Here is a 72,089-nt window from a genome sequence, read left to right as displayed (position 1 = left end):
CAGACAACCTCCGCTGCTATAGGCACTTCTGCCTGGGCTTCTATGGTGGGAGTGTTGGGTAGCAGCAGAGGTTGTCGTCTATGTGGCATATAGGGGGTTAAAATGAATATCAGGGAGGCAGAGTGGCATTCAGTGGGTTAAAAGGAATATCAGGGAGGCAGAGTTGCATATAGGGGGTTAAAAGGAATATCAGGGAGGCAGAGTGGCATATAGGGAGTTAAAATGAGTATCAGGGAGGCAGAGTGGCATATAGGGGGTTAAAAAGAATATCAGGGAGGCAGAGTGGCATATAGTGGGTATAAGGCATATCAGGGAGGCAGAGTTGCATATAGGGGGTATAAGGCATTTCTGGAGGCAAAGTGGCATATAAGTGGTATAAGGCATTTCTGGGAGTTCAGAGTGGCATATAAAGGGGTATAAGGCAGGGCTTGACAAATTTGTTGTGAATCTAGGCGCCAGGTAAAAAAGTTAGGAGCCAGGATTTTTTTAAACTAACAGTTGGTCAGGAGTGATCTGATCATCATCAGCCCACTTACTAAACTCACAGCATTTGACCTGGAAGCACCCTGGACTTTCAGGTCAGTGCTGTTTTTTTTTTTTTTAATTATTTTTTTTAACCCTTTCAATGCTGATGTTCCATTGGAGCACAGCATTGACTGATATTTAGTCCCCACAAGCTTGTGGGGACAAATGTTAACCCCTGCAATGCCACGAATGTGTCATACACAATTGTGGCATTGAAGGGGTTAACGCTGCACTGTCGCTCTCAGGGAGCGATCAGGCAGCAGGGGGGTGTTGGGGCTGGTCTCCACACTCATGTGGAGACCAAAGAACCCTCTCCCCTGTCCCTGAAGCTGCCTCTGGCAGCTGGGACTCAAATTGCTGGTCTATAGACCAGCCATTGCAGGGGGGGGGGGTCTCTGATGACTGCTGTAGGCTTCCATGCCTACAGGAGTCATCACAGGGCTTGTGGGGGCTCGTTTTTGATGTTGCTGGTCTGCCTGGAACCAGGCAGACCACCAGCAGCAGAGCCCCGTACAAAACGGGAATTAACCCCTAAATGCCGCGATCGCGGCATTGAAGGGGTTAACGCTGCACTGTCGCTCTCATGGAGCGATCAGGCAGCTGGGGGGTGTTGTGTCAGGTCCCCACACTTGTGTGGGGACCCAATCAACACACAACCCCCTTCCCTGAAGCTGCCTGTGGCAGCTGAAAACGCGATTGCTGGTTTTGCAGCAACCGCGTTTTCAGCCTACAGGCTCACTCCGTGGGAGTCATCTCAGGCTCAAGGGGCGGGCTCGCAGTGGCTGCAGCGCCACCGTGTGGTGACTCAGCCTCTTACATCTACAATTTTTTCTGGATGTAAGAGGCTGACAAAACCTAGGCGCCAGGACAAAATTCTCTGTCGCCATGGCGACCTGGCGCCTGGGATTTGTCGAGCCCTGGTATAAGGCATAACTGGGGGCAGGTTGGCAAATAAAAGGAAATAAAAACAAAAAATGAATTTTTCATAGTGTTTATTAAATATGAAAAATAGTTTACATGTGAATTAATATTTAGTAGTAAAACTTTTTTCTTATAGGGTAGTCTTACATTTAGGCGTTTTCTTTTTTTCCTAAATTAATATTCAAATTTTGGGGGGTCTTATAATCTGAACCCCTCTGTGGAACCTCTGTGTAAGATCAGTTATTTTATTGTTTTATTGCTTACGTTAAAGCTATACATTGTATCCATTATCTCGCTTCTGTTCTTCTCTATCTACATAGAAAGGAATAGCTGCCTATATCACTGAAGTATCCGAAGATCTCACATTCAGCCACCAGAGGGTGTGTTTGAGCCTATTTTACAGAGCAGGGTCTGCTCTGCAAAGTGTAAGAACCTCTCCTATAGTGACTTGCATTCTTTAGCTTATACTTACGAAACATGCGCATGGCGAGCAAAATCACTTTGGACAAAATGTTTGTTTAGTTTTTGCCACGTTCATTTTCGTCTAAATGAATTTAGTTTCCCAGCCATTCATGCGTCCGCCGTGAGCGTGCCGTGTCGACGCGCACGTCCCTCTGTGTAAGTCTCGCGTGCACGGTACACTGAGAGGACGTGCGTGCGTCACTGCGCGAGCGCCGCCCACCAGTGGCTGACCGGCGAGGAACCGCGGCAGACATGGTAGGTATCACAGTAGCATAAATGGGCAACTGTCTTCATCAACTAAACTCTACTCAATAACAGGGAACAAAATGTCTGCTGCAGTCCCTGAAATACACTACAGTAATCACTATAGCTTGTTCAATTCACCCAACAGTAAATTTTCTGCACTAAAATAAACTAGATTAATTAACTTGCATTATGATAGGTGAGTAATAAGCATCAATCTCGTCTTCTGCTAAGCTGTCACTGTCTCACACTCCAACTCCCATCATACTGACAAATTTAGATGGCACCAGGACACTTACCATATATATCTAATGCTTGTCCCCTTCTCTTGTAAATGCTGATTGGCCAGAGTGAAAAAAGTAAGGAAAAAACTCCCACAGCGTATTGGATTTATCAGTCACAGCCATAAAAATCAGTGAGACCACTTCCATTTTTTTGGCTACTTCTACCTATTAGTTATTGATATGTACCCTCCAACACACAGTCCCTCCCACTTTACCTCTTCAAGAAGTACCAAAAGGCTTATAATGGTGCCCAAATTGTAGAGCCCTGCGCGGACCTGCTTTTTCAATCCCGCTCCCGCTGATTTTTTGCCCAATCCCGCCTGCTCCCGCAATGTGGGTGTTCCGCTCACGCCCGCTTCCGCCACATTTGTGTACAATCCCGCTCGCTCCCGACACATTTGTGGCCAATCAAGCCCACCTCCTTACCTGAACTGCAGATTTCCCGCGCAGTCCCGCAAGGCTGCCCTTGAGTTGCTCCCTCGCAGGGTCTTTTCTCTTGCTCCGCCCAGGAACAAGGCGGAGTCACGGGAAGTGACGTCGCATCACGTGACTCTGTTTTGTTCCTGGGCAGAGCAAGAGAAGAGACCCTGTGAGGGAGCAACTCGAGGGCAGCCTTGCGGGACCCGCAGGTACTGTGTCTGACCGCCCGCTCCCGCCCACAACCCCAGCAAGACCGCGCGCGTCTGCAAATTTTTTGCAGACCTCCCGATGCAGTCCTCTAATGCCTTGTAATGGCGGCTACACGTGGCACTTTTGCTATTTGTTTTCATTAGTTTTGTCGCACCACACAGGAAATTTCCGTTAAAAATCAGATTTTACGAAAACGAATGCACAAGTCTAATACTACCCTATGTGTTGTTTCTATTTGTATTTTCTTTCTTTGAGGAATATGTATTTGAACATCTGAATATTTTAAAGGGAGGTATTTATATCTTTTCCCTTTTTTATATAAACAATGTATTCTCTAAAAGCACATTGCCCAACATCAAAAACACCTCACTTTCTAGGTGGACCACCGCAACCACTAATGCAAAAGGAACACAAGATATTGAGTTTTTTTCTTCCGCCCTTTCACAATTTTATTTTCATGGAAATTAATGCGAATCATTGCAGTCTTTCCTTTTTTGCTTCATACATAGCATGATTTTTGCCAAAGTTCCTTCCCTGGGTTTGGGGTCAATTTTGTTTTTGTTTCAAGTTAGTGAATATATCTAGAGGTCAGGTTAGGGGATAGCTTAAGGGGGTAGGGTTGGGGTGGCTAGTGTGAGGTACAATTAGATGTTAGGGTTCAATTACAGTTTATGTAGAGTGTTAGTAATAGGGATGGACAGATTAGGTCACTGGCAATTGATCGTGAAATCAACGAAAAGGGTCCCTAATCTGTGATAGCATAGTATTTTATTAGTTTAAGCTTTAATGAAATTCAATATTGTAAAATTTGTTAAAAATTAGATCACTTCTGCATGAAAAGTTGAGGCCTTTGACAGACTCTGAGTCTGAACAATAATCAGTGACCAATTAGTAATAGCTAAAGAAAATGCATTAAAAATAAAATATTTATTAATAATTTGTGTTTTTATGTGCTTTTTATTTTTCCCATATGACCTTGGATGACCCCCTTTCTATGTCTCTCTCTCTCTGGCAACTGTTACCATTGGTCAGGAGTCATCTGATCATCTCAGAACAGCTCACTCCTGATTGACTCTGCAAGAGTACCTGGAGGCATGTTTGACTTTCTCGTACATGCTGTCGAAGAATTTCTTTGTATATTATTATATGTATTAACTCTTCTATGGAGCACCAACATTGATTGTGACTTGGTGGGGACTAAAGATGCAATACCTGATCCATGAGAACCTGATCGTTCTCATGGAGCGATCATGCAGCAGGGAAGGTTGGTCCACCTGTTGTGTGGGGACTGAAGATTTATTGTCAAGGTCCTTAAAGCTGTCAATGGCAGCAGGGATGTGATTGCTGGTATACCAGTGATAGTTAATAGTAGCAGTAAGGATTCATGTCATGATTATTGTAACTTTGTAGACAAAACAAACTGTGAAGAAATAGAGAAGGGAATGATCCAGGAACGTTGCAATTGGGTGATCTATGTACCATAAGTAAATATAAGGTTACAGGACCCAAGGTTCCCTTGTCCTTGTGGTGGATCTGTATATTATTGAGAGTGGGATGTATCAATGATGTTCTGGGAACACAGCTAACTTAACTTTGTATTGCCGTGCGACATGTATAATGTATATCTATCTTAGTTGAGGACATTAACATTATGTAGAGTTTGAAAAGTGACTCTCTTTCAGTTTTTTGCCAGTGTCTGGATAAGCCTATCAGTAACCAGGGGTGTGGCTATGCCTTCCAATCATGCTACAGCGTGACCTGTTTAAATCTGCACTTCAAGTATATTCCCCAGAGGAGACTGTAGGGATGGCTATGGGGAAACACATGTCTGGTATATTTTGATTCTTTATTTAGGAGGATTCTGCAGGATTCTTTAGTTCAGCTTTTTTTTTCAGCCGCAAGGGAGTATTTATTGATGCAGCGGAGAGAGGGGGCGCCAAGTGGTCGCTCAAGAATAAGTTTTAAGCAACCGATCGGCGCCCCTCACTCTCTTTTGTGAGGTCTCTGTCTTGGTCACGGTGCCGGCATTTCACGCAGAGGCCTTGCACTCCCACCACAGGACTTCTGCAAGGTAAGTGAACTACAAAGGCAGGGTGGTAGATAGAGAGAAGAGGGGTAGATAATGAGAAGGGGAGAGGGGGTAGATAGTGAGAAAAGGGGGGAGAGGGTAGATTGAAATTAAGATATTGAACTAAAGAGTGAGAATGAGCGAGAGAATGAATGAATTCATGTGTGGATGAATTGTTTTAATGATTTGTGATTAATTATGATTAATTAATATGTGTAATTGATTTGTGTGACAAAGTTGACTAATGCTGGGCTATTTGGGGACAAATGGGGCACTATGTGTGTAATTTGGGTGCTGGTCAGGTTCTATGTTGACAATGTGGACGCCACGGCTGGCTTTGGGGTGTGCAACCTGTGATATATGTCTAATTTAGGGGTTTTTATCTATACCTTTAATGCTGAGTTCACATGTGTTTTTTAATTGATCTACACATGCAAAGCTGGGTTTGTGTGTTATGCTGTTGATCTGCTATGCTATGTTTCCATACATTATTTCTGTATACCTGCAAATACAGGGTTTTTATGTCTTATTCAGTTGATCTATACATGCACGTGCTGTTTACATGTATTGTTTAGTTGAGCTATACCTGGACTACAGGGAGTAAATAAAAGAGAGGTGTGGCTTAGTGAATGAAGGGACAAAAGGGCCCCTGGGGTGGATTTTGGGGGAGAGGACCCCTGAAGGTCATGGTAGGGAAATATTTTTTTGGTGCAGGAACGGAGGGAATGATTCCATGCTAGGGAGCTTGGAGGGGGCCCAAGAAAGTGCTTGCATAGGGTCCAATCTTTTCAGTATAAAATATATTGGCAACAGGGTCTAATATTTATATATATTGTTAGCATGGTCTAATATATATATATATATATATTGTCACCAGGGTCTAATATTAATATATATTGGCAGCAGGGTCTAATATTAATATAATTTGTCAGCAGGGTCTTATATTAGTATATATTGGTGGCAGGGTCTAATATTAATATACATTGGTAGCAGGGGCTAATATTAAGATTTATTTGGCAGCAGGGCTAATATTAATATATATTGGCAGTATGGTCTAATATTAATATATATTGGCAGCAGGGTGTAATAATAAAGAATGAAAAATAACTGCCAGTTCAGCTGTTATTTTGAAATCATATTTCAATCACGGTCTTTACTTCAAAGAGATAAGTACATATTATGTAGTTAAAAATGCATGTCTAATGTATATATACAGTGGACATAAAAGTCGACACACCCCTGGTAAAATACTGGGGTTTTGTGATGTTAAAGAATGAGAAAGATAAATCATGTCAGAACTTTTAACACCTTTAATGTGACCTATAACGTGAACAATTCAATTGCAAAACACAATGAAATCTTTGAGGGGGAACCCCCCCAAAAAACTCACATAAGTGTGCACACCCTTAAACTGATACATTGTTGAAGCACCTTTTGATTTTATTACAGCAATCAGTCTATTTGTCTAGGAGTCTGTCACGGAGCTGGCTAGTCCGACCGACTACCTCCGCTTACTTGTGCTCCCTTAGCCTGGGACAACACACTTTCCCTGGTCCCCCAGTCACTAGCTGAGACTCAGTGTATGGTAAAACCAAACGATATATCCAATATATCCAGCAAAATGCACATTTACATAAAACAAGATATTGGGATACAAACCGCCCCCTTAATCTGCCTCCCAGAGACAACAGGGACAGTAACGGGATTAACATCACAAAGGGGGGGGGACTGATTTATACAACATAATAATGCACCATGGGGTGGAGGGGTCTGATATTAAATTAAAACAATGGCGGAGATAATCCCCTCAACCAGTGATGACATGATATACTGCTGGGGGTAGCCACAGAAGTCTTTACAAACCCAGGGCCCATAGTCAGTAGGGAGGAGGCTGGCAGTCAGGCCTCTCCAGTGGTCCCAGCGATGGAGGGTTCTGTCACAGAGTACTTCTTGACGTGGCAATATTTGCCCACTCTTCTTTGCAAAAGCGCTACTAATCTGTCAGATTGTGAGGATATCTCCTGTGCACAGCCCTCTTCAAATCACCCCACAGATGTTCATTTGGATTCAGGTCTGGGCTCTGGCTGGGTCATTCCAAAATCTTCTTCTGTTAAAGCCGTGCTTTTGTGGATTTGGATGTGTGCTTTGGGTCGTTGAAAGGTAAACTTCCTCTTCATCTTCCTAAACGGACCCCTGAAGGTCTTGTGCCAAAATTGCCTGATATTTGGAACTGTTCATAATTCCCTCCAACCTAAGGCCCCAGTTTCAGCTGGAAAAAAAAAACAGCCCCGAAGCATGATGCTGCCACCACCATGCTTCACTGTGGTTATGGTGTTCTTTGGGTGCTGTGCAGTGTTGTTTTTGCACCAAACATACCTTTTGGAATTATGGCCAAAAAGTTCAACATTGGTTTCATCAGACCATAACACATGTTCCCAAGTGCATTTGGGGGACTTGATGTTTGTTTTTGCAAACTTCAGCCGGGCTTGTATGTTTTTCTTTGTAAGAAAAGGCTTCCATCTTGCCACCCTACCCCATAGCCCATTCATATGAAGAATACGGGAGATTGTTGTCACATGTAGCACACAGCCAGTACATGCAAGAAATTCCTGCAGTTCCTTTAATGTTGTAATCCTACAGTCTAGTAAAACCAGTTTTTTTCTCGTCTTTTCATAAATTTTGGAGGGATGTACAGCTCTTGGTAATGTCTCTGTTGTGCCATATTTTCTCGACTTGATGACTGTCTTCACTGTGTTCCATGCTATATCTAATGCTTTGGAAATTCTTTTGTACCCTTCTCCTGACTGATATCTTTCAACAATAAGATCCCTCTGATGCTTTGGAAGCTCTCTGCGGACCATGGCCTTCGCTCTGAGGTGCAATTAAGCAAATGTCAGGTAAATCCTACTAGAACAGCTGAACTTTATTTGTGATTAATCAGAGTCACTTTAAATGCTGGCAGGTGTGTAATGACTTCTATTTAACATGAGTGTAAGGACTTACCTGCCGCTCCGGTCCCGCTCCATGGCTGATCCTGCGACGCTTCCTCCTCAGACGGCTTCCCGGGCAGCGAGTACCACCGCTACCCGGTCGACATCTTCACCGCATGGCCGACCATGTGGCAAACAGGTACCAAAACGTAATATTGCACGTTACATTTGTAACATGCTTTTATAACCTCGGGTGATCTCTTCATGCAGGACACGCCTCCTCCTCTCCCCATTTAAACCTGGACTTCCTCTTCTGGGTCACCCTTGGTTGGTGTATTTTTGCTACTTGCTCGTGCATTTGATTGTGACTCCGGTTTGACTTGGCTTGTTGACCTTGTTCCTGTCTCTCTGATTCGGCTCCTGATTCCTGCTCGTCTGGTATTGATTCGGCTTGTTGACCTCGTCTCCGGATTCTGATTCGGCTTATCCTGATTACCTGTCTGACCCGGTTGGTTCTCAGACTTTCTGGTTCCTGTTTGGCCTGGCTCACTCCGCCATCCGGGGTCCTACCTCACCATACCATTACAATGAGTTTGAATGTGATTGGTTAATTCTGAACACATCCTGTTACAGTTATAAGAGGGTGTGCACACTTATGCAACCAGGTTATTGTAAATCCCCCCCAATGATTTGAGTTTGTTTTGCAATTGAATTGTTCACGTTATAGGTCACATTAAAGGTGGATAAAAGTTCTGGCATTAATTACAAAGAACCTGGCAGGGGTGTGTAGACTTTTTATATCCACTGTATTTATATATATATACACACACAAACACACACATACATATGTGTATATGTAGAGTTTTATAATTGCCCCTCTGCTTTGGTCCCTGTCCCCCAATGTGCCCCCCCCCCAAATATGAAAGCTGGAGATGCCACTGGGTGTTATATGAATCAATAAATCATATTAATATTTGGTGGATAAGGCATGACTTCAGCACCATGTCTGTGCATTTCATACAGACTAAGATCTCAATGTACCGTGTTTCCCCGATAGTAAGACACCCCCGATTGTAAGACGTATCGGGAGTTTCAGAGGGGTCAGCTAATATAAGCCGTACCCCGAAAGTAAGACATATGTCTTACTTTCGGGGAAACACGGGGGATGTTAAATAAAGTTTTTTTAACTTTATTTAACATGGAGGATGTTAAATAAAGTTGAAAAAAACCCCCGATGTTTTTATTTAAACCCTGTGCGGCCGCAGACCCCTAAGGCCGGCCCCTTAGAGCAGGGCCGACCTTTGGGGTGTGCGACCGCACAGGGCGCCACACTCCAGGGGGTGCCAACCTGCGGCACCCGGCACCCCTCCAGAGACGGACAGTAATGTCCGCCGCTGGAGGAGCAGGCTCGCAAGGGAGCGGTATCGGAGGTCTTTAACAGACCTCCGGCTCCCTTGAGTGATTTTAAGCCGGGTTCAGCAAATGGGAGAGGTAGCAGTTCAGCATGAAATAAAAATTTCAATTATTAAAAAATAGTGATGACTCATAGTTAACTTGATCCCAGGAAGTCATAAAATATGATGAAGTAAAGCTCATGAATAATTAAAAAATATAATAGTTTATAGCATTTTGATTGACAAAAACATTCATGTTACTATGAAATCAAACTTTCTTAACACAGGGAGGTTACATTTGGCTGGCTGTATAATACCTACATCCTAAATTACACAGCTGAAATTTACCAGGAAAACACTTTATGCAATACTAACTGACTCAGCGCCAATTTACTGTACTATGGTCAAACCGTTTGCACTCGGAATGTTTGATTATGGGAAAAAGGTATTACATCACCCAGGAATTTAAAGGGCTGAGTAACTCAGTCACTGTAAACCTCCCAGGCATTTTTAAACAGACAACATAGCCTAAAAAGTAATTTCTTTAATTTAACCTTCTCACTGCTGCATTCATTTTATAACACTTTTTTTTATTGGTAAAGCGCCTGGCTTAATAGAGGATGTTAGAGGAAATACTACACCTACGAGGATCTCAGTTGAACAGAATCTCTTTTTACTCATATATTATTATTATCTTATATATAAATACAGTACTCACAAATTGGGACCTTCCTACAAAAACCCACACACACTTGAAAAGGTATAATATTGGAAAAAGATCTATAGCAAAACAACATCATAAACTCCAAACTTTCCTAGAGATATTATTAATTAATTTGGACTGTCTATTCTAATATAAATAGGCCTAAACGAGAGAACAGAAAAAGTAACGTAATTGCAATTACAATAAAATTTATAATGACGGTAATTTATCTCTAAAGCAATAAACTTTAGCAGATATACCATTACACGGTATTTCCTCTTGTGGTTTAATCATATGTGAACAACACAGAAAGTATTCGAAAGCCTTTTTACAGTTTTTAAGGCAATGACCTGATCAGTACTTGCTTTTGTGCCACGTCAGTTAAAGGTTCCTTAAATGACAAACAAACAATTTTTTCACAATGAGACGTTTATTGCTGGGAGGGTTGGGATTTAACAGTACAAGGAAATATGTTTCCAATGCTGTATTTGGTTATAAAAGTGTAAAATTCACCAGAGTAGGTAGAGCTCCTTTAGTATATTTTCAAAGACTAAAGGCAAAAGATTGTTCAGGAACTGAGATGGGCAGTACAGGAAAGAGAAGAACAAAAAAATAATATTTGGATCTTGTAAATTCAAAGTAACAGATACTAGCATTAATAAAGACATTCTTTGTGTGTACCCCAATACTACTGAGAAAGTTGTTCTTGCTGAATAGATAGCATACCTGGATAAAGTCCTGGTCCTCTTAACAACATTGTAGGCCCTGGGCAAGGCAATGCACTGGGGCCCTTACTTCCCACCTAAACAACAAAACCTGATGTAAGGCGAGAATTAATAAACAGAAGTATGTATATGTGTCTACATGTAAGGGAGAACAGGGGAGGGCTAGCTGCTTTCAGTCTGGCGGGCAAGACTATGATGTTGTGCAGTGGATGCCATTACACACACATACACTGCCCTTACAGTTGCCTGCCTATACGCACACATAAACACATATGCATTGCCCATATACACGCATATACACATACACTGCCCTTACAAACATCTGTCCATACACACATATACATATACACTGTGCTTGCAAAACCCTGACACGAATACACTGCCCTTACACATGCTTACCCACACACACACACAAGTAGACTGCCCTTACACACACCAGCTTACAAACATACCTGTACGCATACCTGGTTATAAACACATACAAACACTGCCTTACATACATCTGCCCACACATATACTGCCCATACGCATACATATGCACTACCCATATACACACAAATACATAGCCCTTACAAACATACTGGGGCACGCTTGCCTTTACAGCACCCTTTTCTCCCCAACTTCTACTCCCTTTCTCTCCATCTCTTACTCTTCTTTCTCCCAAACTCTTACCTTTCTCCTCTCCTTTTCCATCCTGTGATGGGAACACAAGGTCTGTCACTCTGCTTTGGTGCTCCCTAATCACTTTGTGCAGTCAATTGATGCAGAGCGCTGATATACATCATATCTGCACCACGAGCACTGGTCTAGGTAGTAGGCCATGGGGGCGCCCAATGAGCAGGGATGGATGGGGAGATCAGAATCTTGCACCCGCCTCGGCGTGGCCGTGAAGACTGACCTAGAGACGGCGGCCTCACCACTTATCCGCCTATAGATACGCTACTGTTCTAGGGGCTCCATGGTGAATCACATTGCTGTCAACTGTGGACAAAAGTTTGTCCAAACACTATATATAAATAGAAAACATGGTCAGATATGTATTTATGTTGGGTGCTGCCCTAGGCCCAACCCAGCGCAGTGTCTCTATCAGCTCACTTTGTTTGCATCCTTACTTTTAAGCACGGGCCGCTCAAGGTCACATGGGGTCAGGTGTAGAGTGTTATTGACCAACATGATGACCTGCCTCCGTTTTTGTGGCAAGGGGTTGCTGACCCCCATTCCACAGACTTGCCACTGTACATAGCTTATGACTTTAGTGATGATAATATAAGAAAAAATAACTGATATTAGAAAACAGCAGAATATGGGGATGATGAAAAATGTGCTAAAATTTGGCACAGGCCCTGGAAATGGTTCACAGTTGCCAGAAATTAAATATATTCTATGGAAGGAATGTTGTCCAGACTTTCTACACAATTAACAAAACAAGACTAACTGGGAGCCTTTTTTATATCATACATATTGCTATCCTTTTAGAATGCCTTCTGCTCTCACTTAACATCTCTCTTAGTAAACCTATTCCTACTCTTGAACAGTTTCACATAGACTATCTATCTCCTTCATAACTGGGTTATACAGGAACTGTCTGGAAATAGGGGTGGGTGAATCACTTTCTGTGAGGTACAAGGGATTCCGGGATAACTAGGTCCTACAATAATTAGTCTAAGAAAGGAGAGCGCAGTGAACAGAAGTGTTCTGGGTCAGGAGCCTCAGAACGAAGCTGGGCAAGATAACGTCCGTGAGAATGCTGTGAGTTGAGAGAGGTTTCCCAAGAACGAAAGAGAAATTGAAAGAACTACTTCACCATTCTAATGCTTAAGTATCCCTCTTGCTTTGTATTATTATCAAGTGTTTTGTGTATGTTATATATATTTTATAACATGTAGTAGTGACCTAATTCAATTTCAATATACATTTTTCTGCTTTAATTAATCACACATTCCCTAAAGAATAACCCTGCAAGAGGGTCATAATTTCTTACAGGTTGGGGGGGGCAGATACAAGACAAGGAGAGGCTTTTCTCGCTGATGATAAAGGTGATGGGAGTTGGGGCCCACAAAAAGAAGATGCACAAGAAAAGCAAAAGGCTAACATACTTGAGAAAATGTATCTTTTGTTAGTTAAACTGTTTTTATAGTGACCATTTAACCCTTTAATGGGCGTGTCATGTAGTATGTCCTGTAGCTTTAAAAAAATATACAAAAACCAAAAAGCTCAGCTGCCCTTCATTGGTTGATGTTAGAGGAGGCCCCTGCTGGTGAGCATTAGGGTCGCTCGTACGGACCTTTCACTCTTAGAGTGGGGAGACCAGCGGTCTTCCCAGGCTGAGTTTCAGTGTCAGGATTTTAAAAGTCCGTACGAGCAACTCGGCAGGGGGCTCGTCTGACATCAACCAATGAAGGACAGCTGAGGAGCTCCCTGCTGGCGACCAATACTCCTTCGCCGTCAGGAGTCCATACGAGAGGCTCTATTGGCCGCGGGCAGGGGCCTCCTCTGATATAAACCAGTGAAGGGCAGCTGTCCTTTATTGGTTAATGCCAGAGGAGGCCCCTGCTGGCGACCAATATAGTCACTCGCACAAACCTTTAACTCCTGGCTCCTTTGCCATCATAAAGACTCTATTGGTTGCTCGTATGGACCTCTAACTTCAGTAGTGGGGCCCCAGGCCAAGTTTTAGCGCCAGGATTTTAAAGGCAGTGGGCTCATCTGACATCAACCAGCGATGAGTAGCTGCCCTTCATTGGTTGATGGCAGAGGAGGCCACTGCCGGCGACCAAGAGAGTTGCCTGCACGGACCTTTAAAATCCTGGTGCCAAAGCTGCTGCGTACCGTTACCGCGTTAACAGAGCCGGCCTTAAGTGTTCTGGCGCCCTGTGCGGACTACTCCTCTGGCGCCCCCCATCCCAAAAAAAAGAAAGGAAAAAAATCTGCCCCTTCTCACTATCTACCACGTCTGCCCCTTCTCACTGCCTTCCCCCCTCTGCCCCTTCTCACTGCCCCCCCCCCTTATCACTATCTACCCCCTCTCCCTATCCTTACTTACCTTGCCGGAGTCCTGCGGTGGGAGCGGGAGTCGTCCCTCCGTGGAATTTTTTTCCACAAAAACATTTTGTTTCCATTGTGACAACCCCCGTAGCACGAGGGCCATAAACGTCACAATTGCTCCACCCCAGGGACCCATATTTATGATCTGGATAGCACCTGTACCCAAATGCCACACTAAGCATCCCCCTGGGGTTTACACTGCAACATATCCTCCCCACCAGCTCAGAACCATGGGGCCGAGCGACCATGGGACTAAGCAGCTCTGCTGATGACGTCCCTCTTAGGTGGGCATCAGGAGGCTTTCCTTTCCACACACCATAAACGTGTCCCGGGATTGGAGACGTTCTCCTTGTATCCGTCTGCCCTTCCGGGTTTCTGCAGCCATCAGTGAATGGGAAACACACTGCACAGCCACGTCTCTTCTCTGTACAAATGGACACCATTGCAGCTTGCTCATCCAAAGGTTTTACCCTACGTGGTCTACGCGATACAGCCAAGTGCACACCATCTTCCAGCTGTTTCCCAGTAGCTTGTTCACCATCACTCCTTTTAATACCAAGCCCATTTTTATGTCCTTTTACCCTAGATGCATGTAAAGGATGGACCTTACTGTCACATGTAGAAGGTTCCTCCTTTGAAGTATGGCTTCTGCTGGACCTGGGACCAGCTGCTCCCTGGAGTAGCTTACTGCCACGTTGATATTCTAGTTGGCCAGTACTCCTAGCACCATGCATGGACCCTCCTTCACTTAACCCATAAAGCTTACATTTAATGGCATTCTTAATCACAGTCTTTTTCTCCAGACATCTTGTATTGTACTGTGGCTGCTCTCCTGCTGCTTGTACAATATGTAACGTTTCAGATATGGTGTCCTCTTCCTCCTGGACCTTAATCTGTTGCTGCAGAGCTAGCTTGGCCTCCCTCTCTTCAGCTAGCTGTAGACCCAGTTCATCTAACTGGAGTTGTAGTAGTCTGTGTTTTTCTACTGTAGTAACCCATTGTTCCTCAAGGGTTGCTTTCACCTCTCTCAGCTCTAAGGTTGATAGTTCCAGTTGATGCCTGAGGGATTTATTGTCTTTATCCAGTTCAAGCCCAACTTATTGAAGCTTTACATTCAAAGTCTGGGCATTCTCCAGACTCTCTGCCATTTTGTCTCTCTCAGCCTGGATATCAGCAACCTGCCTCAATAACGTTTGCTTGTCCCGCTCTGTGTTAGTCAGTATTGCTTACAGGTTACATTGGACTATATCGCTTTCCCTTAAAGCCTGATCTCTGGAGCGGATAGCCAATGCTAACCCCTCCTCTTTTAGAAGCATAACTGCCTCCATTTGCTTTAGCTGGGCTTCTGTGGCTTGTAGCTGATCCTTGCAAGATTCCAGTTCAGCCTTTTCTTGGGAATACATGTCTTTTAGGGTTGAATTGGCCTTAAGAAGTTCAGCATTCTCTTTACTGGTTTTAAACAAGACTTGGATTTCATCTTGTAGTTGTTTTATAGTCTCCTGTAGCTTTACCTTTTCTAGACGCTCAACTGCAAGTGTTAAATTCACACTGCTATTCTCAGAAAGGAGCCCGAATACACGCTCTGCGTCCTCTTTACCTTTCTGGGACACCTCCGCGAGACGTTTTTGAACCACCAGCTTTTGTTCCTGCAACTGTTGCATCTCTTGAAGTTTTGCTGACAGCTCAACACAATGTTTTTCTCTAGAAGCAGCCACTTCATTTTGCAAAGGGAGATTTTCTCCCTCAAGCTGGCCAATAGTTCGGTGCAATTCCTCCTGTAATTGTGCTGCTTGGTTTTTAACCAATGCTCTGAAAAATACCCCTCGTCTTATAATCGAGGTCGTCTTCTAATCAAACCTCAAAAAAATGTCTGCGGGGGCCACGCTGCTTACCGGGCTTTGGTTGCGAGCAGTGTCTCTGCTACTAGCAGCAGGAGAACAGGAAGCTAGCAAAGTCCTCACATAACTCTACCTCCCCCTCCTTCCTCTGGGGGCAGGGCCAGAGAAGTTGCTCGTGCAGCCGGGCCCCTGCAGAAGTCTGCGAGTGGGAGATCTGCAGTTCAGGTAAGGGGTGGGGGAGGGTTTTTGAGCAAGTATGTAGGATTAATGGAATGAATGAGTATTTAAATGTTTGTGAATGAGTGTGTGTGTGTGTGTGATAGCATGGATGTGTAAGGGGGGTGGGGTGGTAGCATGGCATAGGGAGGCTGTAATCACATTACTATCATCCCCAGGTTCCAGCATGTACTGGCTGCCTTGGCTTGATAGGAGTGTGATTGCTGTTAGCAGTTATATATATATATATATATACCTCCAGAAATGCATTTTAATCCCAGAGTGGCATATAGGGGGTTAAAAGGCATATCATGGGGCACAGTGGCATATAGGAGGGTATAAGACATTTCTGGAGGCAGAGTGGCATATAGAGGGTTAAAAGGCACATCATGGGGCAGAGTGGCAAATAGGGGGGTATAAGGCATTTCTGGGGGCAGGATGTGCATAACTGGGGGGGCAGGTTGGCAAATAAAAGGAAATTAAAAAAATATATATTTTTCTCAATCATAGCTTTTATTAAATATGAAAAAATAGTTTACATGAATTAATATTTACTAGTAAAACATTTTTCCTATAGGGTAGTCTTATATTCAGGCTTTTTGTTTTTTTCCTAAATTAATATTTTGATTTTGGGGGGTCGTCTTATAATCGAGCAAATATGGTAATTGTAGGATTTTACTAAAACATGACGTAAAGTCATGATTTTATGAAAGACACGGAGGCGAATATTGTGCATTAACCCTTTCTTTACTCCCAACAGCAGCAAAGAAAAAATACATTTGATAGAAAAAATAATGAACAATAAAGTACATCATAGCTCCTCCCACAACATCTCCATAGCCATATAAAAGGGATCGCACTGCCCACAATCTTCCTCTTTCTTGGCTGCGACGAAGACCAATCTCACAAAGCTGGAAAAACGTGCCGGATCCAACGAAGAAACAAGCAACTCAACTGGAGAACGTCAAACTGCTGGACGAAGAGAACACCTCCACGCCATAACCGTAGAACCCCAAACAAAGGCAAAGGAATCAACCTGAAAAGAGAAAAACAGAATGTGGAGCGAATTAGTCCAGTAAAACCGGAATGACAATAAAACACCATAATCAGACCCGGAAGGAAAACATAAGCCGCCACAAGGTAAAACCACAAAAAACACGCAAGAAAAATATCATATAAACATAGAAACCAGGCGCAACCAAACCTGAGACTCAGGAGAACCAGCACGAAAACAACACCACCTAAACGGGAGGGAAAAAAGGTTAAAAGGGCGGGACAATATTCGCCTCCGTGTCTTTCATAAAATCATGACTTTACGTCATGTTTTAGTAAAATCCTACAATTTTATTTCAAGACACGGAGGCTCATATTGTGCAAGTTTTAAAGCTAAGATACCACCTGAGAAAACACATGCTCAATAGGTTTAAAATAAAATTCCCTAAAAGTGGACTCACGCGACCAGTCCGCAGCACGGAGAACATCCTCCAAACGGCCACCCAGCGCTAGAGTGCTAGACGCCGCAGCGCCCCTGGCAGAGTGAGCCCCGAACCTGGAAACGTCGAGCCCCGCCAGGGACATAACCCAACGGATCCAGCGCCAAAGGGTCATAGAGGACACGGGAGGATGAGGAGAACGAAAAGAGAGAAACAAATGGGGAAAAACCTCGGAACGAAAACCCAAAGTACGAGCCTCATATTCCCGGAGGCAGGCAACCGGACACAAAGCCACATTAGCCGGGAAAGCAGGGTAAGTAACGAACCGAATCGCCGTCTTAGTACGCCGGGAGATATCAAAGCGAACCCCTTCCGGGACGAAGGACCTGGCGTTCCAATCAAGAGCCCGCACGTCCGAGACACGTTTGCAAGAGATAAGGCAGAGCAACATAGCCAATTTAGCCGACAATTGCTTCAACGAGAGCTCAGAATTAGGAGGCCAAGACAGGAACAAGTTCAGGACCACCGACACATCCCAAGTGGAGGAATACCTAGGCCGAGGCGGTCTGGAAAGACGGATCCCTTTAAGGAGACGACAGATGACCGGATGCTTACCGACAGGAATCCCATCAAAACCTAGATGGGCTGCCGAAATGGCAGACCGGTAGAGGTTGATGGTACGGTAAGCGCGACCCAGCTCGAAAAGGTGAGTGAGGAAAAGGATAACCGAGGTCAGAGGGGCTGAAAAGGAATCCAAGTTCCGTTCCACGCACCAAGAAACCCAAGCTTGCCAGGCTGCACGGTAAGACTTGTGGGTGCCTGGAGCCCATGCTCCCGCCAGGAGTCGTTGAGCTGAGACCGAAAGGCCTGAGGCTGCCCCGGACTCCCGGAAACCAAACACGCCAGGAGCGAAAGGCTGCCATCCTGAACAAGAGGGTGCAGTTCTCCGGAGGGACCCAGAAGGAGAGGGACCGGAGAGTGGAGCAGGCGAGGGATCGCAACCAACAGATCGAGGAGGCTGGGAAACCACGGTTGGGAGGTCCAAAAGGGAACCACAAGGACCACCGAGACCTGTTGCCGGCGGACCTGAAGAAGCGTCCTGGGAATCATCGCAAACGGAGGGAAAGCATAATGCCGGTCTCCCGACCAATCCTGAAGAAAAGCGTCCACCGCCAGGGCGTCTGGGTCCGGACGCCAGCTGTAAAATAAAGGGAGACGAGAATTCAAACGCGAAGCGAATAGATCTATGTGGAGTGGACCCCACAGATCCATAATAGATGAGAAGACACAGCTCGCTAGGGTCCAATCGCTGGCATCCGAAAGGTAGCGCGAATTCCAGTCTGCCACCGTGTTGGAGAGACCGGGAATGAATTCCGCCTGCACCATGATGTTGTTCTCCAGACAGAAAGACCAAAGGTCCTTGGCCAGATTCGCCAGCACGGCCGACTGAGTGCCTCCCAAGCAGTTGACATAACGCACCGCAGAGACATTGTCCATATGGAGTCTGATGCAAGAATTGATGCAATCCTTGGAAAAACTCCTGATGGCAAAAGAACCCGCCAGAAGCTCCAAGCAATTGATGTGAAGTCCCGACTCTGCTAAGGACCAAGGACCCCCCGTGGACACGTCGCCACACCTCGCACCCCAACCGTGAAGACTGGCATCGGAATCTATGGAGAGGTCCGGCGTCACACCGAAGATCGCCCTGCCATTCCACGCTGACATGTTGTCCAGCCACCAACGGAGTTCCGCCAGGGTATGATCGTCCAGAGTGACAAGATCCGCATAGGAGGCTCCTTGGCGAAGATGATGAGTTTTGAGGCGTTGGAGGGCCCTGTAATGAAGTGGGGCCGGGAAGATCGCCTGGATGGAGGCAGCCAAAAGGCCGATAATCCGAGCCAGGTGACGCAACGAGATCACTCGCAGACGAAGAACCCGCCGTAGTTCCTTCTTGATAGAATGAATCTTGGAAGACGGAAGGCGAAGGACACTTGCTGCGGAGTCGACTACGAACCCCAGGAACTCCAGACGTCTGGATGGAATCAGGTGGGACTTCTCCGTGTTGACAAGGAAACCGAGGTGATGAACCAGGTCCAGCGTCCACTGGGCATGGAGGAGCAATACGTCTTTGTCTTGAGCCATGAGAAGCATATCGTCTAAATAAATGATCATGCGGACGCCACGGGCTCGCAGGAGAGCAACTACCGGCTTGAGCAGCTTGGTGAAACACCAGGGCGCTGAAGAGAGCCCGAAAGGCAGGCAAGTGAAGCGCCAGGATATGTTGCGCCACCGGAAGTGTAGAAGGTACCTGGACTCCAGCGCCACTGGAACCGTGAGGCAAGCATCTTTGAAATCGATCTTGACCATCCAATCGTTTGTCAAGAGGAGGTCCCGCAAGAGATGGATCCCCTCCATCTTGAAGTGGCGGTAACGGATGTAGCAGTTGAGATGTCGAAGGTTGATGACTGGACGAAGGCCACCTCCCTTCTTGTGAACCAGGAAGATATTGCTGAAGAAACCCGGAGTGTCCGGGGGAACCCGCTCTATCGCCTGTTTCTCCGCCAGCGAGGAAAGTTCGGCATCCACCAGAGCTGCGTCGTGCTGTGAAAAATGGAAGGGTGGGGGAAGGAAGGATGGAGGAGGGGAACAAACCAGCTCTATAACATAACCGCTTACCGTTTGAAGAACCCATGCGTCGGAAGTTATCGACTGCCAGGCCTGGAAAAAATGGGTGAGTCTGCCCCCTACAGGATACTGGGAAGAAAGGTAAGGTGGAAGCAGACTTACCGGTAAGTCGGCGAGAAAGCTGGGATCCCCGCTGTCCTCTTGCCCGCCATGGGCGGCCTCGTTGAGGGAAGAAAGGCTGTCTGGATGAATAGGCATCCTGGAGTGGAGGACGCTGGAAATGGAACTGAGAATAGGAGCCTCGGGTTGAGCGTGAGGAACCCTGGAAAGCACGGCCGGACAGACGGCCCCTGCCTCTGCCGACCCTGGGAGAGACCCGAGGGTTAAAAACCTTCCTCATAGAGGATTGCGCCTTGTCCAAGGCGGTAAAGGCCCCCACGAAGCGACCGAGATCCTTAATAAAGGAGTCCCCAAATAATAAGCCTTGGGCGTCACTACCCATTTCGGTGAGCGCCAGATTGGCCAATTTAGGCTCGATTTTTGAATAAAATGGCCTTGCGTCTCTCTATGGACAGAGATGTATTGGTATTGCCAGCGATGCAGATGGCACGCTGCATCCATCCCCTAAGGACATTGGGATCAGGCGGGGAACCAGACTCTACCCAGTCCTCGATAATCTGGAACATTTTGGTCAGGGGACCGAAAATGTCGAGCAGTTTGTCTTGGGTGGCTTTGAGGGCGGACTCCAGGCCCTTGCGGGGGTTCCAGCCTGTTTTGGCCAGGAACTGAACCATCTTAGGATCAACAACTGGGGTCTCGCAAACTTTACCCGGAACGATAGGTCGGGGGCATTCTGCGCGAAGCTTGCTGCGCGAGCTTTTACTCAGGGGTTTACGAACCCTGGCTTGCAAATAACGGGCAACATGATCGGAAGGTAACCACTCAGCCAACCTAGGGTGGTGGAGCTCCTCAGGGTCGAAAAAAGGTTCCCCAAATTGGTCGAGGACCGCGGAATCTGAGGTTTTAGGTGGCTGGTTAGCCTGAGAAGTCCCAGCCTGCGTGGCGACCTCAGAGGGGTGACCTGAATCAGTAAACATCTGCTCCTCTATATCAGAGTTAGAGACAGAAGAACCCCAAGCCTCCTCAAGGGAATCAGCGTCCGAATTGGACGAACTAGACGACTGTGCTCTGGCACATTTCCATTTCCTCGCCTGTTCTGCCCGGCGGGTAAGGGCTCGCTTGCGTTTAGGAGGAACGCACTCAGTGATGGAATTAACATCATCCTTCGTAGATGTTCTGGAGGCTGAAACACCTGTATGGTGTGTTTTAAAAGAGACCTTCCTACCACCAGGTGGCTTAGAGACAGCATCTGAAGGGGGATCTGGGACCTGTGAAGGTCCTGGTAGTGATTTCTGAATGGCCTGGGTCAGGGAGGCAGATAAAGCTGATGTCATGGAGGACATGGCAGAGGCTATAGCCAGGGAGACCGAATTATTTAATTCTTGTAAAGGATCAAAAACTGCAACCTCAGGATTACGATCCTCATTGACAGAGGAATCCTGAGCAGATAAATCCCTAGAGGGAGATTGACGGCCAGCCATAATGCCAAAAACCACCTAAAACTCCACACAGCTATATAGGGATATGCCCCTTTAAGGAGAGAGATAAACGAAAATAATTTGAAAAACGAAAGACAGAGAAAAACCTGCAAACGAAGGAATCAAAACGCTTGCACCGGCACAGAACAAATATGCTCGCTCCGAGGCTCCTATCTCACACGAGGGACAAGAATAGAATGCCCGCGAACGTGAATGGGAGGAGTCTCGGCAGACAAGCAGCCGCGCGAGCAGGCAGTGACGCGCGAGAGAAACCAATACGATGGATGCCGGTGAAGAACAACGGCGGAATAAAACTGCGAAAGGGGACACCAGGGAAGCCAGATGCCCGAAACACAGGTAGGAGAGACACTGGGGCAAGGGGAAAAACACCACGAGCTGCCGCGAGTGCAGACAATGAGGAAAACTGAACGAAAAAGGGGGAAAGACCAGGGGAATAAAACACAAAATACGCCAAATAATTACAAATAATCACACATAAGTAAACGGGAGTTACAGACCGCGGGGGGGAGAACCCCGCGGTCCGGACGAATAAGGCAAAAGAACAATCAATAAATCAATACGTTTCAATATATAGAAAAGGTACTTATCTGCTGTATGGGAGCAGCAAAGAAAGAGGAAGATTGTGGGCAGTGCTATCCCTTTTATATGGCTATGGAGATGTTGTGGGAGGAGCTATGATGTACTTTATTGTTCATTATTTTTTCTATCAAATGTATTTTTTCTTTGCTGCTGTTGGGAGTAAAGAAAGGGTTAATGCACAATATTCGCCTCCGTGTCTTGAAATAAAATTCATGTTCTTTTAGCATACACTCATCAGTCTGCTTTTTGTTCTTGCAGATCTGTCTCCCAACATACTCTGACTGCTCAATCACATACTGATTCAGTTCATCTCTGGGCATAGCTTCCACTTTCCTGAGCTTGGTAGTCCATGCCACATTGTTACATTCACCACAACTCAGTGTGTCATAGCAAACATTTAACTCTGTCAGTCTCTAAATTTCATAGGCCCTCTGTTTGATAGCATCATCGTACTTTTGTTTGTTGTAGACAAGCTCTTTCTGTATTTTGTGTTTCTCATCCTGAAGTTGAAGAACCACCGGTGAAAGACTTCCTCTAGCTCTTGTAAAAAGTCTCTTTTGTCCCCATGTGCAGCACAATTGCAAGACATAGGTAGCATTCCCACTTTCGTTTCTGCATTTAGTTTATGCGTAACTGCTTTCAAATCAGAGACTTCACCCTGGATTCAATTTCCTCTTTTAACTCTTGTGCCTCAATACAGGACCCTGCACGCGTTATATATGCCTCTTGTGCCAGTTTCAGTGGTTCCACATATCCACTGCAGGTTGGCTGGCTAGTGAAACATGGAAAGGACATTTTATTTCTGCTTTGCTGTCCTTTTCCCATCTTGCATTAGACTAGCAGTCACTGCAATACACAAATCCAAGAGATTGTACTCCAGGTCTTTAATCGCTCCCTCTGCAGTATGCGATCAAGTAATTACCAGCAGGCCAGCGACAAAATGCTTTTCTTTTGCAGGTTTCACAGATATGCAATACTTTTATCCAGCAAAAAAAAAAAAAAAACTTCAAGTCCGGGTCATCAATAAGTCGTCACAAACACATCAAGGCCATCCTCCATAAGCATATGTATTTCAGCCAGCAATACACAAGGGTACATAACATGCAACAGTCTTTGCAGAGCGTCCACTCAATCCTCTGCGTTCAGCTGCAGTAACGTATGGCACATCCACTGCAGCTTGGAGCTTCAGGCTACACAACACTGTCTCACATTTTGGGGTTCCTGGATCCGGTGTAGCACTCATCACTAGCATCCACTCGGTTGTTCACTTGGTTCCTGCTTTCTGCCCACAGACCATAGCAGTGCTTTGCCCGCATTCTCCACCATATGCAACAACCTCTGTAGCAAGAGGGCCATAAACGTCACAGTTAGGGGTCTTAAGCACAGTCCTCTAGGGCAATCAGAGTCACGAACACCAGTTTGTAGCAAAACAGTGCTTTATTTTTAATCGCTCAAACCCCAAAACCAAATCATAAAAAGAAAACCTAGCTCCCAATTGGAGCCCTCTCTAACTAAACTATGCTGGTCCAGACTGACCAGCCTAATCACCCACTAACTTGACCTCCCAACCAGACCCAGCTACACCAGGCTCTGGAAAACCTCCCCCTGACAGCGCACAAAATATCCAGGCAAGTATTGCCTCACTTGGCTCAGGGATGATGGTCCTCTTGTTCAGGGCCTCTCCTTGCCCTGGGAGCTCAGGGAAAGTTCCTCTTCCCCCAACAGTCTCTTTGAATATCAGGCTCCAGGGGTTTTTAATGCCCAGCACCTGTGCCTGACGCCGGCCCCATAGGAATCCCAGACCGGATCCTGCGGACTTCTTGCCTCCTGGGAAACCCAGCATGGAATTTCCACAAAATGGGGAAGCGGAGCATTGGCCCACCCTGCTCTCCAATTGCTCCACCCCAGGGACCCATATTTATGATCTGGATAGCACCTGTACCCAAATGCCACACTAAGCATCTCCCTGGTTTACACTGTCACACCATGTATTATTAATACTAAATGTTGGACTATACATCTAAAATGGTATTAAAAAAAAGCTCTGACAAAACAACATACAAATTGTATGGGTGCACAAAAAATGAAAAAAGGAGAATCATGGTTAAGGAAACATAGTTGAATAATTCTGAAAAGCTCTCAGGTTTTTAGGCACAAAATATTCTCTTTGAAGGAGTTAAGTATCCTGTTCTACATTTTGGAATCTGTGATCCTTTTTATTAAACCTTTAAATTATTAAGTACATTAATTTAGGTTGTACATCCACTAATAAATAGCAGAGTGAGTGTTTAACTAGAGGCAGGATGAACGACCAATAGGAATAGATACATTTTTGCATTCCACTTATTTAGCCATTGTTTACGAGGGGAGTGTGAGACCTGGAACTTAGATATCTTATGCATTGTATACGTTGCTATTATCTGTGTTGCTATTATTGGAAGTACTTGTAGGCTTGTGATTTTTCTTTTTGGTAACCCTATTCAACAGACTAGGGCAGTGCCCAACTTGAACAGCACAAACTGTTCTGGCAGCAGGGAACATAAGTCTGGTGTCAGGAACTTTGGGACTGTTGGCAGCTATTTCATGGAAACCAAAATTTTCTTGATGCCCGCTGCCAACTTACAAGGTTGTGTATGGAACACCCATTTCAATTCTGGATACAAGCGGCTTTAATAAGAAAACATAACCCCCAACATTTCAGGTGTCTAAAGTGGGACACCTGTGTTGGGGGGTATGGGAGAGCTGGTACCAGAAGACATGGCACCCTGAAAAAAGAGTAACCTTGTGGAGCGCACCTTCAAAACGTTGCAAGACATGAATTTGGGAGCTGCAGTTGCAGCATTGACCACCATTGATTTTACAGGTCCCTTAGAATCCGGTACTCTTGGCTGGTATTTGCAAAAAGCAGGTAATTAAATAACCCACATTCAGTGGCGCTGATATAATTTATGGGTATACTTAATTGAATAAGTTGGTCGGGAACAATTTTTGTAATGCGGATTATAGTACGTCATTGGTTGCAATAGCTCCCTTATCACCACAATCACTTCAAACAGGGGTACACCATTGTTCTTGGCTGTTTCATGACCCAGACAGTTGGCGTAAAGCCTGTCCTCCACATTTTTGAGCACTTGATCACTTGTACAGCCAATCACATGCGTGGATATTTCAGTGCGCATTTGTCACTCTCATTGTGAGTTGGAGAGCAATAAAGAACTGTGGGTAAACCAGTGGCGTCGCAACCCGGGTGCAACACCTTACAGGGAGTGACACCATACAGGCAGGGAACTCTACAATAGTGTAATCGGCCTGGGATCACCTTACCATAGGGCATCCGTGATGGTACAACCACAGCGGAGGAGGCAGACCTGGCACTGGCAGATCATCACTGGACGGCGGAGGAGGAATTACGGCACCATGCACGTCGAGGGGGTGACAACATGTGTCATCGCACCGGGTGACACCAACCCTAGTGATGCCACTGGGGTAAACCGCTTTCCCTGAATACCATGTCCCAGATTTTTTTTTTTTTTAAATCGATCACTCTAGTACTTGACTCCAATGGGTTATTTTTCTAAAGCTTTTTAATTAGTTTAAACTCGTGGGAAATCTGGTATACGGTGCTAAGGAGAGGTTTAGAAAACTAAGAAAAATTACTATTGAAGAAATACATAAGCAAAAACACGGAAATAGTCCTGGTCCTGCAGAGGTTAAACAAACCCTTGAGGGAAGAAAAAAAACAAAAACATTTTTGGCCTAGGGTTCTCCCGTTTAACCCCTTCAATCCCCTATAGACGTACCGGGACACATCCCTGCCGCTGCACGGGAGATCAGGCTGTCGTTTGACAGCCTGGACTTCCCACTGACAGCAGAAGCCGGCATCGCCGGCTTTCTGCTGTCCGATCTGCTGTAACAGCTTCCGGCATGAAAGCCGGAAAGCTGTTACATTTCAAACTGCCTGATCACGCAGTTTCAAATGCCCGATCGCGCGATCGGGCATTCCCTTCCAGGTTGCGTCACTGCTGACCTAACCCGGAAGGTCATCGGAGGAAAGGATATCCCCTGCAGAGGATATCCTGTCTTTCGATGAGGCACAGACGCTGCAATCTCTATGCACGTCTGTGAGGACCTGCATAGAGATCACAGTGTGATCGGTGCAGGGGGATCGCGGGGAGGGGAGTGAGAAACCATGTCTCTCACTCCCCCCCCCCCCGTCCTGAAACAGTGAAGGAAAAAAAAGCTGTTAATTCATTTAAAAAATAATAATAAAAAAAAATTAAAATAATAATATAAATAATAATAAAAAAATAATAATGTGAGCTGTGATGTCATTGTGACATCACTGGCATGTTCAGAAGGTCCCTAAGAGGACCTCTAACCATTTTTGTGTAAAAATTTTTATAAAAAATGCAAAAAAAAAAATAAAAATAAAATAATAGAAAAAAATTAAAAAATATATAAAAAAAGATAATTATAAAACCTTACATCCCATTGCCCTAGCATAACATCTAGCCAGTATAACCCTCCTGCCCCCGTTCACACCTTATAGTATGCTCCCTGGTGCTGGGAAAGTATGGAAAATCTATATAATATGAAATCAGGGCACCTGAATTGATAAACTTGGAGGGGATTTTCCATCACTTTACCTAATTTTCTGAGGATTCAGAGGGAAAATCTGTTTTTTTTTTCAAATTTTCTCTAGTTTTTACTAAATTTCTCATTCAAATTTTTCAGCAAATCATCCAACTATGGTATCAAAAGAAAGCTCTATCTCTCCTTGAAAAAACAATATATAGTTTACATGGGTACACTATTCACAGGAAAAGAGAATAATCTCTGAACCGACATAGCGCAAAAATGGCAAAATTGCTCTGGGGCTTTGAGGTACCCAAAAACCCCTGGGATTGAAGGGGTTAAATGTTGCTCCCATACTCTTAGGCCCAAATAAATCTAGCTACAGTAACTACTGAGTCCCCCTCAGACGGTATTGAATGTCCTACGTGCGTGTGGCCACTTTAAGAATGTGAGTTGCCCTTTTAAGATCGGCAGTTGGTGCCGAATTCGAGGCTGTGATGTCATCGTGGAAGTGATTCGGCGGCGGAACGTTTTGTTAAAGATCTTGCTTCATCGTCCTGAGACGAGACCGGATTGGGGTGGATTGGCGATTTATTACCGCCTATAGAAAACTAAGTTAGACGGTCCTTTAAAGCAGCGGGAACTCGCCCTTCTTCTCGGTGGGACCTTGGATGTCAGAAGCTTAAGGGGCCCTCCCCTCTCGCTCCTTTAAAGGGCCCCCACGTCTCTTCCTTCTAGAAACCTAAACCGGGAGGTACCATCCCACGTCCCCGGAACCGAACATTCTGGGGCCCCTACAAGTTCTACATGTAAAGAGTCGCTGATAGGTTGTTTCCACCACTGCACTTTTCTGTCGGTAACCCCAATTGAAAGTCTGAGTCCATTGGAAGATTTTTTAAGGATATTGTAGCCGAGATGATGAACCCCGGGATTTCCTTCCTTAACCCCCCACCGCAACAGCAACAACAACAACAACCTCAACAACAACATAAATTTAATTTGCCCATTAAAAAGAATGCCATCACCGACGACTACAAGGTGACCAATCAAGTGCTGGGACTGGGCATCAATGGAAAAGTCCTCGAGATCTTCAGCAAAAAGACTGGGGACAAGTTTGCTCTGAAGGTAGGTAGGAGAACGAACCTGTGATTGGGGGTGGGGAGAAGTCTTCTTACACTAGAGGAGGACAGATGGCTTATGGTGTCAGCTAAGGGTTAATACACAGCTTGCTTTCTTTGTTTTGAGACTTTGCCCTCCCTTTCCCTTTTTGTTTAGAGACTTGATCATCTTCGATCCACCATATGGATGTATATGTGTATATTTATAGGTTTGAACATCACAGCTGCTGGGTTTAAGTAGTTAAAAAAGGTGATAGGATATACATTCTCCACCACCCCCAATAACCTTGTGCAAGCCTGTTCAGTGTCTAACCGGATAAGGTCACTGAAACAAACCCCAAAACCTAACAACATCCGTGCCAAAAGGGGAAGCCAGGAATTTCCTGCCATCAGCAGTAGACTAAGCTTTATGTTTGAGTATTGGCATTCATTTTGGTAAATATAAATATACCTAAATCTACTAGAACGCGTCGGTTAAAGACGCTTGGGTTTATACTCGGTTGTGATTGACACGTTCACGTTTTATGGCATTAGCTGTATTTAAACACCATTTTGGTGTGTGTCTTCTCCTTTCATAATTAATCCAGTAAAATGGAACTTTTCATCTTGGCGCAACTCACTGTTTAGTGAATCATTCCCCCGCAATTCTTACTTGGACTGTGTAGGTGATCGATTCGGTGTGGATTCAAAGCTAGAGTCCAGTAAGATAATACTGGAAACAATTCTAATATTATATGTTCTTGATCCATTGATGGACTTTTGACTTGGACAACTATTTAAAAAAAAAAAAAAAAAAGTCCTCAATTCATGGTAGGCCTACGGTCCATGATAGACATAGTGTGTCTGTAAACACCTTGTGATTCCCTAAATCCTGGGTTCTCTGGACGCTACATATGTGTATTGCCAATGAAAGTTTACCCGGAGATCTTTAAATGCCCTTGGCCATTGCCAGCATTCGTTGACAGATACAGGATATGGTTGACAGCTGTCTGAGCCAATCGTCATATGTGCTCTTGGAGGAAGTGCCTGTGACACCTGTCATAGATAATATGAGCAGGTGATGCTGGCATTCAGCACTACGGATTAAAATGGAACAGTGTCTCTGGGTTTTTGAAGACAACATGCCTTGCTTGTTACATGTACAGTGTTAAAAGTACACCTGTCACATACCCAAATATGGCATTCTACAGTGTAGCATGTGTTTGACAATCTTGTGAAATACATTAAAATAACATATATCGGGTTTATACCTTCACTCCCTGACTCAATTCTAATTGAGTCAGGCAGCAAAGGTATTTCTAATGTGGCTGAGTCAAACCCAGCAGTTCCAACTTGCTGTTGGCACCCTAGGCTGATCAAAGAAAACAAACAGGGTGCTGGGTTGTATAGCTAGAGGCATTAGTAGCAGAAAGAAAGAGATACTTTACATATCTCGTCACGCCTCACCTAGAGTATTATCTACAGGTCTGAAGACCCCAATCTTGGACAGGGTATCAGTGTATTGTAAAGAGTTCAGTGGACGGCTACTAAAATGGTAAATTCTTTATAGGATAACGGTTATTAGAGCCAAAATGTTAGAACATGAGACCATAGTCTGAAACTGGAGAGTCGGAGGTTCAGATATAATGTAAGGAAGTTTTAGTTTACCAGGAGGGTGGTAGATAAACGGAACAGCCGTGAATCGGGTTGAAGAGACTAATGCAGTGAGGATGTGCAGACTTGCATGAGATAGGGATAAAGCTATCCTGATTCTAAGATTGTGGTCTGAGTCTTTACATCAGGAAAAATGGGCAGACTGGACGGTCCAAATAGTTCTCATCTGCCGTCATGTTTCATGTACCAGTCAATTAAAAAAAAAAAAAAAAAAAAAAAACCCTATAAAGGATGGAATAGACTCTGATTTGGATATTCAAGGTTGCATGTCACTTGAGTGTGTGCAACTAAAGATGTAAAACATTTTGTACATGATGGGTGCTTAAATATAAGACAAGGTTTTTTTTCCAGAGCATTTGCTCTTATAATCCGACCTCAAATAGAGATCTGACTATAAGACTAAGATTCAGATCCCCTGCGGCGCTGCAGAGAACCTAGCTCCTCCTCTCCGGCAGCAGGTGAACGTCTGCGTGATCCGCGCAGACAACATCTGCTGCTGCCCAGCACTTCCACTAGGGCTTCTATGACTGACAGCCGGCGTAACATGACTTTCTGGTGCTCGGTCATAGAAGCCCTAGCGGAAGTGCTGGGCAGCAGCAGAGGTTGTCTGCGTACATCGTGCAGATGTTATCTGGCTGCCCCCACTAGATATCAGGGAGTGCGAAGCATGTGGGACAAGTCTAGGGATGCATTGGTAAGTCTGGGGGGGGCAGAATGGCAAATTGGGGGGTATAAGGCATATCTGGGTCAGAGTGGTGTGTATATATAGGGAGGTATAAGGATAAGGCATATCAGGGGGCAGAGTGGCATATAGGGGGTTTAAATCCAAAATAAAAAAGCAGAGGCTCAGCACTCAAATGGTAAGGTGAGTTTATTTCGCACTGGCGAAGTTTCGACACAGGTCTTTCTCAAGCCTTTCTCACCTTACCATTTGAGTGCTGAGCCTCTGCTTCTTTATTTTGGATTTATTGAAGGACTTGGTGGTACCCTGGCTCGTGGTACCCTGGCTGTCACTACTGAGTGCTGTATTCCTTTTTTTCTGTGTATAGGGGGTATAAGGCATATCTGGGGGAGCACATGTGCATAACCGGGGCAGGTTGGCAAGTAAAAACAAGAAATGCATTTTTCTCAATCATAGTTTTTATGAAATATGAAAAGATAGTTTACATGTACATTACCTTATGTGCTCGATAAGACGACCCCCCAAAATTTTGAATATTAATTTAGGAAAAAAGCCTGAATATGACTACCCTATAAGAAAAAAAGTTTTACTAGTAAATATGAATTCACATGTTTTTTCATATTTAATGAAAACTATGATTGAGAAAAATGCATTTTTGGTTTTTATTTCCTTTTTTATTTTCCGACTTGCCCCCAGTTATGCACATCTGCCCCCACCCAGATATACCTTTAAACCCCTTTATATGCCACACTGCCCTCCAGAAATGACTTATACCCCCTATATGCCACTCTGCCCCCCCGATATGACTTATACAACCCCTATATGCCACTCTGCCTCACTGATATTCCTTTTAACCCCCCCATATGCCACTCTTACCCTCCCCCAACTTACCAGTGCATCCCTAGACTTGTCCCCCGTGCTTCAGACTCCTTGGTGTCTAGTGGGGCAGCCAGTGGAGGTCTGCCCGATGCACGCAGACAACCGCCGCTGCCAGCACTTCTGCCAGGGCTGATATGAATGAGCACCGGAAGGTCATGTGATGCCAGTGCGCTGTCATAGAAGCCCCGGCAGCAGCGGAGGTTGTCTGCGCGCATTGCACAGACCTCCACCGGCTGCCGGAGAGGAGGATCCAGGTTCCCTGCAGTGCTGCAGGGGATGTGGGTCTTAGGAGGTCTGACTACAAGACTATTTGAGGTCTGATTAGAAAATGACCTGGAATATAAGACAATGGTTATATTTACTAGTAAAACTTTTTTTCCTATAGGGTAGTCATATATTCAGGCTTTTCTTTTTTTCCTAAATTAATATTAACATTTTTGGTGGTCGTCTTATATTCAAGCAAATGCGCTAATACAAATAATCTACATTTATATATGTCCAATCTGCTTGGCAAAGAACATGTAAACAATACACGATGGTCAGTTATAATTTAGCCGATTGGCACAATGTGGAGCCCTTCATCAAGTAAAAAACTTTTTGCCAGTAGGATCAATGGATTCATGGGCGTCCAATTCCCATGGCTATGGTGGTATAATTCTTCATTATACATGTCATCACTCCCACGGTCTAGTTTGATTCTTTCAACTTCCTTAATGTAGGAAAGCGTGGGGAGGCTTTCTTATCATGCAGATTCTTCATGCTGTAAGAAATATCCAGTCAAATGCCCACCCCCCCACCAAAAAAAAAAACCCTGATCATGCTAAGATTCTACAGGCGCAAACAAAAATTACCATATTTAAGAGTCCCTGACTCTGCATTCTACTTTACATTCGACACCGAGCATGCAAATTAGACATAATGGCATGGGGATTTTGTTTTTAAAAATAGATTTAAAGGAAAGTACACTTATTGTTGTTATAGGCAATTTGATACTTTCACTTCTCCATATGTAAAAGTGTAACATACACTCAGCCCCACCAGACTAAGGATATATTTTTCTTTGCCACTCTGACAAACATACTACTCCTCGGCCAAGTATAAACTTGGTATTCTCAAACGAGTCAAATGCACTAAAACATACACATTCCACATCAAAGCCACACAGATTACTCGTGAACCCCGCACACGACACACACACACACACACACACACACACACACACACACACACACAACTCTTTAACCACCTCAGACACACGAGCAGGGTTCCTCAATCGGCTTACCTAAGCACCTATTCTCCCATGCAGAGCCAGCATCTATGTGTCTAGCATGTGGATGTGTGATATGTCACGTGGCCCTGCTGAACACTGGTTGACCTGGGTACTAATAGGAGTGTGATCCTGGTCTGTAGAGCCCTCTGGCATGAATAATATTAAGTTACAAATGATGCACGCCTTGGCACTGCACACACATTGGTCTTGACTTTATTCTGTGTGTGGTATTGGAACCATAATTGTGAAGTATGCTTCAGTTTTAGGCCCTGAGTAGGGTGTCTTGAGGGGTTTAGTGCCTAAAGAAACTGAACAAGCCATATAAAAAGCTTTTACTTTAAGAAATATTCTATAATGAGTTGTTTATTACAAGCGACTTGCTTAGCCTATCTAATGCTGTAAGTTTACCAAGATCATCGGGGTACCAAAAATGTTTATCATATGGTATTATCCTGTGAACTATGATGTCCACGTGGAGAAGTGTCCACATATTTTAATATAACCAAATTTTATTAGGGCTACTTATTGCTCGTATTTCTTTTTCTCTCCATCTCTATAAGTAAACTGTCGAAATTTTCAACTAAAGCTTGTGCTTTCTGTTAAGTAATTATAGTTGGTTTAGCCATGACGGCTGAGGTCTATGTCTCAAAGTGTCGTGACCAGTATCTAAGCCATTTCCTGTCGTGAGTTTCTCTTTCTTCTACCCGCTCACCCTTGTGTAGGCTGCCTTAAGTAATATTTTTGCTGATGTTAAGACGTTGAGATGGCTTCTCCTGTGTTATACATGTAAATTGAGTTTCTGGTCTATGTTTATATGAACCTAAAGGCCTTCTAGGTAACTCCATAATTGGATATTTATATAATACTGTGTGTGTAATATGAATACACGACTGGAAAGTTATAGTAATTTTCTTGTCTGTGATGAGTAAGAATGTCAAGACAAGTATTATTAGTCACCCCCCCCCATTTCTTCTCACCTTATTACAGTCGTTTTATTTCTATTTGTATAAGATATATTCATAATTTTACACATAGATGTAAACCATATAACGTTTGCATTTCCAGCCTGATCTAGGTAGATCTGAGCCAGTTGAAGAAAGCGGAATAGAAATTGCTCGTTACATAATCTGCACAAGTCTCCTTGACCTACTTCAGCCTCTGATTTGGCTGTTTGAAAGTATTACATGGTCAGAGGTTAACTGAAATCCCTTAATGTGTCATTGCTTAAGTATTAACAGGTAGAGATGTTGGATCAGTGCCTTAATAGAGCCCCTGTGGTCTCCAGACAGTATTGGGTAGGATGCATTAGTTTTGTTCCAGGAACATGCTTTGAAGATTAAAGGTGTCACGTGGTTTATTAAATCTATCGGCCTTTCTTAAAGGGAAACTCCTACCATACTCTAGTTGTTATGGTTATATATATATGTAATATTTGGTGCAAAAAAACCTCATAAATAGTAACTTTATATGTATCATGCAAGTAGTCACCTAACCACGGTCAACTTGAATTAATACATCTAGTCGGAGGTCTGAACCATAGTACCAACTGCATCATGCGTGACACTGTGTGCAATGTAACTGTGCACGCCATTCTTTCCCAAGGCACGTGTGTATTTATTTGAAACAATACGTCGGCGTCTTGTGTAGTGCGTCTGAAGTCAAAGAGACACGTATGCAAAAAAACTGCACATAAAATTTTGATCTGCTTCAAGTAACAATCCTTCTTGGCACTTATTTCTAGGTAACTAAACCCTACAGGAAAGAAAAACCCCACACAGTTGGATTTTCTCTATAAGTGCCTAACCGTAATATACCTTTTACAGATGAGACTTACTAAGTACATAGTTTTCTGCCTTCTGTGTGGGATGTGGATCCCGACGTGTACAAGAAGCTTTACTGTGAAAATGCCTGACCCCTGTGTGAGATCTGAGGAGCTTAATCAGGAACCATGCTGATATCAATCAAGGAGTCGGTTTAGGACACTGTACAGGGATTTGTCCAGCCTGGCCTATAATTTACCATTAGATGGGATTTGTATCATTGTTTGTCTAAAAGAGATCCTTCCTAAACGTTCTGTGTAAAATGGGTTAATCTTGTCGCCTAGAACTCATGATTAGCACCCGCCTTTTTTATGACGTCTTCAGACTGTTATGAATGAACTTTTCAAGGCGATGTTGGTTCAGATTTTAGAAAACATGCATTTTACTGATTCAGAAGCATTTACACAAACACTAATACTTAATTTTGGTGTTTTAGTATGTTTGTATATCTGATGGATTTTTTTGTTTTGTTTTAGACTGTTATTTTATGACTTGTAAAAAAAAAACTGGAGGGTGGATTTGGAGCTTTCTGTATATACTACAGCTAGCATTTTTTGGTTCCTTTATGTTGTAGCCACAGACCTCTGTCAAGATGTCCAATCCCTTGCTTGCATCTTAAAAAAATGAGGGGTTCAGCCACCCAAATGATAGAATTGTTGCTGATCTACTTACTTTGGTTAACTTAACTGAATATGGCCTTAGAAACCTTATTCCTGATGCTATTCAATGATCATACCCTTCTCAGAAATCTATATATATTTTTTATGTATAGTTTATTATCCAAAATGGTTGCCCCCCCATCTCTAAAGATTATAAACACTTTCTTACTTACTCCTCCCCAACAAATTTAATGCCACAAGATCCCCAAATCTCTTCTATAAAAGAACTATGTTTCTTTTCTTTTTGTACCAAATCTCCCAGTCCTCAGTCAGTCATGTTGAAATGTACATTTTAAGAAATACGTTTTTTTTTTTTTTTAATTAGTTTTGATGGGAGCAATTGTCATGAAACCGTGAAAGCAAGGATGATAGGTTGTTGTCATAGAAATAGGAAAAGGTTACTTTTCATGTGATTAAACCTTCAGAGGAAAGAATAAATTGATGGATCTGCTAAGGGTTGTTTGTTTTTAACTTAGCAGAGTGTGAAATTTAAGTGTTTTATCCCCAAAAAATTCTATTTTTTTTTTTTTTTTTTTAAGTCTAGGGAAATTCATAGCGGAAGTGTTCAATTCAGATTTTTCAGTATTCACCATATAGTATTTTCATATTTTCTTAGTTCCAATTACCTGTGTGTGGCTAAAGAAATAAAATGTAAGTTTTATCCGCAATTGTTGCATGCAAACAATACATTGTATTTCCTTGGCTACATGATGTGTCAGAAATAAAACAACTTACCCGATCATTGTAGTCTTTAAGGAATGAGGAAGCGCCGCAGTGATAAGATCATGCTGTAGGTTTTAGCTTAGAGGAAGTAAAAATGCCACATGGCCGGTTAGAAAGAAGAAAAGCATTCTTGAAGACTGCCATTTTTATTGTAACTGCTAATGCAAACTTTTTCTTCCTCCACGGTTTCACATAGAAAAGCAGCAGGTACATAAATCGACTGCGAATTAACACGGCAGTATCTATGGGAAAACTTCATTTGTCACTTTAAAATAGTTATTGGTTAAGTATTATATTTTAGTTAATTCCAATGGGGCAATACCAGCTGCTCTCTGATGATCTGTTAGATGACATCTTGCTCTTTGCATAGATCAATTATCTCAGACTTAAAGGGGATTTTCACCTAAAGCAATGACGAGCTCTTTACAGTTGGAACAATTGATATAGAATTTACTACCTACGGACAGTGTTCAGATTGAATAGATGCCTTTAACCCCTTCGAGACAAAGGCTGATTTTACTTTTTGTACCCTTTGTGACAATGGCCTTTTTAACATTTCTGCGCTGCTTGTGTTTAGCTGTAATTTTCTTCTTTCCCGTTTACTGAACCCACACACATTAGATATTGTTTTTTTCGGGACAAGAAGGGCTTTCTTTAGATGACATTGTTTTTATTGTATCATATTATTTACTATTAAAAAAATTATAAAATATGGTGAAAAATTTAGAAAAAAATGACTGTTTCTAACTTTTAGTTGAAAAATCTTTTACTCATCTATAAAAGGTAATGAAAAAACCTGCTAAATAGATTCTACTATTTGTCCTGAGTTTAGAAATACCCAATGTTTTTATGTTTTTTTGCTTTTTTCTACCCATTATGGGGCAATAAGTACAGGTAGCGTTTTGCTATTTCAAAGCCATTTTTTCCAAATCTGGTAATTCTTCCCCCCTTGTGCCATTTCGGGTATCTTTGAACCCGGCCAATGCAATTTACCCCATCAAGTCATATATTTTTGAAAACTAGACAGCCCAGGGTATTCCAAATGCTAGTATTTTAACTCTTTCCATGCACCATATCTACCACCAGTCTTTGTCAAACTTTATGGTAGTCATTTTTTTGCATTTGTTTTGTCATACACATTTTACTTCAGGTATGAATTAAAATGTTCTCGTTTATGTCACTATCACAAAACACCCCAATATGTGTTCAGCAACATCTCCTGAGCGCAGCGATACCCCACATGAATGATTTTGCCTGGCTGTTTGGGGGCAAAAGGGCCACATTTGGGGCATGCGCATTTTTCAATGTTGAACTTTGGCATTTGGGGATCCACTGCCCATGCCCTATTTGGTACATCTTTGAGCCGGGCCATTTCAGTGTGCCCAATAAACCCATATATTTTTGAAAACTAGACACCCCAGGGTATTTCAAATGCTAGTATTTTAACTCTTTCCATGCACCATATCTACCACCAGTCTTTGTCAAACTTTGTGGTAGTCATTTTTTTGCATTTGGTTTTCCACACACATTTTAATTCAGGTATGAATTAAAATGTTCTCGTATATGTCACTATCACAAAACACCCCAATATGTGTTCAGCAACATCTCCTGAGTACAGAGATACCTCACATGAATGATTTTGCCTGGCTGTTTTGGGGCAAAAGGGCCACATTTGGGGCATGCGCTTTTTTCAATGTTGAACTTTGGCATTTGGATCCACTGCCCATGCCCTATTTGGTACATCTTTGAGCCAGGCCATTTCAGTGTGCCCAACAAAACCATATATTTTTCAAAACTAGACACCACAGGGTATTTTAAATGCTGGTATTTTAACTCTTTGCATGCACACATTTTACCACCAGCATTTTTTCAAAGTTTGCAGTAATATTTTTGTGTGTGTATTTTTCCCCCACACACCTACTTTATGTATGAATTTACAGCTCCTGGTATATGCCGCTGTCACACGACACCCCATAATGTGTTCAGCAACATCTCCTGAGTGCAGTGATACCCCACATGCATGGGTGTGTCATTTTTTGGGGGAACTAAAAGGCCACATTTGGTACGTGTGCATTTTTCTAATTGGAAATTAGATGTGTGGCCATCCTTCCCCCCGTGTTAATTGGGACGTTGTTGAACCTGGCCCATTCAATTTACCCCATCAAATCATACATTTTTTAAAAGTAGACACCCCACGGGCATTTAATATGCCAGTATTTTAACTCTTTCCATGCGAGAATTGTTTTAAGCTAATATGCTAACTTTAGGACTTGCTCACAAAAATATATTTTTTATATATATATATTTTTTTTTTATTATTTTTTTTAAAAAAAATTTTAACATTTTTTTTCAACTTGGAGGTTCCCCTGATAGTGACATCAGTGGGAAATGATTTTTACATTTTACTGTTTTTTTACTATTTTTTTCTAATTATTATTAATTTTATTTTATTTTTTAATTTATTTTTACTAATCACACTGTGATTAGAAAGCTGGGCTCCATTGACTTGCATGGTGAATGCAGTACCTGTATTCAACCTGCAAGTGGAGCCAAAGTTCTCTAGATGGTCTGGACCATCTAGCTAAATTTTAAAATTTGTTGGTTCCTGTTACAGGACGGCGGCCATCTTCCTTGATGGCGAAGATTGCCGGTAGCTGCGGCTGTGACCGCTCTCCGGAGCGGTCACAGCCCATCAAAAGGTTAGTGTTTGGTGTCGCTGGATGCCTCCTGATCGAGGCATTCCAGCGACACCATTTAAGTTTAGGAGGCGATCGTCGATCGCCTCCTAAACGCTTTTAAAACGGGCGTCCGCCGCCATACAAAGTATGGCGGATGTTGACGCCCCGTGGAGGGGCCAGAGATGGCCCCTTCGTGCCGATCGCGGCGTTGCTGAATGCCTCGAGGTCGAGGCATTCAGCAACGCTTTTTGGGTGCAGAAAGCGATAGTAGATCGCTTTCTGCACCCGTTTAAAGACGTGCCGGTCCTGGCACGTCAATTGTCGTAAAGCACATGCTTTTCCGTGCCGTGCCAGGACCGGCAATTGTCATTAAGGGGTTAAAGATGGGCTAGATATTTTTTCTTTTAACAAAGAAGAATATACAGGGAAATAGTTGTACGGACAGGATTAGTTTAGTTTGTTGATCCAGTGAGAAATCTGATTAGTGGTCAGCATGCATTTACACTTACCTTTTAAGTAACTGTGTGGTTCTCACGGTGTGTGTGTGTCTTTAACCTATTAGTTGCTTTAGATCTATCCAGTAAATGTTATGAACGTACGTCGTCATGGGATTGAGAGGGGTAAAAGAGGTTCCGTGTGACAAGCATTCATTTTCATACTAGTTATGTATGCTGGGTGACTCTGGGTCAGGTAACAGCACTGCTGCCAACTCTGTGTGCGTCTCCGTGACATCAGCAGCTTACAGCTCTGCTGGCTACAAGGTTGTTGTTGCCTGGACACACCATGTTATACATTCCTTATCAGTCACTAGGTTCCATTTATTTTGGTGAAATTCTGTGAATGTGAGAGTGTTCTTACTTGATTGCCCCCCCATGTTTTTCTGTAAAGCTTACCATAGCTAGTTCTCCATGGCTTGTTCCTCCTGTGAATTCCAGCCCCCTCTTCTGCTTCTGGTTTTGTTAATTGAGAAACTGTTGCGAAGAGAGACAAATGATGAATGAATGGCTCTCTACAGCTTGCTGTCACACACAGGAACTTTTTTTTTCTTTTTTTCATCTGTCTGAATTAATCGAGGAAGAACTTTTTTTTTTAATTATTTCAACTCTTGTTGAGTTACTGTCATGTGCTCCAATTTCTCTTTAAAGTTTTAGGTTTTTTTTTTTTGTTCTTTTTTTACTGGATATTTTAACTTTGTAAGCCAGGGCTGGGCAGATTTGTGTGGACAGTAAGTGCCAGGTAGACTGGGATACAGCTGGATATTTATTTTAACAAGCCAGATGTACTCCCATAAAGAAATCAATATAAAATGTCATGAAAGGTTAGGAGCCATGGCTAATTATGGTACCTGCTTCAGTAACATGTCCCCTGAGAGAATCAACTTGTTACGCATTTGTGAAATGCATAGTCATGTGGAAATGAAATGTAATGTGGAAGCAAAATCTTTTTTTTTTTTTTTATTGGGACAGTCCAAGAAAATTCAACATTGTCAACATGGAAAATTCCACATTTTATTGAAAGGCTAAAGCATTCATAAGGTAGCTGAAGTCTACAACAGGGTGAGGGATGTAAAAATAACTATCTGTTTTTGTATTTTGGGTTTTTTTTTCTGTTTAGTCAACATGCATATTTAAAGGAGCTGTAGCATAACATACCCATAATTTTTAAAAAATCTGTTACCTCCATAAAGGCATCAAGAAGGTTAAAAATGTTTTCCATTTCTAATCGTACAAGATGATGCAGACTGGCTACTATTCTGTAATCTTGTGCTTAAAGGAATGGTTAAATGGCCGAAGAAGCCTCGCCAAAAGAAAAAGCACTGATAATTTATCACAGGGCTCGACAAATCCCAGGCGCCAGGCGCCAGGTCGCCATGGCGACAGAGAATTTTGTCCTGGCGCCTAGGTTTTGTCAGCCTCTTACATCCAGAAAAAATTATGGATGTAAGAGGCTGAGTCACCACACGGGGGCGCTGCTGCTGCTGTCTGCCCAGGGGTCTGGGCAGACAGCACAGCCACTCAGAGCCCGCCCCCGAGCCTGAGATCACTCCCACGGAGTGAGCCTGTAGGCTGAAAACGCGGTTGCTGCAAAACCAGCAATCGTGTTTTCAGCTGCCACAGGCAGCTTCAGGAAAGGGGGTTGTGTGTTGATTGGGTGACCCAACACCCCCCAGCTGCCTGATCGCTCCATGAGAGCGACAGTGCAGCGTTAACCCCTTCAATGCCGCGGCATTTAGGGGTTAATTCCCGTTTTGTACAGGGCTCTCCTGCTGGTGGTCTGCCTGGAAGCCCAGGCAGACCAGCAACAGCAAAAACGAGCCCCCACAAGCCCTTTTGATGATTCCTGTAGGCATGGAAGCCTACAGCAGTCATCAAAGACTCCCCCCTGCAATGGCTGGTCTATAGACCAGCAATTGAGTCCCAGCTGCCACAGGCAGCTTCAGGGACACGGGAAGAGGGTTCTTTGGTCTCCACATGAGTTTGGAGACCAGCCCCAACACCCCCCTGCTGCCTGATTGCTCCCTGAGAGTGACAGTGCAGCGTTAACCCCTTCAATGCCACAATTGTGTATGACACATTCGTGGCATTGCAGGGGTTAACATTTGTCCCCACAAGCTTGTGGGGACTAAATATCAGTCAATGCTGTGCTCCAATGGAACATCAGCATCGAAAGAGTAAAAAAAAAAAAAAAAAAAAAAAAAATAATAATAAAAAAAAAAACAGCACTGACTTGAAAGTCCAGCGTGCTTCCAGGTCAAACGCTGTGAGTTTAGTAAGTGGGCTGACTAACTCCTAACTCCTGGCTCCTAACTTTTTTACCTGGCGCCTAGATTCACAACAAATTTGTCAAGCCCTGATTTATCAGTACTTAAATATTTGCATTCTTTACTGAGGAGTCTACCGATTTGTTACTCCTAGTTGCTTCGCAATAATAGCACTTGCAGATCTATCAGGGCAAAAAAAGGCACAAATGGACTTGTGGCTAACTTGGTATTCTATGACAGTGCCACATTCAAAGTCACTGACCTCTTCAATACAACCCATACGGGGCAATTAGCCTGTTCTGGTATACCTGTTAGCAATGGGTGTTCCTAAAACACCTGATTTCCATATTTAGTAGTGGTGTCTACGTACTGTTGCTCATAGTGTGCGTGCCCAAACCTACCTCCTGTAAGCTATGGACCCAGAGTCTGAGAAAATCATACAAATGCACAGGGGGACGATTCTGTTGAATCCTTCTAAAAATAATTAAAAGGGTATACCCTATGCATTAAAGTGCATATGAAGGTAGGACTGTCCATTTAATCGTGAATTATCTGTTTTTTCCCCCCTCTAGTTCTCTATTTAAAACAAAGCTTCATCTGCATTCTTGTTGTCTCCATTGCTCAGAGAGGGATTATGGAGGAGGCGCTATTCAGTTGATGACATACTTTTAGAAGCTTGAGGATTATTTCTTTGCAGCACAGACTAAACTGAGGATGGAAGAAATGCATAAAAAGAAAATTACTTGACTCAGCCTGCTGTAAAACATGAAGTAATAAATAAGTGTAAAACATTAATTTGCTGAAGAGGGATAGACTCCTTTTTGAGTTAATGGGATTACCCTGTCTGGGAAGTTACCATAAAGTGACGACCTTCCCCTCTAAATTGTCTACAATATATACTTAGGCTGCACTAGTCGTATAGCTTTAAAAGCTTATGTTCTCACTTCCCACTGTTACTTGGTCTTTCTAGCTGCCTGACTTGTTTAGTGCCATCTCACTATATATATATCCCAGGTTTCAGAATACTATCCCAAAGTATGGAGACATTTGTTGGTTCTCATGCTTTCTCACCAGGGTTTAGGATGTTTTGAAAGTGGTTGCCCTCACTTTATGGGATTGACCTTCCCTTCAAGAAGAACTTCTCTACTTACAGCCTGTACCTTATCTAAACCGTTTTCCTGGGAGACTAAATTTATAAAGTAAAGAGGACATTTGAAAAACAATATGATGAGGAATTTCTGCTTACACTTTTTTTGGATATTTTATCAGCTCACACGAGGCTGCCTGATAAAGGCAATATAAGAGGTAACTCGCTGGGGAGCTCTTGCAGCTTGAGTGGATGAAAATTTGATATTACCGCATATAGCTTTATCTCCAGCAAGACCTGGAGGTCTGTCTGTAAACTAAAAACCAGATGGTACTCTATGCCCTCTGTCACAAAATGTGTCTGGCTATATCTGTTTTATGCTGCAGGTGTAAAACTGAAAGAGGCTCTCCGGTTTTGTTCTGGTAGTAGAAACAGAATTCAGAGTGTTTGCTTCATACGAATGTTTAGTGCTTCACTTCTTTCAAAGTTAGTAATGCTATTAAAGCCTTGTTCCAGAATAAAAACACTCCAACCTGGCTATCAAAGTAAGTATAAAGGGCAAGAGAAATAGAGTTTTTTTTTCCCCTCCTCAGGGCAATTTTGGGCAAAACATTGAAATTTTACTAGCTTGGGCCTTGTACATGAAGGACATGTGTAGCTTAAATACATTCGGTGGTCAAAGTGGAGAACCCACCTAAATGTTACATACTTCTGCCGTTCCGACCCTCTTACTTCTTGCTCTTCTTTATACTTCTCTGCTCTGTTAATTTCACTTACCGTCTGTAAATAGGCTCCGTCCAGGCATCTGCTAGTGTAACCATCATCCCGATTCGTCTGTGTAGAAATGTTAAACACAGAATTGATCTAAAAAAGCTGTTACGCGGTAAAAAAAAAAATAGTGCACATTTTTGTAGACCCTTTGGAAACATTTTGTGCATACCACTATTTTCTTCCAGATTCTAACTACAGACGATGGGAGTTGTTCTTCCTGTCCCCTTTATTCCATCTAACCTGACACACCTTTTCCTGAGTTTACATGGGGCAAAAGGTAGGTTTCTATTCAGCAACCAGGGCCACCATCAAAAATTTTGGGACCCCTTACAAAACAAATGGTCTGGGGCCCCCTCCACACACACCAACCACCAGGACTTTCTCTTCTACTCATCTTTTTGGCACAGGCAAGCTGTTTCGGGTCCAAGGATGGCACAAAACTAATAGTTTTCAAAATGCACTCTACTTTAGCTGCCGCTTTTTCCACCACCTTGCTGCTGCTCACATTTGCAGGATCTAGCTCGCTGACTTCATCTAATTTTCCATGAGACCTCTGCCAGTCAGGGCTCCTCTGGCCCCCTCTATTTGGTGGCCCAAGCCGGCCCTCAGGACAGCCGGGCCCCTTACAGTTGTAAAGGCTGTACCCCCTGATGGCGGCCCTGTTGGCAACCATGGAAAAATGAAGCCACTTTATTCAGATGTTTTGCATCAGAGGGCTCAGAATACACTGGTTTAAACCTCTATTGTACAGCTCCACTTACGGTTGATGAGCACCAGGATATGGCTTAATATGAGGGAGCTGTAGTATAGCAGTTTGACCCGGTGCAGGCTCGGGCCTTTCTCTTTCCGTCCTCCATTTTGGGTAGGTCAGAGGGCAGTCTCTGATCTCCTCAGCCAGCTCTATAGTGCTGCATGTCACCATGCGCCTGCCTCAGAGCACCGTGATATCAACTGCAAGCTTCCTCTTCACTGAACTCACAAACCTAAAATATGCATCTGATTATAAGCAACTACCTTGTTTCCTTAACCAGCTGCAGCTTTAGTTGATTATGAGAGCGGAAACAAATATTCCTTTAACTTTTATTGTATGCTTTGACAACTTTTATTTGTAGGAGTATTACCGTATTTCCCCAAGTATACGATGCTCCCTTGTATAAGACGCACCCCTATTTTTGGGAGCCAAAATTATTTTTTTTTTTTTTAAATTACATAGTTATTGTGCTGGCTGCCTGTGCATGATATAAGTGTGATTGATGTTGGCTGCTAGCAACTGTTAGCAATCTCACTCCTATCACGCTCAGGCAGCCAGTACATGCACATCACTTTCAGCCTCCTTGTGCCCCCTACAAACGGATCTAACATACATACACTCCCCAACCTTACCTGAACAGGAACAAGAACTGAGCGGAGTCATGTGATGCAATGTGCATTCACGTGACTCCACTGGGTTCCTGTGCAGCCGCGGCGGATGAAGGTAAGCAGCAGTTGGTTTAAAAAAAATCTACCACCACTGTATAAGACGCACCCAATTTTTAGACCTCATGGGGAAGTACAGTATAAAGTTTACCTTTAAGTGAGCTGAACTGGCTGTGGTAGGAAAGTCCCACTGGGCAAAGTTCCTTGCCACATCATTTAGTCCCAAATCCCGTGATTAATGTTCCAATGAGCTGTACTTGTGGGTTAATTATACCAAAGGCAGCTGGCCAATTTTGATCAGTGGTTCCACTGGGATCCCCTAAAAAGAGGAAACTGTCCCAGAGGAGTGCAATTAAAAGGTCTACATCTAGCCAGAGCTTTAAGGTGTAAAGTGCTTTAAATGCCATTAGGGAGAAAAAGCACTGTGTTAATAAGTAATTAATTTATTATTGGTTTTCATCAGATATTGCGCTTAACACATCCGCATCTTGCTTCTAAATTCTCGGAGCTGGTGATATTTAAATGGGAAATATATATTTTTCACACATTCTAATATAAATAATTTTTTCTCCGATCAGGGGTTCATCACTGTGTTGTATGTAAGCTCAATAGACCAATTGTAACCAGCCCATTTTGACTGCTGTAGTAGCTCTCCCTCGTGCTGCGCAACTTTGGGTCTGAATTCCAGGACATCACCCTACAGGGTTGTTTTGGTGGCAGCTCGGCTTTGCTGATCATTTGGCGATTTGTTAAATGCTTGCCCATGTATTTATTTTTTCTTTTACGCTTACATGCGTGTTAGCAATTTAAAATTTTTCATTTTAAAGTTCAGCTATCATACACAGTTACGTTTATGGTAGGTCCAATACCGGTAAGTATGCATTAGCTAAACAACCTAGGACCCTGCTTGTCTTTTCTGGTGTTTTATTGCATTGCCTGTTTATGTTTTTAAAGCTATTATATAGTGGAGAACCGCAATATGAAAAAAATGTAAGGTTTGAATAGTCTGTTTAAACAATACATATTTAGTGGGGACTGTTCCTCTTCTGAAACGTAATGGATCAACTTCCAGTAGAGAGCTGTACTTGGGGCTGCTGTTCCGGAATGTTCCATATCTGATTGTGCTTGAGTTTTCATTGGCTTCAGTAATCTAAATATAGCCAAAGGACACTGTATTGCTCCGTCATCTATAACCTTGCCAGATTTTTTTGTTTATTGCTGCTGACCATGAGAGGACCTAGACTGGATGAGTGTCTATACCTCATCTCCTACTGCTAAAAACCGGTATTTGTGGACATTAAACACTGCAGTGATTTAGTCCTGTACACTATTCAGGATAATGATGTAACAAGCGCCTGACTTATTTGTGGCTCTGAATCTGTTCCAATGCAATACTTGAAATTCTGGCTTCTAAGCTTTTCTTCGTTGCCTCCATTGAGCAACGGTTTTTATCTGGTTCCGTTGTCATGCTATGACTCTAATCACCCCTATATCTAAAGCTTTGTAAATTTTTACTATCTGTCCCTTTACTGTCTTCTGGATTCTGTGTACTGCTTCATGACTACATACCTCCTCCTATCCTGCATTATTACCTGTCCCCTTTCCATGTGTCACTCACAAAGAGTTTTTTTTTATTTCCCGCTACTAAACGTTTATAATCAAATGTTATATTATTGAAATAAAAAAAATCTACTCCAAAAAGTTAAAACCTTTGGCCTCTGCAATATCTTCTTATATGTAATTACATGGGTCAACAAGTTAACACTGAAAACCTACACAATTTAAAAAGTTAATAACAAACATCAAAAGAAAACAAGTTTGATTGATTAGCAAGAATGTTATCACGAGTGCTTTAAGGGTATGTTCAACAATAAATTTGAAAAGGCCTATTTAGGTCCTGGAGATATCAGGTTGTTTTTTTGCAAACATGTTCATAGTACTGCACAGCTTAGTCTACTTTGGCCATGTTCTAGGAGAACTAAGGGAATGATGTGGAAACTCCGCTTTCTATGAGCACCCTCAAAAAGTCTTTCTTTTGTCAACAGTCTCTCACAGGCAAAGAAAGTAGCATTGGCATTACTGCTTTGGTGCCGCTTTGGATGGCTGAACAGTAAAATTGTTCTGTCTGCTGGATAAATGTGGTACCTTAATTAAGATTATTCATAGTAGCTCCCTTAAAAGTTGGTGTTGAGTTCACTCAGTGGTTTTGTAGAAGGATTCAACATTTCATTGCTAAACTCTCTTTGTTATTATTATATGATAATGCTTGTTAAAGTCTGAGCTGAAATGTATACATTTCTGAGAAAAGAAAGCTACATGCGCATCTCAGTTTTTTGTCTGGGACTTCTGGGTGTTCTGGGAAATAAAACAGAATTAAAGAAGGGGGGGTTAAACTGTTTAAAACACATAAACTTAAGTGATCCCGGGAACTTCCCTATTTCAGAGGTTGTTTTGATGGGCTGACGTTTTTTGGAATCTGGAGAATGTGCAGATTCATTTTTCAAAGATTTAAAACTGTACACCTACCCTTTCCCTAAGAGGTTTAACAGGTCACTTCACCTTTACTCAAACGGAATTTGTCCTGCCCCCTGACCCTGCATGATTACATCAGCAGTGAGGCAGTGAGATGCCGCATTCCTTCCACATGAACTCATACCCTCCAAAGATATGCAAGCAGCTGAGTTTTTATTTATTTATTTTTTGGACACTGGCAGGACTCCTTGTTTGTACAGACCAACCCATGTGTTGATGAGACCACAGGCAGGCTAAATTTCTGTTATTAATGATCCATTCCAATCTATTTTGAGTGCTGGTGTGTGCTCATCAGGCATGAATCCAAGATTGGGATGGTAGCCAAGGCTGCATGATATTCACTGTAATCTAAATAAAAAAGATACCTTGTGCTTTACATACATACTGCTTTTGCTCGATTATAAGACCCCCCAAATTTGAATATTTAGAAAAAATATGACTACCCTATAGAAAAAAAATACTAGTAAATATTAATTCACATGTAAACGATTTATTCATATTGTTTTTTTTTTTTTGCCTTCTTTTGGATCAACAGCAACAAATTAACAGAAATAGGAAAGGCTGAACTTGATGGACACATGTCTTTTTTTTAGCCTATATAACTATGTAACTATATTAATTAAAACTATGATTGAGAAAAATGCATTTCTTGTGCTTTAGACTCCCTGGTGTCTAGTGGAGGGCAGCTGGTGGTTCCTGGCAGAATTGTTGGGTAGCAGCGGAGTTTGTGTGCGCACATCGCACAGACGTACACTGCCAGAGAGGAGGATCCAGGTCCCCTGCAGCGCTGCAAGGGAACCTCCACTGCTGCTGCCAGTACTTCCGCCAGGGCTTCTATGGTGCAGCTCCGGCAGGTCATGTCTCGCTGGTGCTCCGTCATAGGGGCCTAGTCAGAAGTGCCGGCAGCATCGGAGATTGTCTGCACATGTTGCGCAGACGTTCACTGTCAGAGAGGAGGATCCAGGTTCCCTGCTGCGGGGGATTTGGTTCTTAGTCTTATAGTCAGACCTCTATTTCAGAGCATTTGCTCTGAAAAAACCTTGTCTTATATTCAAGCAAATACGGTATATCTCATTATTATGGCATGATAGCGAATGTATAACTTCAAACTATTCAGTGCATTGCAACCACAAGGTGGCTATGGAATGTTCTGGGATGTCAAATCATTTTATGCAAATTAATATCTTGTATGTAATGCCATGCTGTAAAACCTTGTGGTTTTCAAGAATGTTTAAGGAGACCAGCATGACCATATTTAACCTATTTCTTCTGTGTAAATTCTTTAGTGAGTATGCCGAGATTAACCAGGACAAGATAAGAAAGGGGCCTGCTAGACATAGCCTGTCTACTGAACATTTTACCATTCATGAGCCCTCACAAATTACCGTATTTACTCGATTATAAGACAAGGTTTTTTTTTACCCCTCGTCTTATATTCAAGGTCAAGTTTTGGCACTTTAATGTTGGGCGATACACTGTTGTGTCAACACCACCATGTTGCAGTGGGCAAGACTAGAGACCAAATCCTTGTGGCCTAGCTTGAAATTTGTTTATTCACTTATATTGGGATCCCAGCAGTCATATATCCATGAGATCATTGCAAAATAGTATTACAATCCAAGTGCTCATCAGATGCCTAGGACAGTGGGGAATATGTTGACCCATTTAAAATGAATGATGTTATGTGATTCAAGATCTGGTAGGGCACCATGTAACATCAATTTGTAGGTCAGCTGCTCGGAGTAATGCTGCAATAGGGGCCTTTAATGGGATTGTTTGCGCTTCAAGTTTGCATGTGTTTTGTTTGTGTTTTTGTTTATCCAAAATGGTTTGCAAGGTAAAGGAAGAATTGCTATGTATAACCTGGTGGAGGGAAGAGCAATGCCATTAGAAACCAGTAAATGCATAAATTGGTTTGACAAGAGCGTCTATTTAAGAGAATGGGAAAATGTCAGGACATAGTCTAAATCTAGAAGGCAAGAGGCGCAAGGTGGTTCAGAAGTGGTAGCGGTTAATACAGTGAGAGGAAATTTTAACATTGGATAGGCATGGCTATCCTCGTTATAGGACAATATACTGGTATAGCACCTAATAACGTCTTCACAGCAGAAAAAAGGTTAAACGAGATCTTGGCTGTTTTATGCATACAATATATGCAAGTTTTATATATATAAAAAAAAATAGGGCCATGAAGAAGGCAGTGAGCAGGAACATTTTCTTTTCTTCAGCAAAAGATTGTCTGGCTCTGGTTAAAGTTCCTTCCCTATAACCAAGCTTTTTGAGCCCACACATACCCAATCAACCATATTGGCTAACAAAGCTGGTGCCTTTTTTTATTTATTTATTTTTTTGCATGCAACAGATTTCAAGTTTGTTCCCGTTCAGTGCCTATTAATAGTTTTTTTTTTTTTTTTCTTTCTTAGATGTTGCAAGACTGTCCGAAGGCCCGCAGAGAAGTAGAGTTGCATTGGAGGGCTTCTCAGTGCCCGCATATTGTTAAGATTATTGATGTCTACGAGAATCTTTACCAGTCCCGGAAGTGCCTTCTCATTATCATGGAATGGTGAGTATTGTTGTTTTGGGTTTAGGAGGAGACATTGTTGGTGAAAGTTCAGTAAATTTAGAATTGTAGGGTACAAAACGCCAGTCCTCAATGATGCCCCATCTGTGACACAAATGCCTGCAAAACAGCCTCTAGTCTAAATGACATAATACCAAGTTATAAGTGGATGAATATTCCTTTTAAGTAGTGACAGAACCTGGCTCACTTTCCAATTTACAATATTTAAAAATCTAACTTTTTTCCAGAACAAAGTACAATAACAGCTGGTGAAAGACCACACCAAGGGCATTTTAAGAAACAGTCGGCTCTCTGGCCCGCTGCATCCATGTTTATTCACTGAACATTGGTTTACTCTTATTTATTTTTTTACTTAAGCCCTTGTGGGTTGCCAGCAGGAAGTCTCACTGACGTTGTTGGGCCGTGCCTCTGATTTTAACACCCTGACTTAATTGTTTATGATAAAGGGCAAACAATGGCAGTTTTTTTTTAGCATGAAGGGTTATGCTGGTCATGCATAATTTAGAATTGGATGTGTAAGGAGACTTCGTAGATATCTTGTTGATATCTTTATACTCTATCCAGGACCAGCTATGATAGTCTGCTGGGTATTCTTTTAGTCAACAAATCATTTTGTCTCCACTTCCCATTCCCCACTCAATAATAAATGTGTTACTATGTTTCAGTCTGGATGGTGGTGAGCTCTTCAGTCGCATCCAGGACCGAGGAGACCAAGCCTTCACAGAGAGAGGTAGGTGTTTAGTGGGGCTAGACATCTGCTAGAGGCAGGTAGCTGTAACTTATAGATTTGTGTTTTCACTTATACTGTGTTGAGCTTGATGTATTTATTACTTAAATCAAAAAACAATCTGTCTCCTACATATTTATATTGTAGTATCCTTTCCTTGCAATAAGTTACTTTAATTGGGGATTTGAAATTGTGGTAAAAATGTGTGAGATTTCTGATTTCAGTTATTTAAGAAACAAAAACAAAACTCACTTCTTACCCATAACCCCAGAGTTAAAACCAGTGGTCTTTCCACTAATAAGTAAGGCTTCTGCTGACTGTATTGTTGGATGCTATGGTGATAACACCATTGCTTGAAGTTTTCACACTAATTGCCTTTTATGCTAAGGGTGCTCAACTATAGCTCTCAAGGACCACAAATGAGTCATAATTTTTGGATATCCCAGCTACAGCACAGACGCCTCAATCAAAACGTAATTCTGTATATTTGTTATGCTAAAAGGATACAACAAATTGCTGGCCTGTTTTGCAGCCCGAGCTGGAGCATTACTGTCCCATGTGTTGCCTCTATGTGCGAATCGGTCACAGAGCAGGCGCAAAGTGTATTTTATGATGTATTACTATTACTACTGTTAATCGTTTAACCCCTTCAGGACCAGGGTTTTTTTTTTGTTTTTTTTTTTACCATGTTTGCGCTAAAAGACCAGAGCCGTTTTTGTGTTTTTGCTATGTCTTTCTTCACCTGTAATTTCTCTCAATTAGTGCACCCACACAAATCATATATTGTTTTTTTTTTCAGCACAGGGTAGGGCTTTCTTTTGAAATAATACTGTATTTATATATTATAAGACGACCCCTCAAAATCTGAATATTAATTTAAGAAAAAAAGAAAAGGTCTGAATATAAAGCTATGATTGAGGAAATATATTTTGTTTTTATTTCCTCTTATTTGCTCACCTGCCACTCTGCCTCCCTGATATGCCTTATATCCTCCTATATGCCACTGTGCCTCCCTGAAATGCTTTATACCCCCTTTATGCAACTCTACCTCCAGAAATGCCTTTTAACCCCCTAAAACTATAGATTTCCAAGCTCAGGGAATCTAATTAGGGGTATATTGGCCTGCCCCATGCAGCTGATTCCACACCGGCACCTTCCAAAGTTAGTCTAACAAAAAAAGAAAACTTTTTTTTCACATCCACTTTGCAGGAATGCATTGTGCCTACTGTAAAGTTTAATGGAGGATAGATACAGGTCTGAGTTTGTTGTGGAGGAACTCAAGTGGCCTGCACATACCTGACCCACTGAACACCTTTGGGAAGAATTGAAATGAAAATTGCCAGGCCTTCTTGTCCAACATTAGTGCCTAACCTCAAAATGCTTGTTTTGGCTGAATGGGCAAAAATCCCCACAGACACACTCCTTCCAAAATCTTGTGGAAAGCCTTCCCGGAAAAGAGTGGAAGCTGTGTGTCCCCTCCCCTGCGTAAATTGTTGGCGCTATATAAATAAAAGCTAATAATAATAATGGATTTTAATTAAAAAAACCAACATGTAAACATCCTTATGTTATTTTCTTTTCTAATATTTTAAGGGAATCTTTTGCTTGACAGATTCGATTCGTAGTTTTCGCCTTGATTCGACTAAAAATGTGAGGTTTGCAGCCCTTATTCAAAATATGAAATACATAACATATATGCATACACAAAAAAGCTATGTATATGCCTTACTGATCAAAAAGGAATTGAGGTAGAATTTATTGTTTGTTTGTTTGTTTGTTTTTTAACCCCCTAACAGAGGCATCAGATATAATGAAAAGCATTGGAGAAGCTATCCAGTATTTACACTCTATCAATATAGCCCACAGAGATGTGAAGGTATGGTCTACTCTGCCCATAAAATCTGCTTACAAATTGGACACCGTTTTGTTTACTGTTCAGCCCAACACTAAGATGCCTAATAACGCACACACACACTTGATGATTAAACGAGCAATGCTGAAATGTGCTGCTTATTATGGCTATATGTATTAAAGGTGACTCTAGTGCAACGTTTTAAAGTGGTTTTATCATAGTAGCCAATTAAATGTTCTAATATGCAGACACACATCATTGGTTGCCATGCGAAGACTGCTTTTCAAACGTTGCACTTTTCATCCTTAACACTATTGAATCACTTCATTGTTTCAAAATAGTATATTGGTGGAGGTGTACTAAAAGAAGCAGGAAGAGACAGTTATCGCATACACACCAGGGTAGGTGGCCCCAAGCTCTCCCTCTTCTGGTAGAGTGACTTCATGGTGTGGGCAGGGCTAGCCTCCAAGTGCACAGAAAGTAGAATGGTAAGTGGGAATGGCCAAACACCAGTCCCCCATCCTGGAGAAAGTTGCAAAAGACTCTGGGAAGCAGAGCTTCACCTGGAGACTTTGTAAAAAAACAGGGGATTTCATAGGTATGCTCATGTCAATATATATAGTAGTAATTAAACCACACTGAAAATTCACAAGCCCACTAACATGCTGTTGGCTGGAATATGTGAAAGTGCGTAAACCTAGTTACAGAGGCGTGATGCAGCGAGGTGAATGTGGGCTGATTAAATTAGGGAGATCACTTTATTAACATGTTCCCAAACAGACAATAGAAGTTATTTTCTAATCCCTACGTTGATTTTGCCTTCAGTCCATTCTTTTATTAAGCCAAATCTTAAAATGTATCCGTTTTGAATATGAAAACATGTCTAATAGTATTTTCCACAATGCAGCCAGAAAACCTTCTGTACACCTCAAAAAGACCAAATGCTGTGCTAAAGCTCACCGACTTTGGATTTGCTAAGGAAACTACATCTCACAACTCGCTGGCAACACCGTGTTATACGCCTTATTATGTTGGTAAGAGCTGGGTGTTTACTTTTGGGAGGTGGGTGAGAATCCTAAGCTGGACAGAATCTCAAGACATTTTGTTTAATTTTTTTCTTCTTATATAAAAAAAATATTCTGTACTTGATCAGTTTAATGAAAATGTTTTCTACTTGTACTAGGTTTGTGCAGGCATGTCTGCTAGTGTAAACTCTACCTTCTATTTAAATATTTGTAACCCTTTTGCAGCACCAGAGGTTCTGGGCCCAGAGAAATATGACAAATCATGTGATATGTGGTCACTTGGAGTCATCATGTATATTTTGTAAGTATCCATTACACTTGCTTTTTGTGTAATAAAATCACAATAAATTGAGAACTGATACGTTTTCACTATGCTGTCTTATTTTTATATAGACTCTGTGGTTATCCTCCTTTTTACTCTAATCATGGCCTTGCCATTTCCCCTGGAATGAAGAAGCGTATTCGCATGGGACAGTATGAATTCCCAAACCCAGAGTGGTCAGAGGTTTCAGATGAAGGTAGGCATAATGCTAACTGTTCAGGGCTGTGCCTTTTTTCCCCAGAAAAATATATTTAAACTACATTATTTCTGCAAAGAAGAAAACGCATAGGTAGTTTCAATAAATGAACCTAATGATTCTAAAAGCTGTTCCCACTGAAGCAGTAAACCGTGTGAGCAAAGAAAAGGCTAACACTTGCTAAATAGATGGTCTCTGTGTAATCTATATATATCTTGGTTTGTATTTTTAACTTTCTCTCTTTGATAGGGCTGTTAACACACATAAACAAACCTTTTATGTGAATGCAGTACCATATCCAGGGGCATACCTAGAGTATTTGGCACCTGGGGCGGATTGTGTTTGTGGCACCCCACCCCCACTTTAAAACTGCATAACTGCTATCATTATATACTGAGGCAGACATTGACAGTGGTACAGCATAACTACTTTCATTATACACTGAGGCAGACATTGATGGAGGTACAGCATAACTGACTACTTGGTTCCCTTCCATGAGTCTATCCCACATACTGCAGGGCAGCACTTTACCTGTGCTGGTCATCAATATGAAAACATTGCTAATGGGGTCACCCTGAGACATTGATGGCGGTATATAGTGATGGTTATGCTGTACCACCGTCAACTAGATTGTAAGCTCGCAAGAGCAGGGCCCTCTTCCCCTTTTGTGATGGTTTGTTATGCCATTTTTAATTTTGCTGACTGAATGTAACCGCGCTATAGAATCTGCTGGCGCTACATACATTCATATAATGTAATGCCTGGTTCAGTATAAAGTGATTTGAGTTATAATCTACTTTGGAGCATAACTCCCATCACTACATACTGAGGCAGGCACTGATGGTAGTACAGCGTAACTCCCACCACTGAACAAGTACAGTGTAAGTCCCATCGCTCTCACACACATACTAATGCTTTCTCACTCATTCACTAACTCTCCCTCTCTGAATTTCTTCCTACCTTTCCTCTGTCACTTTTGCTCCTCCTCTTCGTTCTTCCTCTTGGCTCTTCTTATTCTCTGTCCTTCCGGTGGGTGGGCATGGAAGGTGGTGGACGCAGCTTCAGTGTTGTGCACCAGGATATGACATGAAATCCCAAAGCATGACATCCGTTGCGGCATGCATCGCAAGGGAGCAGAATCAGAGGTCTGTATTAACAGACTGATTTTAAGCCGTTAGAGGGAGATCTTAGATCTGCCCAACCGAGCCTGCTCCTCTAGAGGAGGACATTATAGTCAGTCTCTGGTGGGGTACATACCCGATGCCTGCCTGGTGGCACCCCCCCTAATGAGTGGCACTGCCCCCACTCCCCCCCTCTAGGTATGCTACTGAACATATCATTATTCTTTCACAGTGAAACAGCTGATCAGAAATCTCCTCAAGACAGATCCAACTCAGAGAATGACCATCACAGAATTTATGAACCATCCTTGGATAATGGTATGTTAACAAATCATTGAGCGTTGATTCCGTTCTAAGCTGTGCATGTTCAGGCTGCCACAAATCTAAGTCTATAGATATGTGTCAGACATATGAATCTTAACTACTTCAAAAAACAAACAAAGACAGTCTGGTGTTTTTGCATTCCAAATAAACTTGTATGTTCTATGGTTTAGTAGCCATCCTGACGGGTTTTAAAGCTCTACGCTTGATTAAATGCTCCAACCACCAAATGTAAGCGCATGTTTGATGTTTTTCAAACACCTGCCCAATAGATCAGTTTGTCTAGCTTATTGATGTTTTATATTGCAGAAATAAATACAAATAAACTTTGTGTGTAAATACGATATTTTGTTGCTTGCATGGTTGTCCCTTTGAATGGCATCCAACTCTGGTAAAATGGGGTTTGGTCATGCTAAATAAAAATTCTCTAAAAACTTCAGTTTTCCGGCTTCTGGGATTGAGCCATTAACTGGTTCAGACCTCATTTTCTTTGGATGGGAACTTCTGGATGTGTGTGAAGACCTCAAAAAGTGTTAATTCACTTAAGGGGCAGTTGACAGGAGAACTGTGGTTTCAACTCTTTGCTCAGGCCTTTGGCCTTTGAAAAAGACCATTGCCACTGTTGGCCCTTCACAATGTTGTGATCAAAAGTTTTCATACCCTTGGAGAATTGGTAATATATATACAATAGAAAACATGAGTGAGCAGGCAAAACAAACTGTAGGTTATAACAGAATGGCACAAACCAAACAGGTCAATAAAGGAAAAAAATGAAATGACCCCTGTTCAGAAGTCTGCATACCCTTAGTTCTTAATAATGTTTGTTGCCCCTTTAACATTAATGACAGCTTGCAGTCTTTTGTAATCATTGTCTGAGGCCCCACTTTCTTGCAGGTGGTATAGCTGCCCTTTCGTCATGGAAAATACCTCTAGGTCGTGCAAAATCTTTGGTCGTCTTGCATGAACCACACATTTGAGATCTCCCCAGAGTGGCTTGGTGATTTAACCTGTGTGTCACCTCTGTAACAAGGCCAAACATTCAGGGGTATGTAAACTTTTGACCAGGGCCATATGGGTGATAGTTGTTTGGCTCCTTTTTAAATCCTAATGATAACAGATACCACCCAAATGGCCTTGATCAAATGTTTGCATACCCTGGAAATTGTGAAATGTTGACATTGATTTTGAAAATATGACTGATCATGCAAAATTAAGTCTTTTATTTAAGTCTAGTCATCATATGAAGCCATTTATCATCAAATGTTTGGCTCCTTTTTAAATTGTAATGATACCAGTTATGTGATGGTAAATGGCTTCATATGATCGCTATCTTTAAATAACTTTAGTTTATCAATGTATGTTGTCTGTTTAGACATTTGAAAAGTTTCAGAGATGTTTTCTCTCCCCCAAATTAGCAATCTATGCAGGTACCACCTACTCCTCTCCACACCAGTCGTGTTTTGAAGGAAGAAAAGGATTTATGGGAAGATGTAAAGGTAAGCAGATATTTTACTCTGTTCCATCTCCTTTTAAAGGACAGTTGATCCTATTGTTTTTTTTTTTTAAAATGGAAAAGGAAGACTAAAGAGATTTTGATACATTTTCCATTACTGCAGAGAAATTCTATACAGTGGTTTATTCTGTGAAGCATTGAATATGACTTTCGGTTTAAACTTTAACTTAACTTTGGTTTAACACACAGAGGGCTGTGTTTCTTGCAGGAGATACTTGCAAGTCTTGACCCTTCATAATACATTGTTAGGTAATATTCTGAAAATGTAAGGTGTAATCGATACCAGAGATTTATATATATATTGTGGTAAAGTGTATGGGAGAGTGGTTGATGGGATATATATCTCACCTGGTTTCCTCAGCCAGGCACGGTAGCGAACCCAGGAGCCCTCAGGTGAGGCTTCCTAAGCTCGTTACTGTGGAGGAAGCCTTAAAAGAGAGGGCTGTTAGGTTTGCGGGGGGAGGAGAAACTGAGTGAAGGAGCAACTACAGCCAGCGCTGTAGCCCACCAGGTTTGAAGCTTTACTTAGGGAAAACCTGTTACTTTGCTTTGTGCCAGACCTTAGGCTGGCAGAGAGGTATCCGGATGTTTAGTTAGAGCCGGACAGGCTTAGAGTTTGTTTTGTTTACAAGGTGCTCTGTGACTACATCTAAATAAACACGCTTTTACGTTTGAAACCTGTGTGAAGACTGTCATTGCCGCCCCATGCGTGAGCTGATCCCTACAATATATATATTTTTTTTTTATATACGATGCAGATTATTTATTGAAGCCTGGTGGATACTGTTTGTTTAGCAACATATCTTTAATTTCTTTTATATATGGCCTTTCATATTTAACCTTTCATCTTCTCCTCTTTTGGTTAATTTGCAGGAAGAAATGACCAGTGCCCTCGCTACAATGAGGGTTGACTATGAGCAGATCAAGATAAAGAAAATTGAAGACTCCTCCAACCCTCTCCTCCAGAAGAGGCGGAAGAAGATCACCCCTAATGCCACTCACTGAGAATGCTCTTTATTGTCGCCATTGGTGCCAATCATGCCAACTCAGTGTTAACTGTAAATGTGGCTTATGAATGTCACAGTATAAGAAGGCAGGGTTACAGATCTGTTTGATTGGTACCTATAATGGAACAATTTTTTTTGTGCTTATATTCTCCATTTTTAGTAGTTTTTAATTTTTGTATTTTATTTTCTTAATTTTATGATTTTTTTTTTTCTCCCAGTTCTAGAGAATATTCACAATATATTTTATATATAAATAATATAAAGTATTTTTAAATGTCACACACACCTGCAGGATATATGCATGTCCTAGTTACAGCAGATTCTAAGTCCTTCAGTCGGTTCACTGCATTTCGATGTTGGATTACAAATCTCACTATTTCAAGGCTGCTGTACATTGTGTATTTACCCTGTGCCTGCGTTCATCAAAATTGCCTTAAAATACTACCAAATATGACCTTGCGCTGTATTTTTTGTTTTATAGCTTATATTATGTTCCTGAGCTTTTTGGCCAAGGCTGTGGCACTCAAGGGGGTATATCAGCCTACCCTCTAGTCAGGAAAAAGGGTTTATTCACTAAATAGGGAGTATGCAGGAGAGCCGTAGTTTCCCTGTGTTCGCTATGCATTGTGCAAGGCTAGCCAAAGAGTTTCTTGTGAAATAGTTTTTTGGCCCTGATAATGCATAGCTACGGCAGTGAGCTCCTTGGTGAGAGATTCTATAGTAGTTTTTTGCCTACATTCAAATCCTAAAATCATGTTTGTTTTTATATTTTTTTTTTTGTGTGTGGGGGGGGGGGTTGTACCTGTCCTTGCTTGAATCTGATCTATTTGAGCTAAACCTGAAGCACTTGTGCCTTTAAAGTACACAAATGTCTTTATTGAAGTAATTGGAAGATGCCAACTTCACTTGCACGTAAGCTTCTTGGAAGGTCTCCTCACCCGTTGAACTACTGCATTATGCAGGGCCAGCTCATTCTTTCTTGCAGGAGAAATCTGTCGTGGCTGGTCCATCATAATGCACAAAAGACGTTGAAAAGTCCAAAAACTTAGCTCTGCTGCAAACCTGTAACTCTTGCATGAATAGACCCCATAATAACATTTACATGTGTACAGAACAGTCTAAGCAATTATTCCTGTCTCCTGTATTGTCCAGTGTTGCTTATAGTTAAGTAGTATGCATGTTTTTGTGTTTTAAGAAATGGACATCTTTTGCATAATCATTTACTTTACAGGCAAAGTTCTGACTATCGTGTGTCGATTATCTTTCTAATTATTTTTTTTTTACTCTTTTTGTAGCAGCTTCTCCACACAATGCATAGTGTACATATGTCCCTTAATGCACTTGTCTCCTTAATAAATGTGATGTACAAAATCTGAGGTAGCGCTTTCTAAGCAGGCTGATTAATACAGTGCATTAAAGGAACATTTTTCTATTTTATTAGCCAAGTTCCACTGTTTTAGTGGTTGAGACTTGGCGTACAAAGCAACCAGGAAAGTTCTATTTTTATATGTATTTGTTTTCATTACCCTGTTAAATTGACTTTATTTCTCTGATCAGTATGAGTTCAAATCTGCAAGCAATATTTCTTTTAGAATTATTGTCAAATTATAATTTTGTATGATCAAATTGTTTCACTAAACGGTTTTAATATTTGGAAAAATCTTTTTCTTCTTGTTTCTATCAAATGCAAATACAATGATTGCATATTTGTGAGATCTCCAGCATATTCCATTGTGTGATGCGCGTCTGAAAATATCTTGTGGTCAGCACAGTGAGTTCTAAGGTTGGAAAGAATTGCAGGAGAATGCAGCTGTAAATCACTGGATTTTTTTTTTTTTTTTTTTTTTTTTTTTTTTACAATAACCCCAACACTAATGTTAGTCTACGTGTGTGGGACAGTATAGCTCTTCAGAAAGTGTTCACTGTGCTGCTCTTTGTAAACGTAGTCTTTTATTTATTAGTGTATTTAATATGTCCCCCATAAAAGCACCGCTTTTAAAGGAATCATAAGATTTTCATTTTAAATATTTTTTCTTTTTGATGGGCACAGATACGTTTTTGGCTCTTATTCTCTTCTTTTAATGCTTATTCAGCAATCATACTACACAAAATGATGCTCTGAAAATCCATCCATTTGAAAATGCATAAAAACTTGTACAAGTGTAATGTGTGAGTTGGTGAAAAGTTTGGTATCAAATGCACCACACATTTGTCTACTGTAAAATCTTGGGTGTGCCTGTGTAAAAAAAAAACAAACAAAAAAAAACAGGTATAGATTTACCCAAAATTTGTAGGGAAAAAGTACATGTGTATAATACTCACATCTACAAAACTTGCTACATGCATCTAGCTACATTTAGGACCCCCTCACAGCTTACTTAACTTTTGTAGGCTCAAGAGGAGGCTGTTGGTCCAGCAACTGGTGAAATGTCTATTCAACTGCTTCTTTGAAGTCCTCACATAGGCCACCTGTGCCTGAGTGCCGGGAAATGATGCCGTGCTTGAAATGAGGGAACACCAATGGAAAGTGTGTTCATGTTGGCTGTGCTCACAACTGTTGCTCAACTCGTTTTATAGAGCTTAGATGCAGTCAATGTAAGGCAAGTTTGTGTGTTTTTTTTTTTTTTAAGTACGCTCCCTTTTTTCTGCACTAAATTGTGCATATTATACCCGAGATGTTAGGGTATTTATCTTTCATTATAACCGACGCTACGAAATAGATCTTATATATATATATATTATATATATCTATTATATATAGAAAATTAAGTGCATGCAGTTGCGCAGGTAAGCAGCCCAGCCCCTGTATACATGTATCTTGGTATAGCAACCTCCCAGTCATTTTGCGCATTGTACCATGATTCCTTTCCCAACTTCCCAGTGCTAAGCCCTGCCCTAAACCTCCTCTAGCTACCCATTTAATGTGCTTAGTCATAAGCTGCCTAACAGAGTGGTACACTGTGTTAAATAGGGTACATACAAATTAAAACAGTTAGAAAACAGCAGCAGCTGTGGAAATGTGGGAAGAGACTCTGGAGCTGTGGTGTACCCCACAGCATGTGCCACAGATATGTTACCATATGCCTGAAATAATGAAAGAGAGAACATCAATATATAACAACAAATATAGAGTAGAGGGAGAAAGGGAGAAGAGCTCCCAAAAGCTTGTCATTCCAAAATTCTGTTAGTCCAATAAAAAAAAGGTATCACAAGATACTTATTCCATCTGTTATTTGATATTGACAAAAAATATATGTATATATCTATTACAAATGCAAAATTAAACATAGTATTGTAGTATACAGATCCAATAACATATTAATATAGCTTTGTATATACACACAAATGGAGAAAGAACACCATACATTTAATGTAAGATAAATAGAAGCATAAGAAAAGAAGACAGAAAATGTACTGCACTGGGAAACGTTTAAGTTGTAATAAATATAACTCCTACTACCACCTCCGGTGATACATAGTGTCCAAATCACTGCAAAGTTACCAATAGTCAAGGACCAATGCAACCACTAGGTGGCTGTAAATGTCTGTTAATACAGACATTACCCTATTTTACTCTATAGAAATTAATCCTCGTAGCAAGAGACCTCATATTGTGAATTGAGACCATGGAGGATTCAAGTGACCAGCCGAAATATCCTTTGATTGAGATGGGTGGTAATGCAACCCCCACATCGGGGAGCCAGAGACTTTTTCAATCCCTGTAAATCCGTAGCAGCATCACTTACATCCTTTCATTTACGCTGCGGTCAATCCTCTACACTCCCAGGGATTCTCCGCAAAATAATAAGCAGGAGAGAACGAGCCCCCGAAGATGGAAGGGGACAGTGTTCAGGAAATACACCAAATAGTGCCCATTCCACTGAAATAGAAAAGCGAATCCCCAGAGTATTAGTGATGTAAAGTTGTAGTGCATTCCAGAATGGAGTAAGAGAACTGCAGGACCACAAGCAGTGGGGAAGGTCAGCATTGGGTAAGTTACATTTCCAACACCTGGAATGATCTGCCAGTCCCATGTGGAATCGCAATTTAGGGGTCACATACGCTCTGTGTAAAATTGTTTAGAACATCTCAATAGCAAGCCTGAAAAGATTAGATAACTTGGCCATCCTAAGTACTGTGGTGGGGGATAATATTGTCGAACGGTCCAAAGGGTTATCAAAGTTACTGCCAGAGAGCGTATGGTAATATGGTGTTAATATAATTACAGAGTTGAAAATAATGGAGAGGGTGGGCGTTAACATGCGGAAATTTAGCTCGGAACTGCATAAAAGACAACATCTTGCCCCCCCTTGAAGTCCCCGATCACGCAACCCCCCTCCCGAGCCAAACGCCGAAAGACAACGTCCTCCCTGCCATGCTGAAATTGCGGGTTGTTAACCAACGGGACGAAACGAGAATAATGAACCTCTAGGCCCATATGGCGTCTAACACGATCCCAGGCCCGTAGGGTGTGTAGCAGCAGAGGATTAGAGACAACGTCCGGGGGCCACTTGGCTTTAGGAAGATGCAGGAGAGAGGCCAAAGAAACATGGGGAGACAGCTGTTGCTCCAAAGGTACATTAGTGAAGCGGGAGCATCGTAGAGCCCAATCCACCGCGAAACGGTAATTGGACACTAAATTATAATCCAGCAAATTCGGGAGATTCACACCTCCGTTATGAACCGGCTGCTGAAGCTTGATCATTGAAATTCTGGCCTTCTTATTGCACCACAAGAACTTACAAAGTAATTTTTATGACATTGAATACCCACCTTTCTCAAGGTAATAGGCAGCATTTAGATAGGGTATAATAGTTTAGGGAAGAAAACCATTTTGTAAAGGTGACACCGACCCAAAAAGGAAAGGTGAAATTTGGACCAAATTTGAAAGGAAGTCTCCATTTGACATAACAGTGGAGTAAAATTAAATTTTTAGAGATGTGCTTAATTCGTAGGAACAATAAGGCCCAGGTATTTCAAATACGGGAATGGAGACCATTTAAAGGGGAACATCCCATCCCAACCTCGTTTAGCCTGAGGGAAGACAGGGAGCGCCTCCGTTTTAAGGTGATTAATTAGAAATCCCAATGCCTTACGGAATTGATCAAGCAAATGATCAACCGATATTAGGCCCCTAATATTCTGCGTGGAATGGCGTCCTTTAACAAAACCGGTCTGTGAGGGGGAGAGAAGCTTAGATAGAATAGGTTGTAACCGAGACGCCATAATCTTAGCAAACATCTTCAGGTCTTGGTTTAACAGGGAAATAGGTCGATAAGAGGAAAGCAGAGCAGGATCCCTGTGAGGTTTGGAGAGGACTATAATGCGGGAGGCCGTAAATTCCTTAGGGAGAATCTTCCCGTCCAAAAAGCCATTAAATACATCAGCAAGATGGGTTGGTAGATACGTAGAGAGAATTTTATAATTTTCAGCACCCAAACCATCCAGGCCCAGGGTCTTCCCATTTGGAAGGGATTTATTCTGCCTTTTTTGTTGGACCTGATTTGGTCAACATGTCTTCTAAAAAAGGTGCCCTGAAAGTTTTCAACAAGATATGATCTTGTTCCCAACACTTTCTTAATTCTAGCTGCTTGCCATCTTTGTGTATTGTTGTAACTTTGAGTCCAAATCCGTTGTCCAACAGTATAGTTCCATTCTGGTCGCCTCTTCACCCAAGTTTTGTATGCCCGTGTAACATTTTCCAATGCAGAATGTAGTTGAGGTTTTATTACATCAAGCTTGGTTCGTAGAGGTCGTCCAAAAAGAAGTTGGGCTGGTGTGTAACCTGCGGTTGCATGAACTGTTGTGCGATAATGAAATAAAAAATCCTGCAGTTGTTCTATAGCATTTTTACCTTTGAAACTTAACGTCTTCAGAACTTTTTTAAATGTCTGTACAAAACTTGTCCATTAGTTGCCGGGTGATAAGGTGCGGTTCTGTGATGTTTACGTCAAGGGAATTTACTCAATTTTTGATGGATTTACTAATAAATCTGTCAAAAATTGTGTAAATTCCCTTGACGCAATAGGTCTATTGGGAGACACAAGCTCTGTTGGTAAACCAAAAGTTGTAAATATACTTTTTAGAGCCTTAATTGTGATGGCTGTTAATGTCACTTTTGACAGTGGTAAAACTTCTAGCCACTTCGAATGTGCATCTATTACTACCAGATAGTTTTGGCCATCGATTGATCCCGCAAAATCCACGTGTAACCTCTTCCAAGGTTCTAATGGCCATGTCCAAGGTTGCACAGTACTCTTTGGTGTAGAACTTGTGGCTTGAGCACAATTTTCACATCCTTTTATATGGTTTTCAATATCCTGATCTATATTTGGCCACCACACATGTTCTCTGGCTTTCTGTTTCATACGCACAATACCCAAATGTCCTTCATGCAACAATTGTAACATGTGGTTTTGTAGATTATTAGGTATGAGCACCCTTGTACCCCACAGAATGCAGTTGTTTGAAAGAGTTAAGTCCCATCTTCTGTTTTTGAATGGACCTAAATCTGCTGATATAATTTTTGGCCATCCTTTTTGTATGTACCCCTTTATCCTCTGTAACTTCATATTATTTTCAGTCTCGGCAGCAATGACATCACATGACAAAGAAGAAATGTTTGTAAAGTTACATTCCAAACATACATAAGCTGAGTTTCCAATCAGTGGCAATCGAGAAAATGCATTTCCTCATCAGTCTTCCCAGTGATCAACATGTCAGCTAATAGGCATTGAGTATTTGGTATTCCTGCTAAAATTTGGTCCATCGTGCGTTGCCATGCCGCTGGGGCTGTGGCTATACCAAAAAAAAAAAAATGATATAATCCTTTAAGTGTGTTGATAGTTAGTAATTTCCTTGACGCTGGGTGAACTTCAAGTTATAAGTATGCTTGTTTTAAATCAATTTTTGAAAATGTTTGTCCCCCTGGCAGAGAGGCAAAACTCTCTTCAGTTCTGGGAAGTGGATGATTATCAATGGCTAGCTGATTGTTGAGTGCTGATCCTGAAGTCTCCACATATTCACAATTCACTGAATTTTATTTCTTCCTTTAAAAGTAACCATCACCATAACCTTTCCTAGTGGTTTTAGATATGTTTGTAATCTTACACTTGTTGGTTTCAGTGTTTTTGAAATGTTTAATTTCTTCCAATAGTTAAGCGAGATGACTGATACCGCTGCTCCCGTGGATGATCATCTATCTTCACATCTACCACTATTTCTTTCTGGTCTGTTCCCAAACTGTAGATATTTAGTTTCTTCAAGTGATCCTCTTCATCAGAACTGAATGGTGCATTTGTGATTTCTACATTATATGTGCTCTTCTTTGTTTTCCCTTTGTATAGTACCTTTGTTGCTCTACATAGATGTCCAACCTTTACACGGCATTGTGCAGTTTTAAATCTACAATTTCTTGCGTCATGTGACTTCTCCACAGCGATAACATGTATATGTTGATAAATTTTGTGGCAAAAAGGACATCTATCTATCTATCTCTATCTATCTATCTATCTATCTATCTATCTATAATAACAGATGGAATAAGTATCTTGTGCTAATACCTATTTTATTGGACTAACAGAATTTTGGAATGACAAGCTCTTCTCCCTTTCTCAAGTCTAAAACATTTCTGAACAAAATGACACATAGAAGGCAATGTTGTGTGGCAGGGGAGGGGGGCTTACTACCCAGATCTGATAAGGGAGGGTGAGATGTTGTAAAAGTATGTGTCCCTCCAGAGGGTCATAAATGTTCTGAGTAGGGAATTTTGAGGGGGGACTCGAACAACACTTTCTGACTCACAAGAGACTAAAAAGCTCCATTCCATTACACTACACTACACTCAATTTGTGGCAGATGTCTTCCCCCGGCCTCCAACGTATAGATCGTTATGGCACAAGGCACTTCAAGCGGAGTACCCAGACGAGCAATGGGATGAAGCGACGGCGAATGTACATACCCTTACCACTAACACAGTAATTCTGTGGTATTGTCGCCAAATAAGACTTTCGCGCATGGTACAAAGTAGCGGACCTGGCTGCTTCCGTGAATGTGGGGAACTTGGTTCCTACCGTCATGCTTGGTGGACCTCCGTCCGATCTGGTCCACCTTCTTTGCTATGCTGTCAAAAGCCCTCGGCGTCATGGTTAACCCATCCCCAGAGATCGCTCTGTTACTTATGGACGCTTCGGATACCCTGTGTCCCAATGCTTGCCGTCTCATCCACCGCATATGTGCAGCAGTCAAACAAGCTATTGCAAGACATTGGAAAGGTCTTTCACCCGATAAGGGGGAAATTCATGCAAACATTTGGCATCTCTTCACAATGGAGAAAATGACGGCCGCTTTGCGAGATGAAATGCAGAAATTTGAGGCCATCTGGCAGCCGTGGATATCCACTTTTATGAAGCCCAGAGAAGTCCGCTCCTTGCTACATTTTTAGGGGCAGTTGGAGACACTCATTTCTTCTTTTCTTCAATTTTTTTTCTCCTTCTCTCTCTCTCTCTTTCCCCTATTTCTCTCGATCCTCCTATCCCCTTCCTAGTTTGTCCTTCAACAATTCTGTATAAAAACATAAAATTGTATTGTAGTCACAACACTGTCTATCTGGACACTCGACCATTTCACCGGAATATTTATGGATGGTACTCGTGTACCCATCTAGCCACCAGTGCTTCGTTGTTGCTCTGATATCATGTTGACTTTGTATATGCGCATTTGTATGTACTATGAAAATGTTCTCGTGTTGACCTTGTCATTGCTTTAATTTTTCTCATCCTCTGTTTTGTGACCAATGCAAATAAAAAGATTTAAACAAAAAAAAAGATGCAGATTGAAACAGAGTAAATACCACAAAACCTTTTCTTTTCCTCTCACTGATTTCTGGGCCTAGAAAGTTTTGTCCTCTGAAGTGACTATAAATTCAGGAGGACGTTTTATCTCTGGATAAGTAAAAATTAAGTAGTTCTATTTATTCCTGCAGTAAGTAAATTGCCAGGAAACAGACAACCAAATACACACCAGGACAGGCTCTGCCACACCTACACCCAAACACACATACACCAGAACAGGCTGTGCCCCAAAAACACACACATCAGGACAAGCTTTGACACACCAAACACACCCACACCAGGACAGGCTCTGTCACACCGAACCCAAACACACACACACCAGGACAGGCTCTGCCGCACTGACATACCAAACACACACACCAGGATGGGCTCTGCTACATCGACACCCAGACACACACCATGACAGGCTCTGCCACACTGAAGCATAAAAAAAAATATTTTCTACACCGCTTCGTCATAAACTGCCCCTTTTGCATTTTTGCCACCTTGTGTGTTGATGCCCCAGCCCGGTCCCCTTTAGTATTGATTAATGTGCCCCCCCATAACCTTGTGTATTGCCCCCCTTTGTGTATTGATGCCCCCCACCGTTTTTTTTATGGCTAATGTGATGCCCAATCAACCTCTTGTCTATTGATGCCCCCACTGCCATGTGTATTACCCCCAGCCGTCCCCCTATTGATTTTGTAATGCCACAACCCAGCCACCCCCTTTTGTATTATTTAATTTTTGTCCCAAGGGAATCCCCCCCTTGAATATGGGTCCACTTTCCTAAAACCCCTAACAATAGTTTTGGTAATACTTACATTTTTGTGTCCCCCCCCCCCTGTTGTCCTCCGACATGGCGATCCTCTCCCTCTTAGGAGGAACTCTTCTGTGAGCCCACCCCCTTGAACGTCGTCTTAAAAGGGGCTGGACGAAGAGATGAGACACTGCTGCTACGGAAGCGAAGTTCAAGGCAGCCGTCGTGCGGCCGTTTTGAATGATGGTCTGCCGGCCCATGGACCAGCTGGCCCACCTGGAAACCTCCCAGGGGGCCAGTTCGGCCCTGCCCACGTGGGCTGCACCTCAAAGTCTGGCGGGCCGCATGTTGAACGACCCTGGTATAGTTTTTCACAACTGAGGATCAAGTATGCCAAGAAAAATTCCAAATTGTAAAAGATAGGTTACTAACTGGAAACTATTTGGAGCAAAAAATACAAAGGGTCAGATATAAAGAGAGAATATTTCCTCCAATAAAAAAAAGGAGTGTAAAGGAAAGGGCAGCGCCACTGATTCTAGATTTTAATTAAAGAATTACCCATAAGCAATGGCCTTTACTAAGACAAGAAGACTTATTAAAAGATATTCTACCTGATAAACCTTGCATGATTTTCAGGGGTGCTCCAAACATACATAGCTGTGTTACAAAAAGCTATACAAGGATGAAGAGAAGACGAGAGATTGTGAATTATTTTTTTAGTAAAAAAAAAAAAAATCTGGATTTTATCGATGTTAACACCTGCAGAACTTGCTGCTAGACAAAAGGGCAAGCAAAAAAGATTGAAACCTTTGAATCTAAAACATGAAAAACATATAAGATGATGTTTTTTTTAAATTGTGAACTTTGGAGGGGAGGAAATTCTCTTAACCCCTTCAATGTCCGGTGACTAACCAGGTACATCATGCCCAAGTAGGCTCAGTGGTTTTGTGACCCAGCTGCCAGTGGCAGCTTCAGGGAGAGGGATTAGTTTCTTCGGTCTCCACATAAGTGTGGAGATCAGCCCAAACTCTCCCCTGCTGCCTGGTCGCTCCATTAAGAGCGATCGTGCTGCACTAATCCCTTCAATACCACTTGATCGCAGCATTGCAGGGGTTAATATTTGTCCCCACAAGCTTGTGTGGATTTATTTTCACTAAATGCTGTGCCCCTATGGAACATCAGCATTGAAAGAGTTGTAAAAAAAAACAAAACAAACAAAAAACAGCACTGACTTGGAAGTCAAATGTGGTTCCAGGTCGATTGCTGTGAGTTAAGGATCTGCGGAAGTTCAACAGTGGGCTGATAAGGAAATACATTTTTTTTTACAAATTATTAATAAAAAAAACAAAAAAACATAATATTACCTGATCACTTGTTAGTGACATTTTAAGTCGCTGAATATTGATTGGTCAATTGCCTAAACTTGTCACTTACAAGTGATCTGATCGCTATACTTAATCATTGATCCATCTCACTTCAATAGCCAGTGACCAAATCTGATCATCATCTCGAACACTATACAGTACTGTAACCTAACATCTAACCGTACCTATAACAATCCACCAACTGGATCCACGTGTTACCTCGTATGCCATCAGCTAACCCCTGTTTTCACTAAACTGAAAGGTAAAGGAGTAACTTTGAGGTCCTTGGGCTTTGTCCCTTCAGGGGATATATAGTTTTTGGGGTTAAATTAATATTTGGTACTTTTACTATGTCTCAAATGAGACATGGGACGAGTAATCTGTCAAAAATCCAAGTTTAAAAACTTAAATGCGTTTGTTCCAATTTTGAACTCGCAGTGCCCAAAAAAACAACAACAGAAAAAAAAAACCCAACCTGACCTACCCATGCATATGGGGTATTACTGTACTCGGGGGGTGTCCCTAAATACAAATCGCAAGTAGTTTTAGTAATTTCACGTACTCAGGAAAAGAAATGTGCTCAAATACTGTTTGGATAGAATGAGTTTGTTAGGACAGATTGGTGCTAAAATGGTTAAATAAAAAGTGTTAAAGTGTCAACTTTAAAAAAAATAAATCTATACTTTTGTTCAGCAGTTTTTTTTTCTGACCGCTATTGGGGCCCCGCCTCCTAGCATACCATATTTATAAAAAAAATCTTGTTTAGAAACAGCAATTTTACCCATTCATGTTTAACCCTGTAAGTGCCACAATAAATGACAATACCAGGCATATGAGGTGTTTCCAAAAACAGGACAAATACCTAAATACATTTTTGGAGTATCTCAAAAGATATCCTTACTTGTGCTGAAAAAAAATATATATATTCATATATTCATACCTCCCAACATTTCAAAATGTGAAAGAGGGACACTTTTTTTTTTTTTTTTTTTTTTTAAATCTCGCGGAACATACCGTTACAACTTTACAATGTTGCACTTGCATCGCCACTTAAAACACTTCGTTTTTGTCAGCAGTCATGCATATTCAAAATAACCAACACATTGAATTGAATTCCCATGAGGCTCAGTCAGACATACTACTTCCATGATATCGAACAAGGGGCGCATGGACATGTGGAGAAAAATAACAATACAATAGTGTAGCAAGTTCAAAAAATATATCTGTGTAGTGTATATATATTGCACTCACAACAGTAACTGGTGAGTGCAATATATATACACTACACAGATATATTTTTTGAACTTGCTACACTATTGTATTGTTATTTTTGTTATTTTGTTGCGCCCCTTGTTCGATATATTGTTGTGATACACTTGTGAGGAGTGTTGTTTTGGGAGCTGCGGAACCTGTGGGGAGTATATATATATATTATTATTATTTTCACTTCAGACACGTGAGGGTGTTTTTCATTTTTCTTGTACCATTATACTACTTCCATGATGCTGGCTGAGCGCCATGGGAATTGCAGCAACACTAAAGCTGCAGATGCTAGCTATAAATAAAAATTCTCATGATTCTCGGCCAGCCTGGTGTGCACCATAATTCTGGCTGAGTATCATTGGAAGAGTAGTCCACAGCAGCAGAGATGAAAAAAGGCTAACGTTAGCCTCCCTCCCAGGACCCTTACACACACACCTGCCCCAAAACACAAGTATACACATACACTGCCTTTACACACACACACACACACACACACACACACACACACCATTTTACAGCCCTTAACTGGATGTTGGAGTCCAGAGAGCAGGAGCGTAAGAACGCAGTGATAGAAACAAACTTCACAAACGACACAAGCGGAATGTTTGGTTATAGGTATATTACACAAAGCAAAGCAAACATCTCACCATAAGCAGCAGGGTAGGAGGCATATCGTGTATACAGACTACTGGAGTATGAAGGTAGAAAAGTCCAGGTAAGTATCCAAAAGGGGTCTGGTACAGGTAGCAAGCAAAAAGGGGATATCCAGTAGGCAGCCCAGGTCAAACAGGTAACAGGCTGGCAAAAGGGTAAATCCAAAAGGCAGTCCGGGTCAAAGAGGTAACATGCAGGCAGGTAAATCCAATAGCCTGGCATGAACTGTGACTGCAAAGAACTTAATGAACTCACACCTCTGTTACTGGGAGGCAGGGATATAAAGCCTGTTCATTAGATCAGGTGTGAGTTGTCTAGGCTTCAGGTGAGGGAGGCAGGGAAATAGTATAACCAAACACAGCTGAACAGAAATACACAGCACATTAATTAACATAGTCAGACAAGCATACATGGTACAGGATGCCACAAAGGGCAAGGAACACAGGGGATAGAGTGAGGAGCTGAGATCATCAGATGTATGAGGGAAAGAGGGCAAAGGTACATAAAATACAGACACAGCAAACTGTGGTGGGGAGTTCTACTCCAGGCAGACCACTTAAAGGGGTGGCCACGTCTGGCAGTTTGCAGGGCTGGGGCTGAATCCTGACATACACATACATGTACACTGCCCTTACACACATATACATGTTTACTGTCCTTACACACACGTGCCCATAAACACACATATACACATACACACAAACATACACTGCCCTACATACACATATATACATGTTCACTGCCCTTACACACACACATATACACATACACTGCCCTTACACACACACATATACACATATACACGTACACTGCCCTTAGACACACACACGTATACACGTACACTATAAAACTTCAATATTAGAGAAACATAGAAAAATAAATGTATTTGTTGAGACCTTTAAGTGTGACCGTATCTAAGTGGTGTATCCAATAAGTCTCTTTTTTGAGTAAGTTGTTGGAACGGTCACCTCCGCGGGGCAATGGCGGTACATGATCAATTGCAATAAAGCGTAAGCATGGCTGTAAAAAACTGGTCTGTCCGATTTAGAATCCCTAAATGCTGTAATGATTGTAGGACGATTTAGATCCATTTTACCCACATAACTTAATCCACAGGGGCAAGTGATCAAGTATATAACTTGAGAAGTAGTGCAGGTTATGTGATGCTTAATTGGTATATGTTTGCACGTGTGAGGATGAGGGAAAGAGGTTCCTATCTGTATATGACCGCAGGTCACGCAACTGGGGCATTTGTAGCATCCTGGTTTTGCAGCTTACTTGGTGAAGCTGTAGCAGTGTTGGGGGTCTGTTTTAGCAATCAGATCTCTGATATTGTGTGAGGCGTGAGCTGCCCGGAATAGAGAGAATATAGGTGGGAACCCAGTATGCAGGTAGCAACTCGGAGCACACCACAGAAAACAGGAATGTCAGGAATAGCCAGGGCCTGGTATACGAGAAGGCACGTCAGGAATAGCCGGGGTCTGGTACACGAGAAGGCACGTCAGGAATAGCCGGGGTCTGGTACACTAGAAGGCACGTCAGGAATAGCCGGGGTCTGGTACACGAGAAGGCACGTCAGGAATAGCCGGGGTCTGGTACACGAGATTGCAGCAAGGAATAGCAGCAATACAAGGTATAAGGCACAATAACTGAGCACTGAATGAGTTTCATAGACGTGACGTCACTCG

At 42.1% G+C, this 72,089-nt stretch overlaps 1 protein-coding gene across 1 annotated transcript; it reads left to right on the top strand.

The window, feature by feature from the left end:
- Positions 1–27,305: 27,305 nt before the first annotated feature.
- On the top strand, positions 27,306–57,983 carry MAPKAPK2 (MAPK activated protein kinase 2). The gene is made up of 10 exons (XM_053454417.1): positions 27,306–27,940; positions 49,288–49,427; positions 50,111–50,175; positions 51,969–52,048; positions 52,932–53,058; positions 53,275–53,350; positions 53,443–53,567; positions 54,921–55,006; positions 56,425–56,505; positions 57,396–57,983. The coding sequence occupies exons 1-10, from the start codon at positions 27,731–27,733 to the stop codon at positions 57,525–57,527; spliced, it is 1,122 nt and encodes a 373-aa protein (XP_053310392.1). The 5' UTR covers positions 27,306–27,730; the 3' UTR covers positions 57,528–57,983.
- Positions 57,984–72,089: the final 14,106 nt, after the last annotated feature.

This window comes from Spea bombifrons, chromosome 2 (genome assembly GCF_027358695.1).
Source record: "Spea bombifrons isolate aSpeBom1 chromosome 2, aSpeBom1.2.pri, whole genome shotgun sequence".
In the NCBI taxonomy this organism is placed as follows: Eukaryota; Metazoa; Chordata; class Amphibia; order Anura; family Pelobatidae; genus Spea; species Spea bombifrons.
The sequence above is the reverse complement of the archived record's forward strand: the minus strand, read 5'-3'. Positions and strand labels throughout refer to the sequence as shown.

Excerpts from the sequence above, each read along its gene's own strand:
- MAPKAPK2 (XM_053454417.1), top strand. The coding sequence starts at position 27,731 with ATGATGAACCCCGGGATTTCCTTCCTTAACCCCCCACCGCAACAGCAA. Across the intron at positions 49,428-50,110 it reads CTTCTCATTATCATGGAATG|TCTGGATGGTGGTGAGCTCT; the intron begins GTGAGTATTGTT and ends ACTATGTTTCAG. Across the intron at positions 53,568-54,920 it reads GTCAGAGGTTTCAGATGAAG|TGAAACAGCTGATCAGAAAT; the intron begins GTAGGCATAATG and ends ATTCTTTCACAG.